At 39.3% G+C, this 72,089-nt stretch overlaps 4 protein-coding genes across 6 annotated transcripts; all 4 read right to left on the bottom strand.

The window, feature by feature from the left end:
• Nucleotides 1–2,870: 2,870 nt before the first annotated feature.
• Nucleotides 2,871–21,718, bottom strand: LOC122657450 (probable leucine-rich repeat receptor-like protein kinase At1g35710). Of its 2 annotated transcripts, XM_043852154.1 has the most exons (3): nt 21,672–21,718; nt 4,379–5,455; nt 2,871–3,301 (listed from the first exon to the last, which is right to left on the bottom strand). In XM_043852154.1, exons 2-3 carry the CDS (start codon nt 5,448–5,450, stop codon nt 2,982–2,984), a joined length of 1,392 nt encoding a protein of 463 aa, XP_043708089.1. In that variant the 5' UTR covers nt 5,451–5,455; nt 21,672–21,718; the 3' UTR covers nt 2,871–2,981. The 2 variants fall into 2 exon arrangements, with proteins under 2 accessions (XP_043708089.1, XP_043708088.1); XM_043852153.1 differs by lacking the exon at nt 21,672–21,718 and having other exon boundaries at nt 4,379–5,498.
• Nucleotides 18,807–34,092, bottom strand: LOC122659071 (MDIS1-interacting receptor like kinase 2-like). The gene is made up of 4 exons (XM_043854225.1): nt 33,479–34,092; nt 32,310–32,588; nt 20,442–22,397; nt 18,807–19,126 (listed from the first exon to the last, which is right to left on the bottom strand). Exons 1-4 carry the CDS (start codon nt 34,014–34,016, stop codon nt 18,807–18,809), a joined length of 3,093 nt encoding a protein of 1,030 aa, XP_043710160.1. The 5' UTR covers nt 34,017–34,092.
• Nucleotides 34,093–46,117: 12,025 nt separating this feature from the next.
• Nucleotides 46,118–47,293, bottom strand: LOC122659072 (probable leucine-rich repeat receptor-like protein kinase At1g35710). Its single transcript, XM_043854226.1, has one exon. The coding sequence runs from the start codon at nt 47,291–47,293 to the stop codon at nt 46,118–46,120; it is 1,176 nt and encodes a 391-aa protein (XP_043710161.1).
• A 4,831-nt stretch (nt 47,294–52,124) lies between these two features.
• LOC122659730 (glucose-6-phosphate isomerase 1, chloroplastic-like) lies at nt 52,125–70,985 on the bottom strand. Of its 2 annotated transcripts, none has more exons than XM_043854842.1 (14): nt 70,366–70,985; nt 69,176–69,298; nt 65,839–65,937; nt 65,644–65,727; nt 63,555–63,698; nt 63,397–63,462; nt 62,010–62,078; nt 61,792–61,899; nt 61,040–61,092; nt 59,727–59,865; nt 54,210–54,366; nt 53,931–54,009; nt 52,701–52,767; nt 52,125–52,593 (listed from the first exon to the last, which is right to left on the bottom strand). In XM_043854842.1, the coding sequence occupies exons 1-14, from the start codon at nt 70,945–70,947 to the stop codon at nt 52,459–52,461; spliced, it is 1,905 nt and encodes a 634-aa protein (XP_043710777.1). In that variant the 5' UTR covers nt 70,948–70,985; the 3' UTR covers nt 52,125–52,458. The 2 variants fall into 2 exon arrangements, with proteins under 2 accessions (XP_043710777.1, XP_043710778.1); XM_043854843.1 differs by having other exon boundaries at nt 52,450–52,593; nt 53,936–54,009.
• Between the last annotated feature and the right edge of the window lie 1,104 nt (nt 70,986–72,089).

The raw sequence follows: 72,089 nt of genomic DNA on the forward strand, positions 1-72,089 counted from the left end.
GAAGGACCCGTCTTTGCATATGGGTATGCCTGCTCCTTCGATTCCAGTGAAGGCCCCGTCTTTGCATATGGGAACACCTGCAGTTTTTTTCACATAGGCTGAAATCACGATTTCAGAGGAGGCATTACAATCGACTCTGGTAGCCAAGTGCTCATATGGACGTCCATCTATTGTTGATGTAAAGAGGGCTATCCAATCTTCTTTCCATCTCTCTGCAGATGTGATTGTCTCTTCCCTGAATCCACGACATTTATTGCTGTGTTTCCTTAACCAAGAAGATTTCATCAAAGTTTGGCTAAAGGAACATTTGGTCATTAAGGGTTTTCCTTTCCATTTTTTCGAATGAAATAGATTTTTTAAGGCTGGTCTCGAATAGCCGATTGTTCCAGTTTGGGTTTCATTCCCTAATCTCCCTGTGAATTTGTATCTAGGGAATTTCTTTCTCTCAGTGGCAGGTACAGTTGGACAGGTGTTGAAGGTGGATAGCGCCACAATTAGATGTACAAGAACAGTTGCTGCTAGGGCATGTGTGGAGGGGGATTTGCGTTCTATTCTACCTGATCGGATTTGGGTCGGTTGTGGAACATCTGGTTTTTTCCAAATGGTTGTGTTTGAACGGTTGCCATTGTTTTTGCTCTGGATGCTCTAAATTGGGGTATAGTCTGGACTCTTGCAGGCGAAATACTGCTGGAACTGTTACGGGTGGAAGAAAGGTGGACTCTAGGAATTTGTAGACTACTGCCCAACCTTTTCCTGGTGTGCAAGCAATCAATGGCCATGGGGGTAAGGGCGTTCAGGCTGCGGAAGTAGGTAAGCAGATTTTAGCCTTTGAAAATCAAGGTTTGGCAAGGGAGTTAGTCGTGGGTGAAATGTCAAATGTTGCGATCCCTTTACATTTTGCACTTGCTCTTTCCCCCTCATCTCTAATTAATTTAGAAATGGATGTGGCAAACAAAGATGTTTCGGTGGAGCTGCCCACGGATTCTGAAAAAACTCTCTCCACGACTTCAACTTTCCAAAGATGGAAGAATTTGTGAGACCTCTCCAAACCAGCTTGATTGCAATACTAGTTTGGACATGGTTAGTGGAAGCATGATGAGGGGTTTGTGTCAGGACTCCACCCATGTGCAAGCGACACTAGATCCAAATAATGATGGGACTATCTCTTTTGAATATTTGGAAGGTAATTTGGAAGGTAACTTAGAGGAACACTGAACTGTTGGGATGGGGTATCAAGGTAATTCTTTTGTGCTGAACCAAAGAGAGTGAGGGAGTTCGAATGCACATAATTCTCACTTTCAAAATGGGGCTATCGTGGTAAATATGCCTAATGAGGTGGAATCAGTTCAAAGATCGGATTCTCGTGGATCGGGTTATGGCCAATTTGATCAAGAGGAAGTGCAAGAAAGGTGGACTCAGGTGGTGGGTCGAAAAAATCGTGATGATCGTTGGAATGCTTTTCGAGGTGTTTGTGTGGGTCCCCATTTGGTAACTCCAGTTATTGGCAGAACTCGAAGTCAAAGGAATGCAACTCTTGGTGTTAAGGTGGTGGACGTAGTGGTACAAAAATATCAGGTTGAAAAGGAGTTAGGAGTGGAGTTACAAAAAATTCCATCTCCCTTTTCGTCACAGGAGGAGGCTCTTTTGGCCTGTGTGGCTCTTGTTCATCCTGGTTTATATGCTGAAATCCCCCGACGATCAAATAGGATAAGGACCCCATCGATGCGCCTCACAGATCCCCCGTAGCCTTATTTTATTATTTTTCTTGGGTGAGCGAGTGGTTTGTTGCCCTCGTTAATATGTTTTAGAACTGAGTCCCCTTTTTAAAAAAAAAATAGTGACTCTTACTCAGTCATCCATGTTTGTGATATTTTTTTTACTGTTTAAATAAAGATTGCAGGTTTTCTGTTTTAAAAAGAAAAGAAGGAATTGTGCGCTTATGCAATTGAATAGAGCCCCAGAGACAGGATGAATGAGAATGATGTTCGTTACAACACTACACCTTATTACAAATACACTGTGTTATGATAAACATGCATGATTTAATTCCCTAATACAAAGGGAACAAAAAAAACCTTTCAACAAGTTTTCTCCTTATTTACCGAAGGCAATTCATTTTTCTAGAACTAATCATCATTTAAATTAGGGCTGCAACAGGGTCGGGTTGGGCTGGGCTTTATAGAACCCTAGCCCAACCCTAAGTCCCCTTAGCTGGGCCCAAGCCCGACCCAACCCTGACTCAGGGCCAGAAAAATCCAACCCTGACCCGCCCTCAGGGTCGGGTCGGGCCAACCCTAATTGGCCCTGATCATGGGGAGGGGGAAAGAAATGCATGGGTTGGAATGGGCTGGGAAGAACTTATTAATTTTACATAAATTAACAATATAATAAATTATATTATAATACTTATTGTCTTCATATATAGTATATTATATAAAAAACTGTGGGTGAAATTTAAAGTTCATAACGTATAAATTATATCAATATATATTTTATAGTATAACTTAAATCAGGGTCGGGCCGGGCCAGGCCAAGCTTAGCTCGAGGCCTCAACCCTAACCCGACCCGACCCTAACTCGAGGGCAGTTTCTAGCCCGACCCGCCCTCGGGCCAAATATCTCCCAGACCTATTCGGGCTCGGCGGGCGGGGGCGGGTTCGGGCAGGGCAGGCCAACTTGCACCCCTAATTTAAATGGTCATGTTTTTCGAGAAGGGATAAAATAATTATTTGTAAACATGAATTGTGATAGCATTAAGGTTGCAATAACTATAATCAAGAACAATTTACATGGATTTTTTTTTTCTTTTAACTTTTGGCAACAATATATTGGCTTACAAACCCCTCAAAAAAAGTTTAATTTAAAAAAAATAATTAACAATATTTTAATAATAAGAAAGACACCTTAGCAATATAAGATCAACTCTCATGAAACTTTATGAATCTGACTTCATTTTGAGGTTCCCTAATAACCACAATGAAATTATGTAGAAGGATTGTAACGAGGGTTCGTACAACTTTCTAGTTCTTGAGAAATGCATTGCATAGTTGGACGATATTTTGGATTGATGTGCAAGCATACAATTGCAAGCATCATTGTGGAAGTCAGACCTTCTGCTACCAATTGTGTTGGTAGTGGGAGACGTAGGTCTAACACATCCTTTAATATTATGTCTTTCGTAGTTGGCAATGATAACGAAGAGATGAATTCACCTGGATGCCTTCCCATAATTGTCTCTAGTGCTAGTACCCCAAAGCTATAAACATCACATTTTTCCGTCACTGTCGTTGTATAAGCAAGCTCTGAAAATGAGAAAAAAATAAATTCATTTTCTTTATATAATCTTATGAGAACATTCATTTTCAAAGAACACCGATTCTAGAAATATGTAATATTTGACAACAATGGGAGAAGCCAAAGGGGGAATAATTAACAAACCAAGAAATTCAACAGGAGGCAGCACTTTGTTGGTAATCTTGTTTGGTGTTTTAAGCTTCTTTTTTTTTTTTTTCTTTCTTAGTAGGCTTGTTTGTCCCTATTAAAATATTGTCAAATCTATTGAGGTCAGCCCTTGACCTCGGAAACCTGGTGACTCGCAAGTCACCAATTGACCCTTGACATAATGAATAACTTGATTAAAAATAAAAAACATACAAGAAAAATAATGAAAATTAGGAAAAAAATGAACTAAGATGGTAGATTATAAACCTAATTGTTTTGGGCATAGGCCATTTTGTGCACTTAAGCTTGACTGAGTTGATTCCTAGCACCCTATAGCTAGGGATGTAAATGAATAGCTGAAATTCGTTTCCGTTTCCGTATCCGTGTCCGTATCTGTTTAGCACTATCCGAATCCGTTCGAAAGCTAAACGGATACGGATATGGATAGGCTATAGCTATCCGAAAAGCTATATTTACATGTAAACGGATAAAATATCCGATCCGTATCCGTGTCCATATCTGATAAGCACTATCCGAATCCATCCGAAAGCTAATCGGATGCGGATGCAGATATAGCACTATCCGAACCGAATCCGATCCGTTTACATCCCTACCTATAGCAGCTGCCCAACAAGACTTCTTCTTGGCCCATAAATTAGACTAAAGATGGGCTTCATATATTGAAGCAATTAATTCTAGGTTCATCTAGGTGGGCCTTGGACCAACTTCACATTAGATATTGGCCCATCTTTCTATGTGCCCTATCAAGGTCCAATGGTGACTTACAAGTCACACCTAAAATTTATATCGATCACAAGTATTCTGCATGGTGAGTTCTTGAATTTTTTGGGGGGTTAAAAATTATTGAGTAGTTCAAAATCAATATCAGCGTTTCTTAAAATTATAAGCATGAAAAAAGGATGAATAGATTGTAATACCTGGAGCAATATATCCATATGTGCCTGCAAGTATAGTGTGGTTGGATGAATCAGGATTTAGAAATTTAGCAATACCAAAGTCGGAGATATGAGGCTCGAGATCTGCATCCAACAAAACATTATTGCTCGATATGTCCCGATGAATTAAGGGCGGTGTGCAGTCATGTTGCAAGTATGACAAAGCGTGAGCGACCCCTTTGATGATATTTAAGCGTTTCTTCCAATCCAATTTCACAGCTTCCTTTTCATTTACAAGTGCATAAGCTAAACTTCCCCTTTCTATGTATTCGTAAACTAAAAATTTGCTCCTCGGATGGGAACAAAACCCATAAAGTTTCACAATGTTCCGATGTCGTATTCTTGTTAATACGTGTATCTCATTAGTGAAGCTCCTCTCAAAACTTTTATCTTCTGTTTCTAGGCGATGAAGCTTTTTTACAGCTACCACTTTCCCTAGAGGTAGCTTTGCTATGTAAACACTCCCAAAACCTCCAATGCCAATGCAATATTTGTCGTCGAATTCTTCCGTGGCTTCCATGATGTCACTATATGCAATCGTCCCATCGTAATTCCATATGGAAAATATATCTCCATTTTTTTGTACTTTTGTTGTATCCGGGTTGAGATTTTTCGACTTTTGCCTGAAGAAGAACCAGACAGCAACAATTACAAGTGCAACAACAAATATAGTGCTAGAAAAAGAGATAATAATAGAAATCTTGACTTTCGGCCTTGTCCCACTGCTTTTACATGGGGGAACCCAATAATTACTACACAAACCTTTGTTATTCTCCCATGCTTTCAGTGGAGTTTTAGAAGCTATTTTATCCGGAACAACACCCTCTAAATCATTGTAGGAGAAGTCCAATTCCATGTAATTAGCGAAATTGAGATTCCCCAATTGGACAGGTATTGAACCATATAGCTTGTTGTGGCTGAGATTAAGTAGCGTCAGCTGTTCCATATCTCCAATTTCCATAGGGATTGAACCAATAAAGATGTTGTTACTCAGGTCCAATGCATAGAGATTCTTAAGATTCCCAATTGTTGTAGGTATTGAACCTGAAAGCATGTTACCTTGTAGGTGCAACCTTTGTAGATTTCTCAAATTCCCCATCTGTGTAGGTATTATTGAACCTGAAAGCTTGTTCCCATCTAGCCACAAATCAGTTAGATTTCTCAAATTCCCTATCTGGGTAGGTATTGAACCAGAAAGGTTGTTACCATCTAGCCACAATCCTATTAGATTTCTCAAATTCCCCATCTCTGTAGGTATCGAACCTGAAAGCTTGTTACCACTTAGCCAAAATTCCGTAAGATTTCCCAAATTCCCCATCTGTGTGGGTATTGAACCTGAAAGCATGTTACTCTCTAAGTGCAACAATTGTAGATCTCTCAAATTCCCCATCTGTGCAGGTATTGAACCTGAAAGCATGTTATTCTCTAAGTGCAACAATTGTAGATCTCTCAAATTCCCAATCTGTGCAGGTATTGAACCTGAAAGCCAGTTAACTCCCATGTCCAATTGATTGAGATTTTTGAGGTTTCCTATCTGTTGAGGTATTGGGCCTTTGATACCATTGTATTTGAGGGAGAGAAAATTGAGGTTGCTCAACTTACCTATGGTAGGTGGGATTTCCCCTTGGAGCACATTATTAGAAACATCCAACTGAAGTAATATGGTAAGATTAGCTAGTGATGAGGGCAATTGGCCCGAAAGATTGTTCAAAGACAAGTCAAGATTGGTGAGTTTGGAAAGCATACCGATGTCGTCTGGGATGGTTCCAAACAATCCATTATGATAGAGATTGAGATGGACAAGATATTGGAAAGAGGAGAAGTTCAACTTACCAAGCTCAGCATATACGAAGTAAGAAGATAGGTTTATCTCTGTTACTCTTCCAGCAGTATTGCAAGCTATCCCATCCCAATGACATGGGCTTGTATCATTTGAATCCCAGGAACCAGGAAAATTGTTTCCACTAGCTTTCCTTGGCTTCTGGTGATGATGATTTAGCTGCTACTTCCTCTATTGTTGCAGAGCTTACGGCGATGAAAGTAGCCCATACAATAACTATTTCCAATACAGATACAAATACAATGAACGACGCCATCGGAAACAATTTCATTCTTATGCACTCAAAACAGAACCCAACCCAACCCATAAGCATATATTTGATCTCAATTCGATTTCAAATTCTTTCATCTCAACTTTCTTTAAAACGCATAAGTACCCAACAAAGAATACAATATCTTTCCTTGCATTTGAAAAATTCAAATTTGTGGTCAAGTCAGAGACTCAAGATCACAATGGTCTTCTTCTTACACCCTCCACCAGAAAAATGTTAAAACAAACATTAAAAAATAACAAAACACAAAGAAAAACTATTATCGGTTCTACCTGCCCATCCACCTATACATCTAATCCCTTATCCTTGGTTACCTTCTCCTTTTGTTTACATTGTATATATGGTAGGCAACGATATGATTAGCTTACACTAAAGGAATCATATTCTCAATTAGCATAGACAAAGGAGACAATCTCTCTATCAAATAGCTTAGTCAAAGGAGAAATTATCTCCAATATTTTTGTATATATATTCCTTCTATCAATATATTCAAAAACAAAGATTTATTAACTCGAGGTACATGCCCTCCCATATTAAAAAATAAAGGGTAAAATACATCTGAGTTGTCCAATATTTGTTAAAAGGAATTTTTTTTGACGTACTCATTTTTTTTTAAAATGACGTTTGGGGTGGCTTAGTCATATTCTAAATTAAATATATTTTCAAATTTACCCTTCTCAATTCCACTCTCAATAATCACCTCCCTTCATCAACACCGCGGCCACCACTTCATCCCTGCAACACCACCTTGATCTCCCATGCAACCTCACCCCACCATACCATGCTCCCTGCCCCTACCCCTGCCCATCCCTTCCCTGTGCCCAAAACCACGCATTTTCTCGCTAAACGAGACGTAAAACCTTCCAAGCATATAATTTGTCTGTATTAAAATAGGTAATTAATTATATTTCAATATCTAAGATATGAATCAGTTACAGTGGTATATTTGTAATAAAAAGAGTCCTTAAGAAGGACTATATTGGTCAATAGTCTACAACCCACGAGACGAAGGAATTCAATTCTGCAGTTCAATCCATTCATGCAGTGGAAGCGATGGGTTTACAGTTAGAAGAAGCTTTATTCATTAAATCACTTTTCATGAACTCTCTCTGGACTCTGTGTTGGTTATATATAGAAAAATGTTGAGATTGAGAGATTCTTCAGCTTCTGCAGAGATGACGATAAGGATGGCAATTTTATCTGTTCTTGTGCTGCTTCTGTTAATGGGTTTTGAGTCTCGAGATGAGTCACCGACTCTTAAAGTACTTTGGAAGGTGAAGGAATCGTTCATTGAACACAGATTTCTGTACTTGTAGAGTTGTACAGGAGTTTCTAGTGATGGATCGTCTGGAGTGATCGGTCTCAACCTGTCTGACTCGTCAATCGTCGGGTCAATTTCTCCATTTCTCGGTCACTTACCCTGCTTGCTCCACCTCGACCTCTCCTCCAACCTACTCAGAGGCCCCATCCCACCTCAACTCTCTAATCTCACATCTCTCTGTTTCTCTTCTCGAACTAACTCACTACACCGATTCCACCACAACTCGGCTTCCTCACTAGTCTTCAAGTCCTACGGATAGGTGACAACGGTCTCACAGGCCCCATTCCAACCTCTTTCAGTGTTCTTTCCAACTTGGTCACTCTTTGCTTCCCCTCTTGTAGGGGATGAAGGCATGAAGTGGTGGCCGTGGCATTGGTGATAATTCAGGTTAGGGTTAAAAAAAGGACAGGCAGGTGATGGTTGGGAATGGGATTGAGAGAGTAAATTTGAAAATATATTTAATTTGGAGTATGACTAAATCAATAAGGCATCCTAAACGTCCTTTTCGAAATAATGGATACCTCGAAAGCCCTTTTAACAAAGATTGAGCACCACAGGTGTACTTTACCCAAAATTAAATAGATAAAGAGAAATTTACATGCACCCCTCTGTTGTTTGAAACAATATCAAAACACCCCCTAGTTTAACTGTTTACGTGCTTCCCTAGATTTGTAGACAGCTTACAAATAAACCCCTACCGTCAAGTGTAAATAAAATTTTCAAAAACCCTATTTTACCCTTCAATTTATCTCTTGGGCCATTTTACCTTTATGAGACATAAGGGTAGCCTAAGCCTTCTCTCCCAAATAACATTCATTTTCATCTTCTTTACCTTTCCCTTTCTTCTCCTACGAACTACGAAGACGAGAATCAACGCTGGTGGTGGTGCTGCTGGTAGAAATCATCGTCGGTGCTGCTACTGCTGCTACTGCTAGAAATCATCGCCGGTGGTCGCCGCCACCGCTGCTGCTATTGACGAGAGAAAATTGAAGATGCTGCTATTGCTATAAATCCCCAAACCGTGCACTGCTCCATTGTCCTCTCCGGTAGATTCATCTTCCCTCCAACAATCTTTGAGGACATTTGGCACTTAAAGCTTCTTCTACAAGCTCGCTCTCTCCCTCCCTTACTTCCTCTTATGCGATGTCTTTTTCTCTTTCAACAAACAACCATGTGACATGATTGATTCAAGCAAGGCTTCCCTTGATACTTCTGCAAGAGCATCTACACCTAAGGACAACATAGGAGACGAATCTGTAAACCAAGATGAAGCAAACCATGATCACCACATTTCTCCATCTAATCTCCTCCCCAAACCCTTCTTCCCTCATCACATTCTATTGAATGCTGTTGGTTGGGATATATCCGTTGAGGTTTATTCCTTAAGAAGGAATATGACCGTTGTGAAGTGTTTTTGTATTTAAGAGTTTGGGTGTATGAGTTTTGTTGTATGAATGAAACTTCAGTGTTCTGTCCGTGGATGTAGGTGTTTCACCGAACCACGTTAAATCATCCGTGTCTCCTCGCATTGCTATATCGATCCAATTCTACATGGTATCAGAGCAGTATCTATAAATCACTGGAATTTCCTCCTGCAACTGAGACACTTCTGTTGAAGAATTATTTATTCATTTGTGCTTCTAACTGCAAAACGTTGAAGGAGGTATTCAGAATTTTTCAAATTAAAAAATTAGGTTCTTACGTTGAAGGAGCAATTCAGAATTTTTTTTCAAATTCAAAGGTCAAGTTCTTTGTTAATGACCTGGGAACTCCCTTCCCATTTATTTATTTATTGGAACTCACCTCTAACGTGTCTTGACTTTCTTGACAGCTGCACTCTTGAGCTCCTTCTTTCTTTTACTTCTTTATGTTTGGAACTAACACTATAACAGAGAACTCTCCTTTGGTGCAAGAGACAAAGATTGCCCTTCCACCAAGTTGTTTTTTTGGAACGAGTTCAAGAGCGTGGAACTGGGACGAGCTCTTTTTCAATTTTGCCTCAGTTTTTTCTTTCAAATGGCCGATTCTTCCGGACATGAAACCAATACAGGTATCAAGCTCACCTCTATTCTTTTGAATGGCTTGAATTATCTACCATGGTCACGGGTAGCTTCCTTGGCCTTATGTGGTCGAGGTAAAATTGGTTATGTTAATGGGAAAATAGCTCCTGTTGCTGCCACCGATCCCAAGTTTGATGATTGGCAAGCAAATGATCAAATGATCATGTCTTGGATTCTAAATTCCATGGAACCTACTGTGTGCGAAATCTTCATATATGCTGACAATGCTAAAGTTTTATGGGATTCAATAAAATCCATGTATGGTCAGCAAAATAATGCCTCTAGGATTTTTCAAATAAAACAAGAAATATCCTTGATTACACAAGGTGATATGTCCTTTATTGATCTCTTTGGCCTGTTAAAACGAAAATGGGAAGAGCTGCGTATTTATCGTCCTCCCACAACAGATTTAAAGGTTTTACAGACTCAAGAGGAGCATGATAAAATCTTTCAACTGCTTGCATGTCTTAAACCAGAGTATGAGCAACTTCGCAGTCAGATTCTTATGAGTATTGAGTTTCCCACTCTTGAAAATGTTTGTGCTATTATTCAACAAGAAGAAATCCGGAAACAAGTTATGAATCTCCCTTCTCGTATCTCCGATAGTGCTCGTGAAAACAGTGCTTTAATTGCCAATACTGGGGTAACCGAACACAAACAAGGAAATGAAAGGAGAAATTTCAATAGTTCAAGAGGCCGAGGAAGAGGTCGTGGGAACCGACCCCTCTTCAAATGTGATCATTGCAAAGGAACGGGGCATACCAAAGACAGATGTTGGGTCTTGCATCCGCATCTTCGACCTGCGCGGATCAATGGAGAAAAAAATATGGCTCAAACTGCAGCATGTAACACCCCAAGTTCGATTGAGCTTCTGACTCAACTTCTGCAACAGCTTACCCAGCAGCCATCGGCTAGCACTCCCACCAGTGTTCCTTCCATAGCCTCTCATTCCTCATTAGCTCGTGAAAATGGTAAACCTTATGCTCATTTTACTTCAAATAATTCTAATTCATGGGTTGTTGATTCAGGAGCCATAGACCACATGACAGGCAATAGTAATTGCATTTCACAACTTGAAAAAATTCCCTCAAAACAATCTGTGATTGTGGCTAATGGATCTATTATCTCTATTCAAGGAAAAGGGTACACTAACATTTTTTCTTCTGACACAGAAGCATTATTTCTACCATCATTTCCTTCAAATTTGTTATCTGTTAGTAAGCTTACTAACTCCTTGAATTGCAATGTTATTTTCTCTCCAAATAAGGTCATTTTTCAGGACCGGATCACGAGGATGAAGATTGGTGATGGTTACCTTCAACATGGCCTATACCTCTTGGAACAACCCACTCATGCTCTTTAGGCTAGATCAAAAGAGCAAAAAGATTGCAAGCTTTGGCATCTTCGAACTGGACATCCTTCAGATAAAATCTTGAACCTTTTATTTCCTTTAAATGGTTTTAATTCTCATAGTTGTGACATTTGCCGTTTTGCTAAACAAACTAAACTTCCCTTTACTCAATCTTTTCATAAATCGGATGCCTTGTTTGACCTAGTACATTCTGACTTATGGGGACCCGCCCCGGTAGAATCACGAGATGGGTTCAAATACTTTATTACCTTCATTGATGATAAATCTCGTGCTACCTGGATTTATTTGCTAAAACATAAATCTGAAGCCTTGATCATTTTCAAGGAATTTACTTGTATGATCCTTAACCAATTTAGTGCTCACATAAAGGTTCTTCGAACTGATAATGGTACTGAATATATCAATCATCTTTTTAGTGACTACACAAAAGAAATAGGAATTATACATCAAATCACTTGTGTTGGGACTCCCCAGCAAAATGGTATTGCAGAAAGAAAAAATCGCCATTTGCGTGAAGTCACCCGATCCCTCCTATTTTAAAGAAATATGCCAAAAGAATATTGGTCTGATGCTGTGTTAACTGCATGCCATTTAATCAATAGGATACCCAGTCGTGTTCTAACTTACAAATCTCCAATGGAGATCTTGGAAAAAACATGTAATTTAGAACATATTCGTGTTTTTGGGTGTCCTTGCTATGTCTATAAGGAAGGGTGTGGCAAATTAGACCCTCATGCTACCAAATGTGTGTTCCTTGGATATTCCTCTACAAAAAAGGGATACAAGTGCTATGACCCTCTTCGTCATACGTTATATATTTTGCATCATGTTCATTTTGTGGAAAATGACTCCTACTTTAAGGATCCTTACAGTAGGAGTCAGGGGGAGAATCTAAATGACCTTAACTATGATCTTACTCCTTTACCTATTGTTGCACAAGAGCATATACAAGAGCATAGTCATCTTGACACTATTGAGGTCAATCCTCCTCAAGAAACCCAGGAGAACTCCGAAACTCAAGAAGTTCGTCGGTCAACCCATATTTCTAGACCTCCCTCTAGACTTCAAGATTTCTACACATATCACACAGTCTCCTTTCCCATTCAAGACTATGTTGGGTACAACCAAATTTCCTCTGATCATGTTGCTTTTCTTACCACCATTGAGAGTAATAAGGAGCCTACTAAGTTTTCTGAGGCCAATTCTCATCCCAAGTGGAGGAAAGCAATGCAAGAAGAGCTTCAAGCTCTAGATAAAAATAACACATGGGAAATTGTAAAAATTCCCAAAGGAAAGAAGACTGTAGGATGCAAGTGGGTCTATAAAATTAAATATAACAGTGATGGTACCATAGAAAGGTACAAGGCTAGGCTTGTTGCTAAAGACTTCACTCAAACATATGGAGTGGATTACAAGGAAACCTTCACTCCAGTAGCGAAAATGAATACTATTAGGGTCCTAATGTCCATAGCTGTGAACAATGGATGGCCCTTAATGCAAATGGATGTGAAAAATGCCTTTTTACATGGGGACCTAAAGGAAGAGGTCTATATGGAGCTTCCTCCAGGACACCCCCAAGAGCTCAGATCGGATATTGTTTGTAAATTGAAAAAGGCTATATATGGGCTTAAACAATCGCCTAGAGCCTGGTATGCTAAATTAAGCTTGGTCCTAACAAGTAATGGATTTAAAAGAAGTGTTGTTGATTCATCCATGTTTTCAAAAAGAAGCTCTTCAGGAATCACAGTTGTCCTAATCTATGTTGACGACATTGTTGTCACTGCAAATGATGAAAATAGCATTTCAAATCTAAAAATGTACTTGAGAAAGAAGTTCGATATCAAAGATCTTGGAAAAATGAAGTATTTCCTTGGAATTGAAGTTGCTTATTCCAAAAAGGGTCTCTTCATTTCTCAAAGAAAATATGTTCTTGACTTATTAAAAGAAACAGGAAAATTAGGAGTTAAACCTGTTTGTACTCCTATTGATCACCAATCCAAAATTAGAATGAATGATGGTGATCCCCTTGAAGATATTGGTCAGTTTCAAAGGTTAGTTGGAAGATTAATTTACCTTACAATCACTAGACCTGATATTGCCTATGCGGTTGGTCTTGTAAGTCAATACATGCATGCTCCAAAAAAGGGTCACATGGAAGCTGTAAATAGAATTTTGAGTTTCCTAAAATCCTCTCCTGGAAGGGGGATTTGGATGAAGAAAAACAATCATAACAATATCCTTGGATACTCAGATGCTAATTGGGCCGAAAATCCAACTGATAGAAAGTCTACTACAGGATTTTGTACTTTCGTAGGAGGAAATCTTGTCACCTGGAAAAGCAAAAAACAAAACATGGTGGCTCGATCTAGTGCAGAAGCCGAATACCGTTCAATGACATCTACAACCAGTGAATTGATATGGGTAAAATATCTCCTTCAAGATCTCGGCATGGAGCCAAAGACTCCGATTAGATTATTTTGTGACAACCAAGCTGCAATGCACATTGCCTCAAATCCTGTCTTCCATGAACGAACCAAGCACATAGAAGTCGACTGTCATTTCATCCGGGAAAAAGTTCAGAACAAGATTATTGAAACTTCCTATGTTCAAAGTGCAACTCAGCTGGCGGACATATTTACCAAAGCTACATCAAAAGATCACTTTTATTCCATTTTAGCCAAGTTGGGCTCTATTGATATCTTCGCCCCAACTTGAGGGGGAGTATTGAATGCTGTTGGTTGGGATATATCCGTTGAGGTTTATTCCTTAAGAAGGAATATGACCGTTGTGAAGTGTTTTTGTATTTAAGAGTTTGGGTGTATGAGTTTTGTTGTATGAATGAAACTTCAGTGTTCTGTCCGTGGATGTAAGTGTTTCACCGAACCACGTTAAATCATCCGTGTCTCCTCGCATTGCTATATCGATCCAATTCTACACATTCTCTGCACTCATTACACACTCACCAAGCAAGTATTCCAAGCACTTCCCCTTCTCAGAAAACTCATTTATCAAAAACCCTTCAAACGGATGCTTAAACAGAGATATATAATGCATAAAAACCCAATACTTTGGCATTCCACTCTTCCGTATGAAATACCCAGAAAACAAAAAGAACGAACCCATCACCCCTGAAATCACAGAATTCCCAACTATAAAATTCGACACCAGAGCAGTGCAACAAACCACAACCGAGTTAGCCATGTACAGAATCAACCATATCAGTAGCAGAAAATACATGAAAGCAGTGAAGCTCCGATTCAAACCCACAAGCCAATACAGAGGAGCAGAGAACAAGAAGGCCAAGATGAACAGAAATGGCAACAAAACAAGCCCATTAGGAATCACATAAGATGAAACCCTAACTCGTTTTTGGGGGGTTTTGAGGAGAAGAATTAGAATAAGGGTAAAATGGAAATTTAAAATAGGTCGAACTAAAAGGGTAAAGCGATCTTTTTACTTAAAAAACTTTGAGCCATTAGGGTTTTTTTTGTAAAAGTGAAACTAGAGGAGATGTTTTGATTTTGTTTCAAACTACAGGGGGTGTATGTAATTTGCTCATAAATAAAATATCATATACAATAGGAACAAGTTAGACACGCATTCAAGTTTGATTTTTGACCTGAAATTAGACGTCATTTGGTTTAGGGTCTAATTTGGCCCTTAATAGATTAGAGATAATTTGACAATATCTAATTTGGCTTGCCCCATTTTTAAATTTAGCCTAGCACATGATGTCGTTTTTTTTTTTTGGTAAAACATAAGATGTCGTTTACTTTTTTTCTTTTTTTTTTTGATGAGAAAAGAAATTTTATAAGATTACGATGGCAAATGTATACAGGAATCAAAGAGACAGCAAGTAGTAGTGCTTTTAGAGAGCCTAACATAATGCTTAAGCCAGTTACGAACTGATGATTGAGGGAAAGTTTTAAAAGACACTCCTTTGACTCGGTCCACTATTTGCAAAAGAAGGTTCAGGACTTCAAAAGGCTAGGGACAGTGGGATGAAGTTGGAAGAAGTCCTGGTAGCGCTTGATTAGAACACCAAACTTCTTTCAGCTTCAAACCTCTCATGGTGGCATGGTCCAAACCGTAGAGAATTCTAGTTAACTCCGGTTCTAGACTATGGTTGGTTTTAATCTGTCCTGCAGCCAACAAAATGAGTTTGCCATCTAACAAATGCAAAAAGCCCAGCCAAAGTAATCTATATCTCCTATGTCTCTGGGATCAAACCCTGCGCATAACAAACTAGGAAAATCTAAAGTAGGTAAAAGCGTATTAGGACATGATGAGACAAGCGTCTCAAAATGTAACATAAAATCCAAATTAATTAAAGGGGGGGCTAGATGGAGATCCAGCAACCAATGCTCAATCTTTCGCACCACAGCGGAAGGATCTGGCTTAACAGAATTAAAAACATAATTGTTTCTAACAAACCAAATAACATAACAAGTTATTATAAAAACAGAAAAAAACCAAATGAGGGAAGTCTTATCAAGCCGTCGGCTAAGAAAAGTAGAGATGCAGAAATGTCTGATAGATGGGAAAGAAATGAATTCCGTCCTCAGACCTAGTGGACCAGCTGCCCAGATATGTTTAACCCAATCATAGGAGAGGAAGTTATGCCAGAGGGTCTCATTACAAGTGCCACAGAGAGTATAAGTGGGATCGACCTGAGTCCATTTTGAAATAAAATCCTTAACTGGAATCCCTGCATGTAGCATACGCTAGAAGAAATTTTAAACTTAGGGTGAAGAATAAATTTCCAAAAAAACTTCCACCATGTGGTACAAGAAAAATCATATAAATTTGAACAAGAAAGAAAATTTGCCACTTTTTTTGTACTAAACCGCCCATCTTTAGAAAGAGAGCACCACCAAGTGTCAACAGAGTCAGAATAAGGGATGCTACGAGTATTAGTAAGAAAAGTAGGGACCGTACTCCTAAGTAACCCCTCATTCCAAGTAGAAGCATGTATAAAAAGGCTAACCTTTTCAGGATAGGTCCTCTGGGATTCAGCCGGTTTCATAGTAAAGGTCGGAATCGAAGGTATCCAAGGATTAGTCCAGAAATAAGTGTCACAACCATTCCCTATTTTTTTTAAACAAAAGGATTTGAGGGGTTGGATAATTTTAGTGATACTGTTCCAGGTCCAAGATCCCCTCCTCAACTTAGTACGGGGATAAAAAAGGGAGGTGTGGGGAAAATATTTAGCCTTGAGAACTTTAGCCAAAACAGAGTGATTATCAGTTAATAATCTCCACCCTAAACGAAGGAGGAGGGTTTGGTTCTGCAGCCGAGCATGGCGAAATCCTAAACCTCCCAAATAAATAGGAGAACATAATTTTTTCCAAGACACCAGGGAAGTTTTCCTACCATTATTGTTACCACCACACCTGAAATTATAACTAATGGAATCAATTTTCCTGCAAATCAGTTTAGGAAAAGAGAAACAACTCATTTGATAAGCAGGTAGGAACTTAAAACAGATTTTATAAGTACTCCACGTCCTGCAAAGGAAAGGCTATTAGATATCTAAGAAGAAAGCCTGCAATTAATTCTTTTAACCAAAGGCTTAAGTTGTTTAACTTTGGATTTGTGAGGGAATAGTGGTGTACCAAGGTATAAAGAATCAGGATTCATAGGAGGGATGCCCAGAATAGAACTAAGTCTGGACTTCCCAGAATCCGAAACATTCTTACTAAAGTACAGGCTACTCTTAGTTAAGTTAAGCTGTTGGCCCGACAAATCAGAGAATAGATCCAATATTGCCTTAATGGTTAGTAAATCCTCATCAGAAGCTCTGCAAAAGATAAATATATCATCAACAAAGAACAGATGGGTAATTTCAGGAGCACCCCTAGCAACTTTTATTCCATGAAAAATGTGTAATTCCCTGTAATTAAGCAGAAAGAAGATGAGATCGGACTTCTATACCAGTTATGAACAAATAAGGACTTAAAGGGCACCCTTGTCTCAGTCCTCTCGTGCCCCTAAACAGACCAAAGTGGCTGCCTTCCAGTTTAACAGAGAAAGAAGTAGAAGAGACTAAGTGTGAGATGAGATCATAGGAACGACGGCCAAACCCAAGGTATTTAAAAATTGAGGTAAAAAAAGACCATTCCGTTTGGTCATAAGCCTTAGACATATCAATCTTAATAGCCATAAAACCCTCCCGTCCTCGTTTATGGTTGAGGAAGTGAAAAACTTCTTGTGCAATAATGATATTATCAGAAATTTGCCTGCCATGCACAAAGGCACCTTGGAAAGGTGAGATAAAAAATTTGAAGAAGGGGTTTAAGTCTATGGGCAATGATTTTTGCAATAATTTTATAGGTCACTGTACACAGACTAATAGGTCTGAAATCACCCAGATGGTTAGCAGAGTCAAACTTGGGAATAAGACAGATCAAAGTATGATTGATAGCAGATGGTATGGATAGGGAAGAAAAATAGTTAGAGATGAACTGTGAGAGATGATACTTAATGTCTTTCCAGAATTTCTGGAAGAAACAGGCCTGAAAAACATCGATACTTGGGGCTTTGAGCGGGCCAAGAGAAAAAACCGTATGCTTAATTTCATCAAGAGTTGGAGGCAAGCAAAGAGAATCACAATTACTAGCAAGGATGTCGTTTACTTGGACCAAGACAATTGGGTTCCCCAATGTAAAAACAGAGAGAAAAGACTAAAAATCAATATATTGCGGAACAAAAAAATGGAGAAACAGGTTCCACAGAATGTTACCAAACGCAGCTTTAGTGAATTATACACATATGAAAACCTAATCCCTCAATATTTTCAAGCTCTATTGCAGCAGCTCTCTGTTCATACTGTGAGACTAAGACTTTGTGAGTTTCTTATAGCTCAACCAATAGTTCCCTTTCTAGTACGTTGATCGTGTCTAGCTAGAGGGCACAACATTAAGAAAATAAATCGTATTCATTGTAATAAAGTCCATCACAATATTAAACTTTTTTTTTTTTTGGGGGTTGAAATCACAATATTGAACTTTATCATAAATAAACTTTGTTATGATGATAATAAACCTGCATGATTTATGAGTTTATTCCCCGATCCAAAGAAGAAGAAAAAAAATCTGCCATTAAGTTTTCTCCATTTCCAATGGCCGGCATTCATTTTTTCAAAACTAATCAGCATCATTTGGTTTAGTAATATGAGCGTTCTTGGTAGAAAATGGTCATGCTTTTCGAGAAGGAATAAAATAACTATTTGTGCAATAAAGCTTTATGATAACATATTGATTGCAAACTATAATCCATTCTAAAGAACAAGTTCTATGGATTTTTTATATATTTAACACTAGGCAACAATGTGCTTACAAAGATTCAACTTAGGAACACACTAAAAAATGTTCTTACAAAGGTTCAACTTAGGAACACACCAAAAATAAAAATTAAAAAAAGCCTTAATTTAAGAAAGTAACTAACAATAAATAATAAGGAAAACACCTTAGCAATATAAGATCAACTTCCATGAAGTTTCATGGATCTGACTTAATTTCGAGGTTCCTTAATAGCCGCAAATGAATTATGTAGAAAGTCTGGAGTGAAGGTTCAAAGGATTTCTTAGTTCTTGAGAAATGTATTCCATAGTTGGACGAGATTTTGGATTGGTGTCCAAGCATGCAATTGCAAGCATCATTGAGAAAGTTAGATCTTGTGCTACCAATTTTGTTGGTGGAGAGAGACGTGGGTCTAACACATCCTTTAGTATTACATCTTTTGCATTTGGCAATGATAATGAAGAGATGAATTCACCTGGATGCCTTCCCATAATTGTCTCTAGTGCCAGTACCCCAAAGCTATAAACATCGCATTTTTCAGTCACAACCATTGTATAAGCAAGCTCTGAAAAGGAGGAAAAAGAGAAGAAAAAAAATTCAATTTCTTCAAATAATATTATAAGACTATTCAGATTCAAAGATAAATCAATCAGAGAAATATGCAATATTTGACAACAACGTGGGTAGCATATATTTTTTTGTTTTTTTTTTTTTTGCAGAAAATAAAAAGGGTAATCATCAAACCAATAAATTCAACTAAGGGGTAGCAGTAAAGCTGCAATAGGGTCGGGTTGGGTCGGACTTTTAAAACCCCAGCCCAACCTTGAGTCCCCTTAACTGGGCCCAGGCTTGGTCCGGCTCTAACTCAAGGCCAGAAAATACAACCCTGATCCGCCCTTAGGGTCGGATCGGGCTGACCCTAATTGGCCCTGACCATGGGGGGGAAGGGAGGTGCATGGGAGGGCTATGCTGGGAAGAAGAAGAAGAATAAAGAAAGAAAGAATGATGAAGATGAAGAAGGAAGAAGAGGAAGAAGAACAAAAAAATAAAGAAAGAACAATGAAGAAAAAGATAGGGTCGGGTTGAGCAGGCCCGGCTCAACCCTAACCCAACCCAGCCCTAACTCAGCTCAGGCCCTATTTGAGCTCAGGGCGGGCCAGGACAGGTTCGGACCGTCAGGGACTCAGGGCTATAGTTACACCCCTAGGTAGTAGTTTGTTGATTGTTTGGAAGATAGATTTTTTGATAGGCCTGTTTGATCCTTAGGAGTTGTAAAAAAAATATAGAGTTATTTCTAAAAGGAGCATAGCTTCTATGTGTTGGTGCCTTGGTGGACTGTTCTACCAATTCTATAGTACTATTGGAATATAAATGAAGCTAGACTGAGAGTTTACCAAAGTAGACCAGCTAGTGTGTGGCTGGTTGAGCACGTTATAAGATAAATGGACTTTGGGCTTGGGCCGACCAGTGAACATTGTGGGATTACATTTCGCATGGGTATACATGTAAAGGAGTGGATACTTGGACTGAGAAATTGATTTTCAGATGGGCCCAACATTGGATTTGAGTTAGAGACATTAACCAACCCGTATTCTATTCAACCTAATCCACCAAGTACACTCCTAAAGGATAATTTCTAAGCAAGAATACTTCCACTCAAACAAAGAAAACAGTAATATGCTTAATTACCCAAGGGGTAAAACTGTAAAAGTGAAGACAATCCATAGTGTCACATATGTATGTATACCATACAAAACAATGTTCTGAAAACCGGTCCAGTCCTCAACCCAGTATGCCTAGTGGGTGGTATATATAGGTCACCAATTGACATAACATAATAAATATAAGCTTGGAAAAATGATAAATGTACGATAAGTTACCTGGAGCAATATATCCATATGTACCTACAAGTAAAGTGCGGTTGGATGAATCAGGATCTAGAAATTTAGCTGTTCCGAAGTCTGAGACATGAGGCTCGAGATCTGCATCCAATAATACATTATTGCTCGATATATCCCGATGAATCAATGGTGGCGTGCAGTCATGATGCAAGTATGACAAAGCATTAGCGACCCCTTTGATTACATTTAAACGTTTTCTCCAATACAATTGCACGGCTTCTGCTTCAATTCCAAGCACATAAGCTAAGCTTCCCCTTTCTATGTATTCATAAACTAAAAAATTGCTCTTCGGATGGGAACAAAACCCATAAAGTTTCACAATGTTCCGATGTCGTATTCTTGTTAATACGTGTATCTCATTAGTGAAGCTCTTCACATAAGCTTTTACTTCTGCTTCTTGGTGATGAAGCTTTTTCACAGCTACTACTTTCCCTGTAGGTAGCTTTGCTATGTAAACACTTCCACAACCTCCGGTGCCAATGCAATATTTGATGTCAAATTCTTCTGTGGCTTCCATGATGTCACTATATGCAATTGTTCCATCGTAATTCCATATGGAAAATATATCTCCATTTTTGTGTGCTCTTGTTGTATCAGTGTTGAGATTTATCGACTTTTGCCTGAAGAAGAACCGCACAACAGCAATTACAAGTGCAACAACAAATATGGTGCTAGAAAGAGATATGATAATGGAGATCTTGACTTTAAGCCTTTTCTCTCTGGTTTTACATGATGAGTGACCCCAATAATTACTACACAAACCTTTGTTATTCTTCCATGCCTCCCATGGTGCTTGAGAAGCAATTTTATCAGGAACAACGCCCTCTAAATCATTGTAAGACAAGTCCAATGTAATGTAATCAGAAAAATTGAGTTCCCCCAAATGTTCAGGTATTGAACCTGAAAGCTTGTTGTGACTGAGATTAAGAAACGTCAGTTGTTCCATATCTCCAATTTCCATAGGGATTGAACCAGTAAACATATTGTTACTCAGGTCCAACGTAGAGAGATTCTTAAGATTCCCGATTGCTGTAGTAGGTATTGAACCAGTAAACATATTGTTACTCAGGTCCAACGTAGAGAGATTCTTAAGATTCCCGATTGGTGTAGTAGGTACTGAACCTGAAAAGTTGTTTTCAGCTAGCCACAATCCAGTCAGATGTTTCAAATTCCCCATGTATGTAGGTATTGAACCTGAAAGCATGTTACTTGATAGGTCCAAATAATTGAGATTTTTGAGGTTTCCTATTTCTCGAGGTATTGAGCCGTAGAAACTATTGTTAAAGAGGTAAAGATGGGCGAGGTTGCTCAACTTACCTATGGCAGGAGGTATTGAGCCGTTGAAATTATTGTTAAAGAGGTAGAGACGGGTGAGGTTGCTCAACTTGCCTATGGCAGGAGGTATTGAGCCGTTGAAATTATTGTTGTAGAGGTAGAGATCGATGAGGTTGATTAACTTACCTATGGCAGGAGGGATTTCTCCTATGAGCAGATTATAAGAAACATCCAACTCAGTTAATCGGGTAAGATTAGCTAGTGAAGAAGGCAATTGGCCCGAAAGTTTGTTGAAAGACAGGTCAAGATAGGTGAGTTTGGAAAGCATACCGATGTCATCTGGGATGGTTCCAGAAAATCCATTATCATAGAGATCGAGATGGAGTAGATATTGGAAAGAGGAGAAATTCAACTTGTGGAGCTCAGCATATACTTGGTAAGAAGATAGGATTATCACTGTAACTCTTCCAACTGTGTTGCATGTTATTCCTTCCCAATCACACGGGCTTGTATCATTTGCATCCCAGGAATCAGAAAAGTTGTAGCCACTGGCTTTCCAGTTGAGTAGAGCCTTGGCTTCTTCTGACGATGATGATGATGATGATGATTCAGTTGCAGTAGTTGGGCTTACAGTTGTGAAAACAGCCCATACAACAAAAACTATTTCCAATAGAAAAATGTAAGACGCCATCGCATGCGGCAGAGAACAATTTGATTCTGTTTAGTTAGCTTAATTAATTTTATGCTCTTACTACTACATAAGATATCAAGTTTCTTTTCTGAACTTTATTATAAGAATGAATTACAGAGGTTGAAAGGGACCCACCCTCTTTGGAATTAAAAATCGTGTTTCACATATAGAAATTGCAGTGAAGTTGGCGCCTTTTAAAATCCAAAAAACAAAGAAGATCACGCCTTCTTTTTACTGAGACTGCAACAGCGTCAGGTTAGCGGGATTCGACTCCTCTATTTCCAAGACTGGTATTTCCATCCTACTGCTAAGCTCTGTGATGGTGACACCTGGCCTGGCAACCATCTAACGGTTGCAAGATTGTGTTTTTAGAATTAAAGTGAAAAACGGTTGGGAGATGGGATAAGTCACTTAAACCATTGTAAACCCACTCGATCGATCGGTTCACTGACTCTCAAACCGGATTCGGCTGACTCTACTTCCAATCGAGAGTAGTTAGGGTTACCAAAAATCCCAAATCACTTATCCTCTTCTTCTTCCACCAAGCTCAGTTCTCCTCTTCTCCATCAAGCTGCCATCTCTGAACTCCATTCCTTCAAATCCCCTGCTGCTCGGCCGACGAAGAAACTTCTCCCTACACCGAGCTGCCTGACCCTTGTTGCTCACTCTACTTCCAATCGAGAGTTAGGGTTCCCGGAAACTCTAATCACTTCTCCTCTTCTTCTTCTACTGAGCTCATTTGTCATATTCTCCACCAAGCTCTCGGCCGACGAAGAAACTTCTCCCTTCTCCTCTTCTCCTTTCATCCCTTTTCTATTGTTCCTTCTTCTTTATGTTTTGCCCATTTCGTTTTTGGGTGGAAGAGACTTGAGACTTTGAAGACTATGAATTTCTTTAATGGTGAATCGAGGGAGAAATGGTAAAGACTAAAGAAAGAAGAAGAAGAAGAATCCATTAAATTATTCAATTTATCATTGGAGGCCGGGACAACAGAAGACGATATCCTCTTCTTCAGAGTTCAGAACTTTAGACTAAGATCTGTTCTGTTCGTAGCTATCAATTCCTTTCTGATCTGCCTCTTCTTCCCTCTCTGTGCTTAATACCTATTGAATGTACATACTATTGGGGCTTTCTCCCTCTGTTGTAAGGAGTCAAAGTGAAACAGCGAAAGCCTAATAGGGTTTAGTTTTTGAGAAACATAATCTGGTATGAATCTCACAAAAATTTCCCAAATCAAAACCCAAACAAAAGTTATCCAAATTCATATATTTTCTTGTTTTTTGTCTTCTTCTTAGATTGAACCACAAACATTTTAATCATGATCTGTACAGACCTAAATTTGGATCATGGGTTTTGAGTCAATAAGAAGATAAATTGAAGAAAACCGCTGAAATTTGCAATTGATTCTGACCAACCAATAAAAAGTTTGGAAGAGAAAAGCATGGTTTTCAATAGTTTAGATTTTTACAAAAGGGAAAAGAGTGTAGTCGAAAATGTGATACGGCTCTCGCCTTCAATGTCCGTTGCTTGAACTCGGAGATTGAAATTTTCATTTAATTTCCCCCCAATTTTCTCCTGCATCGCTCTTAGTCACATTGATTGCAGTTTGAGAATCAAAATATGTTGATTCCTGCAAATTTTTTAGTCTCCTTCCCTTGTGTTATCATTGTACTTTTGTTTCGATCTTGGAACTGTTCTCTCTATCTTAAAGGAGATTAGGGTTGACATAGTCTGGTCACATTGATTTGCTTTCTCTTTCTATTGTTCTTCCTTGGTCCCTTCTCATCTGGTTTTCCTGTCTGGTTTCAGTGGTTCCTCAGGCGAGGGAACCTCGTGAAACTGAAAATCTGGCGGGGGTAGGGATTTGAAGGAATGGTTTCAGTCGTTTCAGGTGTCTGGTCTCAATCGCCTCTGTGGAAGAAGAAGAAAGCCGAAGTGGGAAAGTTCTCTTAAATGAATGAACAAATGAACCCTAACTCTTGGTTTGGTGTTATGATACGTTTTGGTTCTGGAAAGAGTGAACCGACTGGTTCTGGTTTGGAATGAAACAGGTAATTAAGGGAGTCTCTCTCTTCTCCCTCCCAAATTCACTTTAATTTGAATTTAAAAGATTCTTAACCGTTAGATATTTATTAGGCCAGGTGTCACGATCCTAGCTCACGGAAGTAGGATGGAAGTAGAGGAGTCGAGTTAGCGCCTCTTAAAATCCAACCCAACCCTGAATCCCTGTAGCGGCTGTAGCTGGCCTTAAGAGTGTCAATTTAAAATCGAAATCCGCCGTTTAAAATAAAATAAAATAAAATCGAATCGAATCGAGTCAAATCGGTTTCAGTTTTGAAAATTTATTACTATTATTGGTTCGATTTTGGTTTCTTCATTTTGTTTCTTGAATAGAACCAAATAACCAAAATCGAACCGATTGACAGTCTTAGTTGGGCCCGGCTTTGACTCAGGATCAGAAAAATCCAACCTGAACCCACCCTTAGGGTTAGATCGGGCTGACACTGATTGGCCCTAACCATGTGGGGTAAGGGAGATGCATGGGTTGGCTAGGCTGGGAAGAAGAAGAAAAAGAAGACATTTTTTATCCGATTGGTGTTCTGACATTTTGAATCGGGGTGGCTCTAGAGGAAAAAGAAGAAAGAAGAGGAAAGAACTCAAAAAAAAGAAGAAGAAGACAAGGTCGGGTTTGGGCGTATCTAACCGAGTCATGGTTGGTTGGGCCGAGTCAGACCGGACCTGATTCAGCTTAAGACCTCAACCTTGGCCCAACCCGACTCTGACTCAAGACTAGAGATTTTCAACCCTAACCCGCCCTCAAGGCCAAGGTATCTCAAACTAGACTCTTTTCGGCTCAGAATGGGTTCGGGCTGTGAGGACCAAACTTGCACCCCTACTTTTTACACCCTCTACTAGGAAAGAAAAGCTAAAATAACACATTCTAGATGGATTGAGCCTATATGAGGCTGCTTTTTCGCATTCTGCTTTTAAAATGGGATTCACATTGGATTTTGAAGATCGTTCCTCTTTAATCAAAGTCGTTAAGGTCTTTTTCTCCTCCCATAAGGCAAGTTAAGTTAGACAAGAGTCAACAAGGTCTTCAAACAATTTTATTTTGTCTACTAAATGTGTTGATGTGTGTTACACATTTCTCTGATAAACATTTTCTAAAGTAAAGCATTTTTTTTTTTTTAAGAAAAGAAAATGTGAATAAAGTTAATTGACCCCATGAAAAAATTAATATAAGATTGTCTCATTATCACGTAGAAACAATATCTTATTGGCCCTCCCATCCCGAGTGACAAGATTAGTAAAGAGGTGGTGTGATACATGGGCAAAACAATTCCTTAATGAGAACTGGCCCTAAAGTTAGATTTTTGTTACTAAAAGGAGCTTCAAAATTTCCCAAAAGAGCTCAGCTTTTATTATTGCTTATTTTAGTGATGAGTTTAGTCATGTATTTATGTCAATGCATTACAATTTCTCTTAATTTCAATATTGCTTTAGTAACCGACAAGAATTTGTGGGATGAAAAGAGAAAACTGTGGCACAAGTCTCTGTCTACTGGTATTGTGTGATGAGTCATTTACCAAAAGCAACCTCACGACCTTTTGTGAGAGATACAAAGTGGTGAGGAAAGGAACCAAAAGCAGGAGTAGCCCATGGGTAGACTCGTATAGGCTCATCAAGGGGACCTCAGGGGCATCATCTTAATATCTTCCTTGCTTACTAAATACGTGTGGAGCCCACCTATGGCTGAGATTTGAGCTAAACTTTTGGTTTTTTTTGTTTTCTTTGAGATAGATTCTCCATTTCCTAGGCTACTGAATCGAAAGTTTATTATTGCAATTACTTCGAGCAAATTGCAGAATTTTTTTAAATTTCCCATTCTTGTTCATATTTAACTTATATTGACCCAAGAAATTTTGGTAATCTCATAGTAAAATTTTAAAAATGTTGCAGAGTGCAAACAAGACATTTGGTTAGTGGGTAAAACCAGAAGAAAAAAAAAATTTAGAAAAGATTTTTCTAGTTTGGCATGAGTAAAGAGTTTCTCTAGTATAACCTTAATATTTACCATGTGATAAAATGTATAGATTATAGAGTTGAAATTTTATGGATAGGAGATCAAAAGAACCCTATTCACACGACAAATATTAGCCAAAATAGAATTGACCAAGTGGCAAAATAAAGCTTCATCTTAACTGAAATTGAAGTGTGAACAACAGACCATGGGATCTACTTATCCATAAAATTTGGGCCCATTTGGTTTGCCACATGGCAACAGACCATGATGAAAGAATTCGAAAAATGCCAACAAATGTGAGATTGAGCGTATGATGAAATTGAGTTTGAAAGCTAGATATTGTGGATCAAGGTTCCAAACTATTCCCTAGTTATTCAATATTCAAAAATTTTGTCATCCTTTCATGTGACAACTTGAAATTGAAGAGAAGGTCTCAAAAATCATCTGTGTTCAAACTGTCGTCTCCATAAGACGCCTAATTTTGAGATTTCCTTAAGCACATCATGTGTTTATTAATAAGATTCTGCTTTCAATGCCCTATTTTCACTTCTGGAACAAAGGCAGTGTGAGGATGGGGGAGGAATAATGGCGGGGTTGCAGGGAAGGGAAGAGGGAGAGCGAAGACCAAGATGTAAAGACAAAAGCATTGAAGAAAGAATCTAATTCGCACAATGATTCCAACAAAAAGACTCCATGATGGATACGTGATATATATAGAATCTGACCTCCAATGCCATGAGAACACACCCTCAAGGCCAATGTATATCAAACTGGGCTCTTTTTGGGCTCAGGGTGGGCTCTGGCTGTGAGGACCAAACTTCCACCCCTACTTTTTACACCCTCCACCAGGAAAGGAGAGCTAAAATAACACATTCTGGATGGATTGAGCCTATGAGGCTGCTTTTTCGCTTTCTGCTTTTAGAGTGGGATTCACGTTGGGTTGATTATTTTCCTTTTGACTCAATGTAGTCAAGTTTTTAAAGTATGGTTTTGGATCTTGAATCAAAGTCATTAAGGTCTTTTTCCCCTCCCATAAGGCAAGTTAGACAAGAGTCAGCAAGGTCTTCCAACAATTTTATTTTCTCTACCACATGTTTTTATGTGTTACACATTTCTCTGACCTAATTTTTTGCTTCTCACCACTAATAATCAATGTCAAAAGTAAAGTTTAAAAAAAAGAAAAGAAAAGATAAATAAGGTTTAATGGCCCCATGAGAAAATTATAACATTGTCTCATCATGATGCGGAAACAATATCATATTTGGTCCTCCCACCCCAAGTGATAAGATTAGGAATTTAGCGTCTCCGGGGAGCCCAACATGCCTAGGATGCTGCCAGCCATTGGGTTATACCGCACACATCCTTAGGTGTGTGTTGAGATGTGTGCGGCACAACTCAACCATTGGATGCCCCCTGGGCACTGGGCTCTCCCTAGAGACGATCCTGATCCCAAGATTAGCATAGAGATGGTGATACATGTGCAAAACAACTCCTTTCACCCTGTGGGTTGTTTTACACCTACAAGAAAGGATATGTCCATTCGCAAATAACACAAACGTTCTTAATGAGAATTGACCCTATAGTTGGATTTTTGTTACTAAAGGAGCTTCAAAATTTCCCAAAAGAGCTCAGCTTTATTAGGGAAAAAGTTCTCTGTCTGGGAATGTGGCCTATGCCAGAACTCCCATGAGTCTATCTCTCTCTTCCCCAAGTGAAAAGACATCTCTGTCCCCTTGTATTAATGAAGAGAGAGATAGACACATGGGAGTGCTGGTGTAGACCGCACTCGCGTATAGAAAACTGCTTCCCACTTTATTATTGTCTATTTTTGTGATGAGTTTAGTCATGTTCTTTTCTTTGTTTTCATCCAAGCTGTCAAGCTATAAGGCTATTGTTTTACTTCTTCTACACTCCCCCCTCTCCCTCTCCCTCTCCCTCTCCCTTTTTTTTGTTCCTTTGAGAAAATCATATCTGACATTAGCTTATCTATTAAAATCTGCAATCTCCTACCTGTTTCAGCATTAATCTACACAGATTACTCTTTAAGATGTCAATATAACGCAGTGTGGACACAAACTCTTTATGTAAGATAAAAAGACAAGTTAAGAACAAAAAATTACAAATTTTTTTATTTTATTTTATGTCATTGCGTTACAAATTCTCTTAATTTTAATCTTGCAATAGTAATTGATCCACCACAAAAGATTAACCGATAAGAATTTGTGGGATGAGTCATCAAGACCTTTTGTGAGAGATACAAATTAAGCGGTGGGGAAAGGAACCAAAAGCAGGATTAATATCTTCTTTGCCCACTAAATACGTGTGGAGCCCACCTATAACTGAGATCCTGAGAAGATTTGAGCTACACTTTTTTTTTGTTTTTTCCAGATTCTCCATTTCCTAGGCTAGTGAACCGACAGTTTATTAATGCAATTACTTAGGAGAATTTGCAGAATTTTTTTAAGTTTCCATTCCTGTTCTTATTTAACTGACATTGACCCAAGAAATTTTGGAAATCTCAAAGTAATATTTTACCAGTGCTGCAGAGTGCAAACTAGGCATTTGGTTAGTGAGTAAAATCGAGAAAAAAAAATTAAGTAGAAAAGTTTTTTCTAGTTTGGTATGACTACAGAGTTTCTCTAGTATAACCCTAATATTTGCCACGTGATAAAGTGGATAATGTTGAAATTATATGGCCAGAAGATCAAAAGAACCCTATTCACACGACAAATATCAACAAAAATATCGGCCTTTATCAAAGGGTGATCTATCACTGATAACATTTTAATTTGTCATCACATTTTGAGAGGTATGGACTAGAAAAATTCACTCCCCACAGCTATCCTTAAAATTGACCTCCACAAGGCCTATGACATGCTTAGTAGAAGCTTTCTTTTTGAAGCCATGGCCAAAATGGGATTTTCCTCAAGGTTTATTGGATGGGTTAGGACTTGCTTAGATTCAGCTATGTTCTCGATGCTTTTGAATGGTAGCCCTGCAAGAAACTTTAAGGGGATGTGTGGGATTCGACAAGGAGACTTATCTGTGAAAACCTAACACGATGCAGAGAAGAATGGAAATTGTAAACACAATCACACAATGCGCACAAAGATTTACGTGGTTCGGCAAGGTTGCCTATGTCCACGGTGAGATGAGATCTGTTTCACCATCAATGGAGAATAGGGTTACAGTCGCTCGTTCCTCACACCTCTCTCAGATTTTCAATACAAAGAAAGAACTCTCGTTACAGATTTATAGCAAAACCCTATACAAGAAATTTACCGAAATACCCATATAGCAGTCCATCATCAGAAGTCAAGACACCAAAATCTCAACAACCCAATGTCACCTTACCTTTTCACCATTCTATGGAAGCCTTGTCAATCATGATGCATATCGAATCTGTTGTGGAGAATAAAATTAAGCTCCTCCCCAAATGTAAACCCTTGTAGATTTCTCATCTTGTGTTTGCAGACGATCTTATGACCTTTGTGAGAGCAGAGGTTGCTTCTATTTCAGCGGTGTTGAGTACTATGATGTCATTCTCCTCCTTTTCTGATCTCCATCTGAACAGAGAAAAATCTTCAATTATCTTGGGGGGGGGGGGGGAGCATCACTAGAGATTGCAGGAATCAGTTACTAAACATGACGGGATTTAGGGAGACATCATTGCCGATTCGCTATCTTGGTGTTCCCTTAATCTCTTCGAAACTGAGAGTAGAAGATTGTGCCCCTTTGGTTGACATGGTGAGTAGGAGATTAGAAGGGTAGAAAACCAAATTCCTCTCTTATATGTTGGGCGGCTACAATTTATCATCTCAGTTCTCCAAGGAGGCTACATCTATTGGTCTGGCTTATTTGGACTTTCAGGTAAGACCATTAAGAGGCTTGAATCGATGTTCTCAAATTTTCTTTGGTCAAGTCCTAACTTAGAAAGGAAAATTCACCTACATATTTCTTGGGACTCTGTTTGCAAGCCTAAGGGGGAAGGTGCTTTGGCTGTTAAGAGGATTCATAACATGAATTTAGCAAGTTTCCTCAAGCAAATCTGGTGGATTGGGGCAAAAAAGAAACCCTATGGGTTGATTGGGTGCATCATAGGTATTTGAGGGACGACTCCCTGTGGATAGTGAAGCCTCTTCAGAATTGTTTTTGGGTGTGACGAAAGATCTTGAAGTATCGGCATAGAGCTGATGGCATGGTGCAACACCTTATCGGAAATGGCGCTTCTACCCCAATCTGGCTTGACCCTTGGCATTCAGATGGTGTTCTTCTTTGCGTTTATGGAGATCGCATTCGATATGACGTCGACTCCCGCAAACATGCTCTTCTTATTTCTATCCTTCGGAATGGTAATTGGGATCCTGGACCAGCAGTTTCTAGATCTAGTCGACTCTTAGATGACCTGGCATCTCCATATGGGTGGGCCAAATGTTTTCATGGGTGTATAGGGCTTCTCTAGCTAGCTCTAGGCAGGCACTATTTAAGGCTCTTTGCACTTGTTTACTATCTCTCTTGTTATGATGGAATTTCTATCACTTCCTGCGGACGTAGGTTTACGATTGAACCATGTAAAATCTTACGAAAAAGTTTAGAATTTGTTTCATAAGAAATACAAATGAAGAACATAAAGTTTTACTAAGTAGTAGAAAAGTGGGAATGGGTAGTAGTTATATTTGTAATATTATATTCACTTCCAATTAATGGAAAATAAGACTTTGAAATTACTACATTATCTTTCAAAGAGATGAAGTAAAGTTTCCTCTCCCAAATCAGGACGCAAAGCTTTGTTAATAAAGTTAAACTCCTTATGTTCTTTGCCATATTTCCTACGAAAAAGATCCTGTGCATCCGGGCTGCTTGTGCAGCATTAGGCTTAAGGTGGCACGCTTTGACTGCCTTACCCCTGTTCGAGCAAGGCGCTTGGACAGGGGTAAGGCGGTCAAAGCGCACCGCCTTGAGTCTGGCGCTGCACATGCAGCCTGGCTGCCCGGATGCACAGAAGCCAGGTCCTATTTTCTATCTCCTTCTTTATTTTATCTTTTCCCTATTTTCTCTTTCTCTCTCTATTATTTCTCTTTTTTTTTTCTTATTTGATTAATTATCTATGCACGTATCATTGATCATGTCTAGATAGAGAGCACAACATTAGAAAAATAAATCATATTAATTGTAATAAAGTGTATCACAATATTAAACCTTATCACAAATTAACTTCGTTAAGGTCCTGCATGATTTATTATTTTATTCCCTGATCCAAAGAAAAAGAAAAAAAAAAAAACTGCCAACAACTTATCTCCTTTTCCAATGGCATTCATTTTTTCAACAAAAAAAAAAAATAGCATTCATTTTTCAAAACTAGTTAGAATCATTTGGTTTGGTAATATGAGCATTCTTGGTAGAGAATGGTCATGCTTTTTGAGAAGGAATAAAATAAATATTTGTGAACTATAGTCCATTCTAAAGAACAAGTTTCATGGATTTTTTATATTTTAAATTTTTTTGGCAAAAGGTGCTTACAAAAATTCAACTTAGGAACACATTAAAAAATGTGCTTACGGAGGTTCAACTTAGGAACACACTAGGGAACTGTGTGCTGCTTACAAAGATACAACTTAGGAACACATTAGGCACCAATGTGCTTACAAAGATTCAACTTAGAAACACACCAAAAATAAAACTAAAAAAGCTTTTATTTAAGAAAGTAACTAACAATAAATAATAAGGAAAACACCTTAGCAATATATGATCAACTTCCATGAATCTTCATGGATCTCACTTAATTTCAAGGTTCCTTAATGGCCACAATGAAATTATGTAGAAAGACTGCAACGAAGTTTCTAAGGATTTCTTAATTCTTGAGAAATGTATTCTATAGTTGGACGAGATTTTGGATTGGTGTGCAAGCATGCAATTGCAAGCATCATTGACAAAGTTAGATCTTGCGCTACCAATTTTGTTGGTGGGGAAAGACGAGGGTCTAACATATCCTTTAGTATTACATCTTTTGCATTTGGCAATGATAATAAAGAGATGAATTCACCTGGATGCCTTCCCATAATTGTCTCTAGTGCCAATACCCCAAAGCTATAAACATCACATTTTTCAGTCACAACCATTGTATAAGCAAGCTCTGAAAAGGATGAAAAAAAAAAAATCAATCTCTTCAAATAATATTGTAAGACCTTCAGATTCTAAGATAAATCAATCAGAAAAATATGCAATGTTTGACAACAAAGTAGGTAGCACGTTTTTTTGTTTTTTTGTTTTTTTGTTTTTTTTGAGTGTGCAGAAAGAAAAGAGGACAATTGTCAAACCAATAAATTCAACAAGCTGCCGGGGTAGCAGTTTGTTGATTGTTTGGAAGTTAAATTTTTTGATAGGCCTGTTTGATCCTTCGGATTTTTAAAAAAATATAGAATTATTTCTAAAAGGACCATAGCTTCTATGTGTTGGTGCCTTGGTGGACTGTTCTACCAATTCTATTGTAATTGTACTATTGGAATATAAAGGAGGGTAGAAATGTAGAATGAGAGTTTACCAAGGTAGACCAGCTAGTGTGTAGCTGCTTGAGCACGTTAAAAGATAAATGGACTTTGGGGTTGGGCCAACCAGTGAACATTGTGGGATTACATTTCGATTGCATGGGCATACATATAAAGGAGTGGATACTTGGACTGAGAAATTGATTTTCAGATGGGCCCAACATTGGACTTGAGTTGGAGACATTAATCAACCCTTTTTCTATTCAACCTAATCCACCAAGTACACTCCAAAAGGATAATTTCTAAGCAAGAATACTTCCACTCAAAAAATGAAAACAGTAATATGCTTACCCAAGGGGTAAAACTGTAAAAGTGAAGACAATCCATAGTGTCACATATGTATGTATACCATATAAAACAGTGTTCTGAAAACCGGTCCAGTCCTCGATCCAGTAAGCCTAGTGGGTGGTATAGGTCACCAATTGACATAACATAATAAATATAAGCTTGGAAAAATGATATATATACGATAACTTACCTGGAGCAATATATCCATATGTACCTATAAGTAAAGTGCGGTTGGATGAATTAGGATCTAGAAATTTTGTTGTTCCAAAGCCTGAGACATGAGGCTCGAGATCTGCATCCAACAATACATTATTGCTCGATATATCCCGATGACTCAATGGTGGCGTGCAGTCATGATGCAAGTATGACAAAGCATGAGCGATCCCTTTGATGACATTCAAACGTTTTCTCCAATCTAATTGCATGGCTTCTGCTTCAATTCCAAGCACATAAGCTAAGCTTCCCCTTTCTATGTATTCATAAACTAAAAACTTGCTCTTCGGATGGGAACAAAACCCATAAAGTTTCACAATGTTCCGATGCCATATTCTGGTTAATACGTGTATCACATTAGTGAAGCTCTTCACATAAGCTTTTACTTCTGTTTCTAGGCGATGAAGCTTTTTCACAGCTACTACTTTCCCTGTAGGTAGCTTTGCTATATAAACACTCCCACAACCTCCAGTGCCAATGCAATATTTGATGTCAAATTCTTCTGTCGCTTCCATGATGTCACTATATGCAATTGTTCCATCGTACTTCCATATGGAAAATACATCTCCATTTTTTTGTGCTCTTGTTGTACCAGCGCTGAGATTTATCGACTTCTGCCTGAAGAAGAACCGCAAAACAACAATTACAAGTGCAACAAGAAGTATGGTGTTGGCAATACAACGGTCCAGGGATCAAACCATGGTTCCCTAGGGAGACCAAAATATTTATTCTTAGGGTTTTGCATGCCCTAGGTTAGCCCATGGTGTCCCATGGGTGCCCCATTTTAATTTTTAGGGCTTCCCATGGTCGCCCATGGGAACCCTGGTGCATCCTTGTTAGGGTTTCTCCTTCCCTCATGTGTCCCATAAAATTTATTATCACAGTAGGGACGAAGAAACTCATCCCTAGTCCATCACATGGCAAGGGGGATCCATCCCTAACTCGAATGCGCAGCGGAAAAGTTCGATTCGAGTTTCTTTCGCATCCCATAAATATTAATAATCAATAAACTAAAAGAATTAATGAAGAACTACTAACCTGGTGAGCCTCAAGTGTTGCTCCTCCAATAGACTGTGGTTCTTCCTCCAGCGAGCGCTCCAAGCAAACAGATCTGAACCTCCAATGGTGCTACCAAGGTTCTACACGCCAGTCCCAGATGCCCTCAAACTCCTCAGCACAGATCTAGGGTTTTACAAACCCTAACTCTCAAACACAGGTGAGAGAAGCAAGAAGAAGAAGAGAGATCACAAGAGGGAGAGAGAGAAACCAAAAACGCAGGAGAGAGAGTATCAGCTCCAAAAACGTGGAGAGCTTCAAGTTCTACGTTTTATGGTCCCCTATTTATAATAATAGGGTTTAATTAAATCCTAGATAGATTTAATAGAGCCCTAGTGAGAGTCTGACTCTCTCTCTCTCAGTCTGACAGTTCTGTTTAAACTCAAAGTGCTACACAGGTGAAGAAGCAGAATCTAATAGGGAAAATATTAATTAGATTCTTTATTTAATTATTAATGGATAATTACAATTAGCACCAAATTCATTAATTAAATAAAGAGCCAATTAAATTAGTAAATTCTAAATAACTCCCTATATGATAACAATTTATCATATACAACCCCCCCACTAATCAACACCATCATTATGGAATCTAAGGCATGTACACATGTACTGCCAAACCCCAATCCATAGTACATGTCCATATAAGAGCGTATATGCATCCGATCGGGTCTCGCAAAACTTGATAAAACACTTTATTTGAAATAACTATAAATAATGTATCATTTTATGTAAAATAAATTTTGCAAAACCATTTCCAAAACGGTACTGGATCCAGATTCTGATCCGACCATGCACAGACAGTCTCTATCTTGGTGTTCCCCAATCGGGCAGTGGTGACCGTGTTGGATAACTCCTTCACTCACAAAGTGTTCACGCATTCCCAGAACATCGGTTTTGACTCGCTTGAGTCTCAGTCATTGATTAACCAAAGAATGTGATCACACTTTGCAGTGACAGGGTTCCCTCAAGTACAGGGTGTCGGTGACACATGTCTATCCCTTCCTACATCTGGCAGTAATACATGAGGGAATCGACAAAGTAGATTCTTCGCCAATGCACACATCAAACATGTGAGCACTCGCATTCGTACCCTGATATCACATGTCTAGGCATACCCAATGCGACGACCATATGATAAGGGTGCCCAGCCCAAACCCTAGTCGTGACTACCATTTTAAGTATAACTTACGGACACATAATGCTCAAAAAGTTTATATCGCATGTGACAATATTAAACTAAAATGTATAAATGTTCAATACAAAGGTGAATCGGGTTGAACCGGACCAAACCGGGTTTGATGGACACTCACTTGTCCAACAATCTCCCACTTGTACATCAAATCCAATTCCCCATACATTTCAAACCCATGCCCTCCATGTGTTTCTCAAACACTCCTGGTGACAAACCCTTTGTCATGGCATCAGACACATTTTCAATTGTGTCCACTTTGGAGATACTCACGTCACCCTATTGGATAATCTCTCTGATGAGGTGATACTTCCGCTGCACGTGCTGTTCCTTTGATGAGCCCTAGGCTCCTTAGCTTGTGAAATGGCCCCTCTGTTGTCACATAATAGGGGAATAGGGCCCTTGATAAGATCAGGGACTACCTCCAAATCTGATAGGAATTTCCTCTGCCAAACACCTTCTTTTGCTGCATCATAAGCTGCAAGGTATTCTGCTTCGGTAGTAGAATCGACTGTAGATTTTTGTTTCGTACTCCGCCACACAATGACACCACCACTCATTAGATATACCTTTCCGAATGTGGATTTTCTGTCATCCTTGTCAGTTTGGAAATCCGAATCTGTGTATCCCAATACTGACAACTGATCAGATCCAAAAACCAAGAAATATTCCTTAGTCCTTCTCAAGTACTTGAGGATATTCTTAACAGGACTCCAATGCTCGCGTCCAAGGTTAGATTGATAATGACTTACCATGCCTACTGTATAGCAAATATCCGGCCTCGTACACAACATGGCGTACATAAGACTCCCTACTGCTGAGGCATAGGGAATCCTCTTCATCTCTGCAATGTCTGTCTGAGACTGAGGACATTGAGATCTGGAAAGACTGACTCTATGTCTGAAGGGAACACTTCCCCTCTTGGAGTTCTCCATACTAAATCTGGCCAGGACTTTGTCTATATAGGTAGCCTGTGACAAGCCTAGCATCCTTTTCTAGCGATCTCTTACGAGTTTGATCCCAAGGATATAGCTAGCTTCACCAAGGTCTTTCATCGAAAACGTTGTGGATAACCACTGTTTTACTGATGAAAGGAATTCTACATCGTTACCAATTAACAATATATCATCTACGTATAAAACAAGAAAACATACTGCCCTCCCACTGATTTCTTGTAAACACATGGTTCATCCATATTTTGATCAAAACCAAACGATTTGATTGATTGATCAAACCTGATGTTCCAGCTCCTAGAAGCCTGCTTCAGCCCATAAATGGACCTCTGCAATTTGCACACCTTTCTTTCTTCCTCCAAGGAAGAGAACCCCTCTGGTTGTTCCATGTAGATTTCCTCTCGAAGGAACCCATTTAGAAATGCAGTCTGCACATCCATCTGCCAGATCTCATAATCAAAGTATGCTGCGATAGCCAATAAAATCCTAATGGATTTAATCATCGTTACTGGTGAAAAGGTTTCCTCATAGTCTATACCCTCTTTCTGGGTATAGCCCTTTGCTACCAGTCTCGCTTTGAATCTTTCGACCTTTCCATCTTTGCCCTTCTTCCTCTTGAAGATCCATTTGCATCCAATTGGCTTGACGCCAAGTGGTGGATCGACTAGAGTCCAGACCTTGTTAGAATGCATTGAATCAATTTCAGAGCGCATTGCCTCCAGCCACCTAGTGGCATCAACATCCTTTAGAGCCTCAACGTATGTCATTGGATCATCATCCGATTCAACCGATACCATGTGGAACTCTTCCACAGTTTCCTCTTCGATTAGAAGAGTTAGCCTGGTGGGTGGTCTAATAGTCCTCCCACTACGTCAAGGTTTCTCAGGTGTTGGTATTTCAGCGGGTATGTCAGTTGGTCTCACTTCTGGAAGTGACGTTTCTGAGCCATATGATAGCTCTTTTATGACTACTGGTTCGGACCTCTGGGTCATCATTTCTTCCTCAAAAAATGTGACATGTTTACTTACAATGACCTTTTGGTCAACTGGGTCATAGAAATAATAGCCTATCGTGCCTTTGGGGTAGCCTAAGAAATAGCATCTCAAAGTCCTGGATTCCAACTTGTTTGTCTGTTGCTTTCGCACATATGCTATGCAACCCCATACCCTAAGGTGTTAAATACTGGGCTTTCGCCCCTTCCATAACTCAAAGGGTGTCTTGGCTACAGACTTAGATGGAACCCTATTCAAGATATATATCACCGTCTCTAAAGTGTACCCCCAGAAAGAAAGAGGCAACTCACTATAAGTGAGCATCGTCCTGACCATATCCAATAGGGTCCGATTACGTCGTTTGGATACACCATTTTGTTGTGGTGTGCCTGGATTAGTTAGCTGACTAACTATCCCTTGGGATATGAGATGTTCTTTAAACTCATCTGATAGATACTCCCCTCCATGATCTGATCGTAAGGACTTGATGCGTTTATCGAGCTGTCTTTCGACCTCGGCTTGGAATTCTTTGAATTTATCAAAGGCTTCCGATTTCCTACGCATCAAGTATATGTAACCATATCTAGAGTAATCATCGGTGAACGTGATAAAGTACTCATACCCATATCTTGCTTGTATGTTTATGGGTCTACACACGTTAGTGTGTATCAACTCCAACAGATCTGTGGCTCTAGCACCTTTATTGCTAAAGGGTTTCTTGGTCATTTTGCCCTGAAGGCATAACTCACAGGTGAGGAATGGTTCCACCCTCAGACTCTCTAGGGGCCCATCCCTCACCAGTCTACTGGTTTGGTCCATATTTATGTGACCCAATCTTAGATGCCACAGATATGTTGAGTTCACTGGAGCTGCTTTCCGTTTCAAATCAACATTTGAAACAACATTCGTTCTGATAGGACAATCTAGAAAATACAAACCACTTTGCATATATCCGGTTGCCACAAAGGAATTATTAAAACGAATAATTAATTTAGAATTAAAGAAAAAACTATATCCGTCCAAAACAAGTTTTGAAACTGAAATTATCTTCCTCTTAAAAAAGGGTACATAATAGCAATCCTTTAAAACTAAACTAGCAGAACTAAAATTTAAAATAAAAGTTTCCACAGCCAACGCCATGGTCTCAGCTCCAGTGCCCATCCGAAGACGCACTTCATTTCTTTTCAGGTTCCTTGTCTCCTTGAACCCCTGTAAATCATTGCAAATGTGAACAGTGGATCCACTATCCACCAACCAAGAATTGGTCGGTTCAAAAGATAAATTAGACTCATAAAGAACGTGAACATCACATGTACCTTCTTTAGCAGCCTCTGTTTCATCCGGCTTGTCTTTCAAAGTTGCCAGGTAAGCACGACAGTTTCTTTTCCAGTGACCCTCCTTCTTGCAATAGAAGCACTTGCCTTTGCCTTTATTGCCAGACTTTCCACCCTTGGCTTTCAGGGTCTTGCCCTTACTTCCCTTTTTCTTCTTCTTCCCATTTGAAGAAGGCTTTGCCTCAGTTGCATTGACCTCAGTCTTGTCCTTTTTCAAGGACGCTTCAGCCTCTACCAGTGCATTAGCAAGCTCGGTGAGCTCCATCTCCTTCTCGAACATCTTGTAGGACATCCTAAAAGGTGAGTAGGCAGAAGTGAGTGACACTAAGATCACATCAGTCTTGTATCGTAGGCTGAAATCAGTCCCCATGGATTCCAGTTTTTCAAACAGATTGATCATTTTCATTACATGATTCATCACTGGAGTCCCTTGGGACATCTTGGAGTTATGGATTTGACTCACCGCATCAGAATGTGCGTGTGTCAACTGCCTGTTGAATAATTCAGCAAACTTATCCATTTTACCCCCAACAGTGCGTATATCCTTGACTGAGTCTACAACTGACTTTTCCAACGATCCTAGGATATAGAGTGATGCATTGGAATCCCTCATGAGGAACTCTTGCATCTCTTCATTTGCCTCAAAATCGTTCGGGTCGGGTTGAGGAGGAACTTGTTCATCTAGAACTGTGTACAATCCTTCAGCAGTCAGGAGCAACTTAATGCTCTGGTACCAATCAACATAGTTTGTACCATTAAGTTTATATTCGCTAATGAGTGTTAACAGGTTGGAATTAACGGCAGCCATCGTATATTAATCTACACATGCACAAGTAAATAACCACATGCTAATTAATGACCATTGAAAATAATAAATTGAGCACACACATATCAATGGTCTTTCATGATTTGGGTTTCCCTCATAACCCAAAAGATGAATTGGATACCTACAACCCTTGCATGCATAACTTACCCTGTCGGGAGTCATTATACACACCATGGTAGTGTAGACTAAGTTGTCCGCCTCATGGGCTTCCAATATTTTTGGCCACTTGGGTGTCATGTCCAGATCCTGTCGGCTGATATACACCCAAGTCATGTACTTACCTATAGCATTAGTTAGAATTATGGAATCATGAAAGATGACCCACTGTCGCAGTGCCCTCTCACTATCCATACCCTAACGTATCTAGATAGAGGTAAATATAGATAAATATATGACAGAGGTCCTGGCAATGTCCTATCGGCTTATGCGGGGTCATGTCACACACTTTCTATATTTATCTTCAATAGGAGGCCATGGACATGTCTACCGATTAAGACTAGTCCATATCATACATGTATTGTGAATAAAGAGGGATTAATTAACTCTCACATACATGGATAGATTTAAACAACATAATTAATCAACATTAATTAAAAGTGATTATGGGATGGCGGCATTTTTATCAGAAGCAATTAAAGAACCCTCCCAATAAAAATAAAACTAATAACTTTGGATGCATTTATCATGCCATGGATGCCACGCCTCGATCATCTCCTCCGCCCGATTACGTCTTCAAAGTAGGTGACTTGCATCTCCATAAGCTTTGAGCACCACATGTGGATCACCATCAACATGCCCTGGGAGTCCTAACTCCTCTAAAATTACAATGGAAACCTAGGAAAAATTCTATACACTTTTCTTTCCATAATAATAAAGAAACCCCGCATGGAGAAACCAACCCACCATTTGGGCTGCCCATGGGGTGGAGTACATTTGTTTATAAAAAAGATAGGGGGAGAGAGAGAAAGAGAGAAAGAGAGAGAAGCATCACATCCACCCATAACCCCATGTATCACATATATAAACAATCCATCCATTTATTAGAATGCCATTCCCATAATCACATCATAATATAATTTCATGCATGGGCATTAAAGCAAGTAAACCAAAAATTAAAACATGGATTCCTTCAATTATTGAACCACCATATCGCATGTGAGAACATGTATCTAAGCCCATAAAATTAAAATCGCATTTTAATTGCAAGTGGGTAAAGGGGGAATCTCTTCACCTATCATCATCCTCCAAAAAACAAAACAAAATAATAAAATTCTGTTTTGAAAAAAAAACTTTTTTTTTTTAATTGTTAAACTGGAGGGAAAATAAGGGGGGTGCATGCAACCCACATGCGCAGGCTGCAGGCACTCCCTGTGCAGCCCATAGGCCCAAGGCCCACGGACAGCAGCCTTGGGCTAGAGGCCGTAGGCTTGCTGCCCGTAGGCTAAAGCCCACGGACAGCAGCCTGTAGGCCTGCAGCCCGCAAGGGGATGCGCACATAGGCTGGCAATAGGGGGAGGGCGTATGCAGAGGCTTGGCAGCGTACGCTCCCCCCCCCCCCCCCCACATATAAATTATGATTAAAAATTTAAATTAATTAAATTAATAATCACTCCTTAATTGGATACATGCTTCAACAATTGGAATAAATATTTTACCAAAAAAAAAAAAATAATTGGAATAAATAAAACAAACCAAATCCATCATCACATGGGTAGGTTGTTACACTAACAACCTTGTAACTACCCATGTGCACATGGGAAGGTTGTTACAATAACCATAATTTTAACCACCCATGTGCCAACTTGCATCCCACTCATGATAATCATATTAACCATTAATTATTCAATATTCATGGGTGGGAAAGGTGGCTCTGATACCACACTGTTGGCCAAACAACGGTCCAGGGATCAAACCATGGTTCCCTAGGGAGACCAAGATATTTATTCTTAGGGTTTTGCACGCCCTGGATTAGCCCATGGTGTCCCATGGGTGCCCCATTTTAATTTTTAGGGCTTCCCATGGTCGCCCATGGGAACCCTGGTGCATCCCTTAGGGTTTTTCCTTCCCTCATGTGTCCCATAAAATTTATTATCACAGTAGGGACGAAGAAACTCATCCCTAGTCCATCACATGGCAAGGGGGATCCATCCCTAACTCGAATACGCAGTGGAAAAGGTCAATTCGAGTTTCTTTCGCTTCCCATAAATATTAACAATCAATAAACTGAATGAATTAATGAAGAACTGCTAACCTGGTGAGCCTCAAGTGTTGCTCCTCCAATAGAAAGTGGTTCTTCCTCCAGCGAGCGCTCCAAGCAAACAGATCTGAACCTCCAATGGTGATACCAAGGTTCTACATGCCAGTCCCAGATGCCCTCAAACTCCTCAGCACAGATCTAGGGTTTCACAAACCCCAACTCTCAAACATAGGTGAGAGAAGCAAGAAGAAGAAGAGAGATCACAAGAGGGAGAGAGAGAAACCAAAAACGTAGGAGAGAGAGTGTCTACTCCAAAAATGTGAAGAGCTTCAAGTTCTGCGTTTTATGGTCCCCTATTTATAATAATAGGCTTTAATTAAATCTTAGATAGATTTAATAGAGCCCTAGTGAGAGTCTGACTCTCTCTCTCTCAGTCTGGCAGTTCTATTTAAACTCAAAGTGCTACACAGGTGAAGAAGTAGAATCTAATAGGGAAAATATTAATTAGATTCTTTATTTAATTATTAATGGATAATTATAATTAGCACCAAATCCATTAATTAAATAAAGAGCCAATTAAATTAGCAAATTCTAAAAAACTCCCTATATGATAACAATTTATCATATACAACCCCCCCACTAATCAACACCATCATTATGGAATCTAAGGCATGTACACATGTACTGTCAAACCCCAATCCATAGTACATGTCCATATAAGAGCGTCTGTGCATCCGATCGGGTCCCGCAAAACTCGATAAAACACTTTATTTGAAATAACTATAAATAATGTATCATTTTATGTAAAATAAATTTTGCAAAACCATTTCCAAAATGGTACTGGATTCAGATTCTGATCCGACCATGCACAGACAGTCTCTATCTTGGTGTTCCCCAATCGGGCAGTGGTGACCGTGTTGGGATAACTCCTTCACTCACAAAGTGTCACACCCCTATCCCGACAAGGGATAAAATACAATATCAGGGTATGATTGGGGTGACACGCGTCATCCCACCTCACCGCCAGGATCTCGATGCAGTGGCCAACTCACAGTCATAAACCAATATTACAATACAATAATATCAGAGTGCGAAAGATAAAGGAATATTACATTTCCAACGATCATAAAATAAGCGGAAGCGTTTACACTAGTTACCTCATGTTCACACGGCTAAGTGATACATAAATAGTCTGGATGGATATCCCGAATGACCATAGCATAACTACCCCAAAACAAGTATAATAATAAATATTTATACAAGGCACGTGGCCCCAAAAAAAAACAAAAGAAGGGAACAAGTCCCAAGTATCAATACAGCCCGTAGGCACAATCATCATGGGCAACCATCGCCATGATCCTCAGTCACGGTCTCTGGCTCCACAGTAATCATCTGCATCAAAATCTAAAAAGAATGTGTACACGGGGGTTAGCTCCACCGAGCTAGTGAGAGAGAAAAGGGGATGCACAATCACACAATCACAAATAATCCATGGTGCATGCTATTATTAATTCATTTACCACCTAACACACAATGCTAAGTCAATGGGTATATGCTACTGCAATAACTCGGGAAGACATTGTGGATCCTTCCATTCTCACCACAATGCAACCTCAATTATTACTATGGAGCCCGCGCCGGTCGTAGTCATCACCACCCGGAGGCATACCCCGATAACCATTACTACCCTGGCCTGGCCTCTCTAACTCTCCACAGGCAGCAGGTGCTCTGGCTACCCAACACCTAAACCCCTGTTGGTAAGGGTCGTAGCATAGGGAACTGAGCCAAACCACAGATATACTACATGAATCCTATCGTGTTGAGAGGTACATCCGGGTGTGTCAACGTCCCATTCCATCTAACACCCGGTACAAGACAACACGGCGCATACAGCAAGAATGAGATGCAATATACAATTCCACGATCGGGGTTCCGGTGCGATCTTCCCACCGTAACCCAACACAAATCCATATCATCCAAATCATCATCATCGAATAAGAATAAATGCAAATATGCAATCATGCTTGAATGATAATGTCACAATATAATTCATAAATGCATGAATAAGCAATAGTAAACAAGCTCAAACAGTCACCCAAACCCACTCACCAATTACTTCAAATGGAGTTTGTATAAGCGCAACGATTCCCGCTCAAAATCACCCCATTGCACATATGTTGGCGCCTATGGAAGTGAATAAGAGTGTGAGAGCGTGTAGGGGAGGCCTCATAGAGAAACCCCACCGTTTACATAAGTTATAAGCCTTAAAAACTGCATCGGAGGCAACGTCGGACTCAGCAGGCCTGCCTCCGACCTTGCCTCCGACCTTCCCTGTAGGCTCAGGACACATCGGAGGCAAACATCGGACTCACACAGTCTTGCCTCCGATGCAACCCAAGTGTGATTTCAAGGTCTTTAAAAGCCCAGGGTTGTCCCATTTGGTTCTCTAAGCCTCAAGGGACTAGGGAGGGGTGTCTTGGAGTCTATTTGGGTCTTAGAAACACCCAACATTCAAAGATTTAAGGGGGTTTAAAGGATCAAAAGCTCAAAAATCCAGATTTGGGGTTTTCTTTGGTGGTTGAAGCTTTAGAATCAAATAGATTCAGCAAGAGGTCAAAATAGAGGTCTTTATAAGATTGTAATGAAAATGGGATAGCATCCTACAAGGGGAAACTACACATGGCTCGAGCTAACCCTTTGGGTTTCCAAAAAGAAATCCCCATATTGGGGCTGCAACCAACGAACCACCCAAGCTCAAACGAGCAAGGGGGAAGAAAGAAAAATGGGGGAAAAGGGCACTTGGCTTACCTGGTTTGAGGTACACACGAGGTGCCCTCTTAAAGCTCCAAACCCAGCAGCCGTTTCCTTCTTCTTCTTCCCTTCCTTCTCCTCCTTCTCCTCCTCTCTTCAAAGCTCTCCTCTCCTTTCATGATTAGGTTAGGAAAGAGAAAGAAAAAAGAAAGACTAAGGAATAGTCTTACCCCTCTCTCTCATATAGACTTCACATTTATTGGCCTATTTGGATAAGGCCTCATAAGTGTAACCTAGGGTCTATTTGGGTAGGGTCAAACATGGCAGGGCACCAATAGCACCTTAGCCACAGGGTCTCACCCACAAGGGTCCTTGTTAGCAGCATTGGATGCAGGGTCGGAGGCAGCCAGTAACCTTGCCTCCGATGCGAGTAGGAAGGTGGTTCCCACCATAAGAGGTCAGGGCCTTTGGACCACACTTCGAGGGCTTTGAGAGGGCAGTAAGCACACAACAAAATTTGGTCAACTACTTACCCCTGACACGTCAAGGTGCAACCTCCGTGGTCCCGACTAGTTTCCACAGGCAACCTCGTACTATGGTCAATATAGCTGGGTTTGACCACCAGTGAGAACAACTCACCGGCATACGTGGCAGTGATAACTACACGTCACGGGGAAGAATTAATAATTAATTATACTCCTGGGGTGCGGGTATAACACAAAGTGTTCACGCATTCCCAGAACACCGGCTTTGACTCGTTTGAGTCTCAGTCATTGATGAAATAAAGAATGTGATCACACTTTGCAGTGACAGGGTTCCCTCAGGTACAGGGTGTCGGTGACACATGTCTATCCCTTCCTACATCTGGCACTAATACATGAGAGAATCGACAAAGTAGATTCTTCGCCAATGCACACATCAAACATGTGAGCACTCGCATTCGTACCCTGACATCACATGTCTAGGCATACCCAATGCGACGACCATATGATAAGGGTGCCCAGCCCAAACCCTAGTCGTGACTACCATTTTAAGTATAACTTACGGACACATAATGCTCAAAAAGTCTATATCGCATGTGACAATATTAAACTAAAATGTATAAATGTTCAATACAAAGGTGAACCGGGTTGAACCGGACCGAACCGGGTTTGATGGACACACACACTTGTCCAACATATGGTGCTAGAAAGAGATGCAATAATGGAAATCTTGAGTATAAGCTTTTTCTCTCTGCTTCTACATGATGGGGGACCCCAATATTTACTACACCAACCTTTGTTATTTTTCCATGATCCAACTAGAGCTTGAGAAGCTATTTGTCCGGAACAAAACCCTCTAGATTATTGTATGAGAAGTCCAATGTAATGTAATTAGAAAAATTGAGTTCCCCCAAATGTTCAGGTATTGAACCTGAAAGCTTGTTGTGACTGAGATTAAGTCGAGTTAGATGTTCCATATCTCCGATTTCCATAGGGATTGAACCAGTAAACATATTGTTACTCAGGTCCAATGCAGAGAGATTCCTAAGATTCCCGATTGCTGTAGTAGGTATTGAACTTGAAATCCTGTTGTGACTGAGATTAAGTTGAATCGGATGTTCCATATCTCCAATTTCCATAGGGATTGAACCAGTAAACATATTGTTACTCAGGTCCAACACAAAGAGATTCTTAAGATTCCCGAATGTTGTAGTAGGTATTAAACCTGAAAGCTTGTGACCACCTAGGCTCAACAATGTTAGATTTCTCAAATTCCCCATCTGTGTAGGTATTGAACCTGAAAGCTTGTTGTATCCTAGATGCAACCATGTTAGATTTCTCAAATTCCCCATCTGTGTAGGTATTGAACCTGAAAGCATGTTACTTGATAGGCCCAACCGATTGAGATTTTTGAGATATCCTATCTCTCGAGGTATTGAGCCATTAAAACTATTGTTATGGAGATAGAGATTGATGAGGTTGCTCAACTTACCTATGGCAGGAGGGATTTCTCCCATGAGCAGATTATAATAAACATCCAACTCAGTTAATCTGGTAAGATTATTAGCTAGAGAAGAAGGCAATTGGCCCGAAAGATTGTTCCAAGACAGGTCAAGATAGGTGAATTTGGAAAGCGTACCGATGTCATCTGGGATGGTTCCAGAAAATCCATTATCAAAGAGATCGAGATGGAGTAGATATTGGAAAGAGGAGAAATTCAACTTGTGCAGCTCAGCATATACTTGGCCTTGGTAAGAATATAGGTTTATCACTGTTACTCTTCCAGCTGTGTTGCATGTTATTCCTTCCCAATCACACGGGCTTGTATCATTTGCATCCCAGGAATCAGGAAAGTAGTAGCCACTGGCTTTCCAGTTGAGTAGAGCCTTGGCTTCTTCTTCTTCCGATGGTAATGATGATGATGACTCAGTTGCAGTAGTTGGGCTTACAGTGGTGAAAGAAGCCCATACAACAAAAACTATTTCCAATATAAAAATGTAAGACGCCATCGCATGCGGCAGAGAACAATTTGATTCTGTTTAGTTAGCTTAATTTTATGCTCTTACTAGATTTCAAGTTTCTTTTCTAAACGTTCTTATAAGAATGAATTACAGAGGTTGAAAGGGACCCACTCAGTCAAGTCAAAGATCAAGTTTTTTTTTTTTTTACTTCAGACCGCAACAAGGTCAGGTTGGCGCCTTTTAAAATCCAACCCAACCCTGAATCCCTTTAGCTCGCCTTATTAAGGGTATCAATTTAAAATCGAGAACCGACCGTTTAAAATTAAATTGAATCGAATCAAATAAAAACTGAAACTGAACCGAATCGAATCGAATTAAATCGATTTCAATTTTGAAACTGTATTATTATTTTCGGTTCGATTTTGGTTTCTATATTTTGTTTCTTAAATCGAATCAAATAACCGAAATCGAACCGATTGACACCCTTAGTTGGGCCCGACCCTGATTCAGGATCAGAAAAATCCAACCTGGCCTCACCCTCAGGGTCGGATTGGGTTGACCCTGATTGGCCCTAACCATGTGGCGTAAGGGGGATGCATGGGTTGGCTAGACTGGGAAGAAGAAGAGAAAGAAGAAATTTCTGATCCGGTTGATGTTCTTACATCTCGAATCGAGGTGGCTCTAGAGGAAGAAGAAAGAAGAGGAAGAGAACAAAAAAAAAAGAAAATACACAAAGAAGAAAGACAAGGTCGGGTTTGGCCGTATCAAATCGAGTCATGGTTGGGTTGGGCCGGGCCAAGCCAGACCTGATTCAGCCTAAGACCTCAACCTTGGTCCGACCCGACCCTGACTTAGGACTAGAAATTTTCAACCCTAACTTGCCCTCAAGGTCAAGGTCTCTCAAACTAGGCTCTTTTCGGGCTCAGGATGGGCTCGGGCTGTGAGAACCAAACTTGCACCCTACTTTTTACACCCTCCACCAGGAAAGGAGAACTAAAATAACACATTCTAGATACTGTAACCGGATTGGATTCGGCTCGGATAGTGCTATATCCGCATCCGCATCCGATTAGCTATCGGACGGATACGGACATAGATACGGATCGGATATTTTGTCTGTTTACATGTAAATATAGCTTTTCGGATAACTATAACCTATCCGTATCCGCATCCATTTAGCTTTCGGACGGATTCGAATAATGCTAAACGGATACGGACACAGATACGGAAACGAATTTTGACTATTCATTTACACCCCTAATTCTAGATGGATTGAACCTATGAGGCTGCCTTTTCGCATTCTGCTTTTAAAGTGGGATTCACGTTGGGTTTTGAAGATCGTTACTCTTTAATCAAGTCATTAAGGTCTTCTTTTTCCCCTCCCATAAGGCAAGTTAAGTTAGACTAGAGTCAACAAGGTCTTCCAACAATTTTATTGTCTACCACATGTTTTGATGTGTTACACATTTCTCAGACATCATTTTTAATTAATATCACATTGTCACATTATGACGCGGAAACAATGTCTTATTGGCCCTCCCACCCCAAGTGACAAGATTAGCAAAGAGGTGGTGATACATGTGCATAGGGGTGTCAATGGGCCGGTTTGGATCGGTTTTGGTTCGGGTTTTTCGGTTTCGATGTAACTTTTATAGAAATCGAAACCAAACCATTAAGAAATATTCGGTTTCGGTGCGGTTTCGGTTTTGATTTCGGTTTATAATAACAGGTTGATATCGGTTTGATACCGGTTTTATATAAATAGTAAAGTCCGGTTAGTGCTAATTTTTCTTCTCTTTCTCTTTGAAGTACATAAAATATTTCAAATACAATGCATCTTTGTATCCTATGTCCTATGGCCTATGGATACAATTGGTTGGGTAATCACTAACAAAGGATATGAGATAAAGTGAGAGACTATCACAATACATTTAGGGGACAATGGGGCATTAGGCATTTACTGATTTACTCATTTATTGGGTTAGGTCAGTTCGATTTGGGTTCGGGCCTAACGGTTCGGACTACCGGTGCACCGTCGGGCTAACCCAAACCAAACCAAACCGTTTGCCTTTCTTGATCCACAAACCGAACCGAACCATTAAGAGTTCGGTCCGGTGTGGTCCGGGCTCGTTCGGGCTGGTTTGGGCTGGTTTCATTGGTTCGGATTGGGTATTGACACCCCTACATGTGCAAAACAATTCCTTTCACCCTTCGGGTTGTTTTACACCTGCAAGAAAGGATATGTCCATTCTCAAATAGCAAATATTCTTAATGAAAACTTGCCCCAAAGTTGGATTTTTGTCACAAGAAAGGATATGAGCAGTCTCAAATGTGATGACTGTAGTCATGTTCTTTTCTTTGTTTTCATCCAAGCTGTCAAGCTATAAGGCTATTGTTTTAATTCTTCTAAATACGTCTGGAGCCCACCTATGACTGAGATCCTGAGAAGATTTGAGCTACACATTTTTTTATTTTTTTGTTTTTGAGATTCTCCATTTCGTAGGCTAGTGAACCGACTGTTTATTATTGCAATTACTTAGGAAAAATTGCAGATTTTTTTAAAGTTCCCATTCTTGTTCTTATTTGAATGATATTGACCCAAGAAATTTTGGAAATCTCATTGTAAAATTTTACCGGTGCTGCAGAGTGCAAACAAGGCATTTGGTTAGTGAGTAAAATCGGGAAAAAAAACTAATTAGAAAAAGTTTTTATAGTTTGGCATGACTAAAGAGTCTCTCTAGTATAGCCCTAATATTTGCCACGTGATAAAGTAGATAATGTTGAAATTTTATGGAGAGGAGATCAAAAGAACCCTATTCACACAACAAATATTAGCAAAAATATCGGTCTTTATCAAAGGGCAATATATCTCTAATAACATTTTAGTTTGTCATGACATTGTGATAGGTATGGACCAGAAAAATTCAGTCCCCACGACTGTCCTTAAAATGGACCTCTACAAGGCCTATGACACGCTTAGTAGAAGCTTTCTTTTTGAAGCCATGGCCAAAATGGGATTTCCCTCAAGGTTTATTGGATGGGTTAGGACTTGCTTAGATTCAGGTATGCTCTCGGTGCTTTTGAATGGTAGCCCCGCAGGATACTTTAAGGGGATGCGTGGAATTCGACAAGGAGACCCATTTGTGAAAACCTAACACGATGCAGAGAAGAATGGAAATCGTAAACATAATCACACAATGCACACAAAGATTTACGTGGTTCGGCAAGGTTGTCTACGTCCACGGTGAGATGAGATCTGTTTCACTATCAATGGAGAATAGGGTTACAGTCGCTCGTTCCTCACACCTTTCTCAAATTTTCAATACGAAGAAAGAACTCTAGTTATAGATTTATAATGAAACCCTATATAAAAAATTTACCGAAATACCCATATAGCAGTTCACAACCATGCTCAAACAATCACAACTAACAATACGACTTTATAGCAACCAAGAGAGACTAAGAGATTGTAAACATAGAAGTACTACTAGCTCATACAACAACAACTATTTCCAATACAAATATTGCAACATTAATATAAGACACCATTGCATGCAGAGAAGAATGATAATTTGATTCTATGCTCTTACTACTACAAATGATATATACCTCAAGTTTCTTTTCTAAGCTTTCTTATAAGAATTACAGAGGTTGAAAGGGATCCACCCACCTAGGAATCAAAAATAAATTGCACCCTCCTAAAGGAAATTAGAGCTAAAAATGCATTCCAGAATCCAGATGGAAAGAGCCTTTGTGGCTGCTTTTTCACATTCTGCTTTTATAGTGTGATTCTTGTTGGGTTGATGATCTTCCTTTTGAACTCGTTGTAGTCAATTTTTCAAAGATTGTATTCCTTTTTATCCTCATCCACAGTTGAGGCACGACCGTGCATCATGTACAGTCGTACACAAAACCTTTTGCCCAAAAAAACATATGTATAAATAAGATCTACTGACCCCATGAGACAATTAATTTAACATTGTCTCAGTATCAAGGTTTAAAGTATCGATATCGGGTATCGTATTGGAAAGGTGATTTTAAGAGACGTATCGTATCGTATCAGAGAATATTAACCATATCAGGTCACGTATCGATCCTATATAGTTGATACTTTTTAAATATCGTATCAATGCCATATCGTATCGATACCCTTAAAATAAGATACGTATCGATTAGTATCGGCAGCTACGTTAAGATACTTAAAACCTTGCTCATTACCACACGGAAACAATATCTTATTGGTCCTCCCACCCCAAGCGATGATAAAATTAATGAATTGGTGATACTGATGCAAAACAATTCTTTTCACCCTTTGGGTTGATTTACACCAACAAGAAATATGAGAGGCAGTTTGAAAGTTAAAACAGAGTAACTTTCCTAAGAAGAAACTAACAAAAAAACGATTTCAGATGTATCGGAGTTTCTCCAGTGGGAGCCAGTCAGTGCAAAGAATTTTCAACAATGCCCTCTGACTCATCTACTACTAGGAAGTTGGATCTTGGGTAGAGCAACTGTTAAGGTGGGATAGAAGTATCTCAAGAACAGGTTCTTCCTGTAGTTTGTTGGTCATATTGCTTTGGACTTGTAATCTTATGTTTCTGCTTGTGGTTCTATATATAGTTGCTGATCGTTGTGGTCATAGCTGTTAGTGAGGTGCTCGGCAAAGAGTAATCCTCCTGTACAGCCAAACAACCTCCGCAAAGCATGAAAATACATTCTTCCCGCAAACCAGACACCATCTTAAAAAAGCCGATCGGCAAAATCATATAGGACAATAGGTTACTAAAGGATTATAAAGTGACACTGAATGACGAGATGAGGCTTTAACCCAAAAAAAAACATGAACAGGCAAGGCTACGCACACCAAAATTTATTAAGATGTGAAATAGAAATGGTAAAAGAAACAAGTGTGTTAACAGAGACAGTAAACAACACAAGCCAATGAGCAATATCCAACGATTAAAAGTTACATCAATGACAACCCAAAACTAAATCCTCTGCTTGCACCCAGAAGAGCTTGAAGTGCTTTTTCGGTACAACAGTGAAACCATTTCCGTTTTATGAACAGAGCGCTACGCAAAAACATCAACAGCTATGCAATTAGAAGCCCCAACATTTCATGGTTCTGGGTTAATATAAGGCTAAGACCATTCATTGGAGCTTTTCCTGTGACCTCAAGGACAAACCATGAAAAATGGTTTCTTTTAAAGAGCTTATTCATACATCACATCAACATTACACTCCCCAAGGAGAACTTTGATGCTTTGAGGTGAACCACAACTGCCTTCAGTAATGAGTGCTCTATCATTTGCTGCCATGTGTGCAATAATCTTGTAAATCATTTCAATCTGCCACACAAAGATACACAATTAGCTGAATACATTTCTGTATGAAGATGAACACCACATGCTACGAATTTTTCATATGATGTGGTCAAAAGGTATCAGAGATATACTTGTTCAGGAGCATGGCAACGATCTGCTATCTCTCCAAGCGTTAATGATTCAACAGGTTCTTTGCAGCTGAAAACACAAACAACAGCAAAGTATCATAAACCAACTTTCCAAGGGTCAAATGGATAAAATTGGTTCATCAAGAGAAAAACAATTCCACCATATATCATTACTCTTGGAACATAATAACTGTGGGAGCCAGGCTTCCTGGGATGAGCTATTGAGCATTAGGCACCGGAAGCATGCATTTATGAATTCTAGGAGGGGATTTTACACCAGTGAAAAAGTTGAATGAGAAGGGGGAAGAAGAAAAAGGTTGAAGGGGAGGGAGATTGAACTCAAAGCAGAACCCAGGCTATGAGACACTGGCCATGTGCTTGTGATGCGATTAGCTCTTCCATTATGTGATGGCCTAGCATCCTAGGAATTTACTAACTCAGAAAGAACTCGTTTGGGCTCCCAGTGATTGGGAATTATCCACGACAAGTGAACATCTAGTAGCTATATCAATTATTTTGTAAAAAAGAGGTGAATTTTTTGTTTATACTACATTGATGCAACTGCTCTTTTTCACTTTTACATTAACAGTCATTTTGTGCATTGTTTTTATTTTTTTTGTATGAGTGAATGGGAGGGGGGGTGGCAATCATCCTTTTGCCTATCCAACAATACATAAATAGCAAATAGGATGATCCCGTTGTTCCTTCCAAAACTACAGTAATATGCAATTGCAGAAGAGTTCTTGGTAACAAAAAAGATGCAAATTATACTGAAGAGTAAAGAAAATCAAAGTGGGACAAGCAAGAGTGACCTAGTACACAAGTCCCCCCCCCCCTTCCCCAATTTAACATCTTCTTTCTTCCCAGTTATAAGCTGATGTCATTCAAAATGCAATTACAAGGGCAAACTTCAAGTCTGATTTCAGATAAATTAAACTAGCTGCCAGTCAAGGATAACCCCACATAAAAGCCTTGTGACAGTGTTAGATGACCATTCTCAAACACTTAACACTATTTTGCTTCTCCTGAATTCTATGTAAATAGGCTTCTCCAAAAGACACCTATTTTGCATCTCCTGAATTCTGTGTAAATAGGCTTCTTCTCCAAAAGATGAACAGACATTTGGTGTGATCAACAAAGGTTTGAAAAATAGATTCCTACCCCCCCCCCCCCAACTGCAAGCAAAGCATTTGAAATTCTTGTTTACTATAACAAAGGTTGGTGATAAAATACCTAGCCTCATTCAGTACAGTCAAAACCCTCTTCTGAAGTGCTAACACTTCTCCTGCAGCCTTTTTCCCAGCTTCCACACCTGAAATAATAGAGTTATGAAGTATGAACATTAGGACAGGGAAGACTGATTAGAAAAATAGGCACCAAAAGCATGAAGCAGCTTTTGGATGAGATGCATTTGGTACCAAATACAACATATAGCTTCAGAATTGCACAAAACCTCTAATGTAGTCTAATAATGATGATGAGACAAAATGCCAAAAAAGAAAAAAAAAATACCTGGTTGGTGATACGCATTAATATTGACCAACGATGCATAAAACCCAACAGCTCGTTCATACAATGCTATTAAAGCCCCCACAGTTCTAGGTGTCACTTCTTGCACTGTAACCGTAATGGATTCACGGTTGTTGGCATAAAGAGCGGATCTTGTTCCCTGTCACAGACTCACAATCAGCATTTGGCAAGGGGTGACACGAAGAAAAACCTACTTAGTTTTCTATAGCCAACAGTCATATTGAGCAATTAATCCATAAAAGCATTCAATCTCGATTTCAACCAATAGTAGAAATGCAGTCAAGTAGTGTTGTACATAGACATATTACTTCAGGTAACGTGATAAAACCAAATGGAATTTGGGTTGCTTCTACTTCTACATGGATATACTGATTCAGACTTCAGAGTATACAGTTCCATCAAACTTGCACAACCTAATATGACTAGTAATGGGCAGTAACTATAAAAAAATTTAAAAAATTTAAATAAAAAATGCATGGCAATATAACTCCCATCTGGTACCTAACTACTTTTACCATGGTTACAGGAACGCATAGTTCAGAACAAGATGCCCCGAATGCAGCTTTATAGAATTTATTGTGTTAGATGGCTTAGAAATTTATAATTTAGGCACCAAAATACTATTTGAAACAGAGTATAGATGAAGAAAACCAGAACCAAGAATGGAGGAAGAAGAGAGAAAGAGAAGAAGATGAGGAAGAGGAGAGAAATGTTAAATTAATCAGTCTCCCTCATACTGCTTGTATTTATAATCTCAAATTACAATAGAAAGGGGAATTCCTAATCATGATAGGATTCCAAGTTACAATAGGAAAAGAACTAGAACTAACAACTCAAACTGAAACTAAGACTAACAACTCACAGTAGAATTAGGACTTGACATAATTAGAAACTAGGACTCCAACTAGGACTAGGAAAATAGAAGATACACATATCAACCAAATCACCGTTCATGTGAACAGTACTTCAACACTCCCCCTCAAGCTGGAGGGTACAAATCACCTAGACCCAGCTTGGTACAACTTCGACGAAAAGCAGGTCCAAATAGAGCCTTGAAAAACATGCACGTTGGAGAAGCATCACGAACATCAGTATAGAACCTTGGAGAAAACTTCATCAGGTCATATCATAGTAGTCATCAGAAGCACCAGTTAGAGAACAAATTTGCAGTGAAGAAACCCAATCAGCAACGATCAACAATATAGGCAGTAGAGAAAACCTCTTGAATGCCAGAACAACAGCGCAGCAGCAGTAACACCATAGGCCTTTCACAAAGAAGGCAAGTAGTAAATTTTCAAAGAAGGAAGACCCCGAGCACAAAGGGGCACAATCACACAAACCCCGTGCATCAAGCACACAAAAGGGGCACAAAGGCATAAAGCCGTAATATCAAAGCCCACACAGGGGCAAAAGGGCATAAAGCCTCACTATCAAAAACCATGATTGTAGCATAAGGTTGCTACGACCCACTGGTAATGTGTAGTATAAGGTTGCTACGGCCACTGGTAATATGTAGCATAAGGTTGCTACAGCCCACTGATAATATGTAGCATAAGGTTGCTACGGCCCACTGGTAATGTGTAGCATAAGGTTGCTATGGCCCACTGGTAATATGTAGCATAAGGTTGCTACGGCCCACTGGTAATATGTAGCATAAGGTTGCTACGGCCCACTGGTAATGTGTAGCATAAGGTTACTACGACCCACTGGTAATGTGCTGATGATACGAGCTGATGAGTTGAGTACGAGCAGATTAAGGATCTCCCAATCAATAACAGTCTCCAATCAAGCAACAATAAGAATCACCATCCATTAGATCCAATCTCCCCCTCACGTGTAACATTACACGTGGACAAATAATGACCACCAATAATTAGCATCACAAAAAATCCAATAATCATGAGTAGCGATGCAACAAGATCACAATAATAATTTCTAATCTCCCCTCACTCATGCACTCCCCAAGTAATGCAAAAACTGGGTCAAAATACCCAACTGGGTTCGGTGTGGACCCACCCAAGTACACAGGTGGCAATAACAAGGGTTAATAGCAGAACCGTAATTATTTCAATGTGAAAAGAGAAGGGCATGGCTGTAATTTAGATGAAATCCGAGTAAAAAAAAGCAAGGCAAAGGGTAAACGTGTAATTGAAAGTGAAATAAGGATAAGGAATAATAATAAAGCAAGAGGAGGCATAAAATTGGAATAATAAAAAAAATAAGGGTAACTTGTAATTAAACTTGAGAAGATTGGGTAAAACCATAAAAGTAAAGTGTAGGGGCAATAGTGGATAACATAGGGGCATGAGACCAAAGGTAATGAGGCCAAAAGGAAAGGCTATAATGATAAAGATAAGGGTAAACATGGAAATCAATAATGTTAAGGATAACAACAAACCAGCAACAATTGATCGACAGTGATGAAACCAATTAGAAGAATCAGAAAACAACCAACATCGCCATCTTTGGCACCAAGCTGCAGGAGCGGAACCAAGCAAGCAAATCGATAACAGAAAATAAGTGTCCAACCAGCAGAAAAAGCTCGATTGATGTGCTTGCAATCGAGAACCACAACAAATCTCACAAGCAATTGAAGCAACAAATCAAAGAAACATAGCAGTACTGCAAAGGAGCATATCAAATAGAGACTATGAAAAATGCATCAAATCACAAGAACCCAGAAATTATTCTCACTAGAAGATTGAACCACCAAATACTACCAAGGCAGAAGTAGATATCGACCATATTATGAAAGAGAAGGTTGTCTTCAACCTTGGCAGTTGCGTAGCGAAAACCAAGAATCGTATCTAGAAATCTCTAGCGTGAACTGGTATAGTAGTAGCAGCAAAAGACAGGCACAATAGCAACCAGCAGAAGCAAAAGCAAAGGAAAAACTTCAAAGTAGCTGAATCAATCGATCAGGTATGATTCTTCATACAATACTTCAGTCTTCAACATACAAAACCCTAGTTCTTTTTTTTTTTTTTTTTCTAAACTAGGGTTTCACCTCAAACCAGTGAACCTTGAAACGACTCTCAAACCGGCTAAAATCAAGGATAGAATCATAGTTAGTAAATCCGCGTATTATACGCGTATAACATGTGGATCTGAATGTTTTAATGAAAAACGTCCCGTATGCCGTATAAGTCGTCAGACACGGGAAAAAATGCGGATTTTAAGGTCTGACGTATTATACACGAATAAAACGCGTATTATACACATATAATACGTTTAATTATATATACCCCAAAAAAAAAAAAAAAAATCAATCTTAAACGTTAAACCAATCTAATACTAACCGTTGGATTCTATCTTAAATGTTACCAAACCAGCAAACCCTCGTCTCTTCTCTTCTCTAGTGGAAAACCAAAGACCAAACTCAGCGGTTGATTCTCCTTCTCCATTCTTCTCTGTCTCTTCTTCCGGTGAGGCGGCGACTGTGCTACTTGCGTTCTTTAGGCCGGCGATTGCAGCAGCAGTTTCCTTAAGGTATTTTTCTGAAACCCTTTCCTCTCCATTCTTCTCCATCTCTTTGCTCTCGGCTTTAGTTTTTAACGGTTTTCCAATTCTAACGATTGGTTGTTGCTTGCATTTTCTTCAACGATTGAACTAAAGCCTCACCACATTGAACTGCCTGCATTTTCTTCAACCAACCTGAAATCTGGAAGGCTGAACCTACTTCGTTAAGTTTCCCGATTGGTCACTTGAGGATCCCTCCCTCGCCAACTTTCTCTTGCGGCCATTACATTCCTGTAAGAATCTCTTTCATTTCATTCAATTGTGCATGTAATTTATCTCTGGTTCTCTAAGATGGGGAATGTGGTCTGTGAATCAGAATTTCTTTTTATTCGTTTTTCCTCCCTCTTCTTGACTTTCATAAATATAAAAATCTCTTCTTTTTTTTTTTTTTGCAGTGTAGATCTGCTGCTACTACTCTAACAGGTTTGGTTCTCTCGGTCGCTAATACAAGAAGGTATAGCCGAAACCCCCCTTGTATATCTTCTCTTTTCAGCTCTTGTGTTGCTTGTGACAGTTTAATAGATTAGAAATTTGTTTATTATGATATTTTGTACAATTTTTATCTATGGCTTTTGAATTGAAATCTTGTCTTGTGTTTTTTATTTAAAATTTTTCTCTTGTATACAAAAGCCCATGTATACAATCTTAAGCAATATTCATTAAGATTGTAATGTGGTAGTCTATCTAATTCCTTTCAATCATCCCTTTTGATTGGCCATTTTGGGTTCTACAATAAAGATTGTAATGAATCTAGGATTGTTAACCAATCAAACTATATATTTAGGCACATCAGTAAATGCTATTATTGTGTTTATTAGGTGTACAAGTCTGTTGCATAGTGAATATATGCACGTATTTTTGCTCCCGGATTTTTTCAGAGCAACCGTATTATATACGTATTAAACATGTACCATATTATTACCGTCACGTTTTATTGCTCCGGATTTTTTGAAAAGTATTATTGTCGTACAGTCCATTTGACTGCCGTACGTATCCGTTCCCGTATTGTTGCCGTTCCCGAACTTACTAACTATGGATAGAATCAGGTATTGGTTAATGCTCTGATACCATGTAACACAGTATAGATGAAGAAAACCAGAACCAAGAATGGAGGAAGAAGAGAGAAAGAGAAGAAGATGAGGAAGAGGAGAGAACTGTTAAATTAATCAGTCTCCCTCATAATGCTTGTATTTATAATCTCAAATTACAATAGAAAGGGGAACTCGTAATCAGATTAGGAATTCCTAATCATGATAGGATTCCAAGTTACAATAGGAAAAGAACTAGAACTAACAACTCAAACTGAAACTAAGACTAACAACTCACAGTAGAATTAAGACTTGACATAATTAGAAACTAGGACTCCAACTAGGACTAGGAAAATAAAAGATACACATATCAACCAAATCACTGTTCACATGAACAGTATCACGTAAACAGTACTTCAACAATATTAAAGAAGCAAACATATCTTTAATGTACTTGCTTTAGATTCCTAAAGTTGAATGGCAGGTTCAGGCCTGTTTTAATCAAAGGAACGATTTCCTTACCAAATGAACAAAATGTCTCTGTATGAGACATCCTATCAAGTTTTCTCTAACTAGATGTACGTTAAATAACTCAAAGGTGATAATTTGATCTTCATTACTGGAGGAAAAAGTGATAAAGGTCTTACAAACTCAATTCATCGGCCTAATCCTCAATCAAAATCTACCAAAGAGCCCAAATAAGTCCCATTAAAATGCCAAATTCACCCCAAAAAAGTGAGGAAGGTGGAAGGAGATTATAGCATTCAAGTTTTCCCCCTTTCTCCTTTCTTCACCCAGTATAGCACATGGGTCATCGAGGCAAAAGAACAACCACATCACTAAAAGCAGGCTAACTTTTATGGATCCAAACAAATCTCTTTAAATTTATGAATACTTAACTACAGATGGTATCCTAATAACAAGTAGAACAACCGTAACAAATAGAGCAAACCTGTAAAAATCCAAACAGGTAGTCACCACAAGTAACACCTGGTTCAAGCTCCCAATCATGACCAGGGGGCCGATCACGTAATACTTCAATGAAGGTAACAAAGAAGTTGTGTACCCCATCTCTCAGCTGTTGAATGTAGCTGTACAAAAGCAATTAGGTAGGCTTTATCATTCTTTTTATCAAATATAACATGTGCAAGTGGGCATTTGTAAAAGAATATAGAGATGTAGAAAAAATCTACCACATAGCACATCAGATGGGGCCCAAATTTTATGGATGGTAGACCCACACGTCCCCTACTAACATGTTAAATTTCAGCCCTATTGGAGTTTTCCAAGTGGCAAAATAGAGCTTTGAAAATCCTGGATTATGGAAGAGTTCACAGTAGTGGTCAGAGTACCGTAGGCATGCATAGACATATATGGGGATGCATGCCAACACAAGGGAGGGTATTTGATTGAATTAAGCTCTGAAATTATACATGTGGCTAATCTAGACAATGTTCTCTCTATCTAATGGCTGGAACTGCCATATCATTTGTCCACATGGCTCAAAATGGTGGGCCATGTAGGAAGCCCTTCCAGGACAAGGTTGTGTATAGGAAATTGTCTATATATATATATATATATATATATATATATATATATATATATATATATATATATATTGCAGCTTGTTGTCACCAAATTGGTGAAGTGAGATGCTGTAACCTTCTTTTGATCCTCCCTTGTCTTATTTCCAAAAGTTATTTAAGTCAGGGATGAAACGGGGTTTTCAAAATATTTGAAAGTGACATCAATATGTAGTGTCATTGTCACATGTGAATGACCGGATTTACCCTCATTGAAAAACAATTGTGTTATACTAAAAGGGCCAAAAATGTTACAACTTCCTTTTCATGAACCATGGTTACAACAAGATTTTCCCTATATACATGGGATCTTCTTGTTGTCACTGAAGTGGTGAACTTGGAAGTTGTAACCTTCTTTTGATTGCACCTTGTCTTATTCCCAAAATTTCTATAAGTCAAGGGTAAAAAGGGATTTTTACTATTATGTCACTATGAAAAGCTATCAGCGTCTTGTACGCTTTTTAAGCTGACATGTGAAATAACATGATTATACCCTCATTTAAAAAATAAAAAAAATAAAAAAAAATAAAAAAATTGCATTATACTAAAAAAGCAAAAAAGTAAGGCTACAAATTCTTTTGCACCAAGTACAGTTACAACAAGATATTCCCTATATAAAGAAATTACAGAAGTTAATGCATCTATCTCTATATAATTTATAAAATGCAAGTGAAAAACTCACGCATGTTGATCTGTGCTCCCTTTATTCCCATAGACAGTAAGCCCTTGATTCACCTGTCATAAGAAAGAGATTGATGACTAAGCATAAGACATTTAGATATTCGGGATGTTTAAAGTGGACCAAAGATCTTGACCTATAATATAAGTTCACTCTTCAATTTAACACAGACTATCTAAATTAGCTTGGAGGGGATATCTTTTCTGCACAATTATTCAGGGCCTCAGGAGCGGGAGGTTCAGAGCAGAGTCCTGTATCACTCAATCCTAGAAAGGACAGATTGGTCGGTTTCCATTCCGTGGCTTCGAGACCTTTGCAGGTCGCACAACACACCGGACACACCTCTCCACTTCATCCATCCTATTTTAATTCTCTGTGAAACATCATCTTCTATGTCACCTTCTTTATTTATGATTGATCCCAGGTACCTAAAATAATCACTTCGTGAAATCTCCCTCTCATCAATTTTCTCCACCTCATTATCGTCCTAGTGATAATGAATATGACCCTTTTTTTTGTAATATGCTTCCATTATGAAAATTACAGTGTCAATCCATTGAAGATTGCTCTTTTACTTGAAGTGTGTGTTACAGCTTAGCCTAAAAGCTCGAACTGTTAGGTAAGGTCAACGTAAATGTATAAATCAACATTAAGACAATCAAAATTTTAACCAGAATCCATTCAGCCTAAAAATGAAACCCAGACGTTTGGAAACATAATCACATTATGTATCAGTAGGTTGGTTTAATGCATACCCGATTACCATCTAGGTCAAACTCCTTTCCAAGTGATTCCATGACCAACTGCTGCAAATACCTACTAAACAGTAACAGGCTATCCTTATAAGGAAGTACAACCATATCCTGTGAAAAGAAAAAGCAATCAATGCACAACCATTTGTGAGGGGTTTTCTGAACAAGAGAAATTAGACAATAAATTCATCATGAATTATTGAAAGAGAAGAAATGCAAACCTTGGATCCCACTCCATCGGAAGCCCAATACCAGCATAAAGACAGCAAAGCTGCAGGGTTATTCTTCACCTAAATAATGTAAAGAAGAGTTAAAAGAACAAAAAAATGGAAGAAAAAATTACAAAACTTCTAGTGGATCAAGAATATACAAGTGATGGAAACAACTGAACCATGAAGCTTTCAGCTATTCAGCCAATATAGCAAACAAGAAAGACGAAATTGAAGGGGGAAACATGAATGGTGCCTGTTTTTATCTTCAGATTAATATAAAAATGGAAGTTACACTCCACTGCTAAATGATTATGCAAACATTTGCACACTTGATCTATTTCTTCACATGAAAGCAGAATGAGAAGTGCTGAAAAATTGAACCACATACAATGGTGCTTGTGAAGAATGGATTGAAGGATCACTTTCTGAAAATAATTTGACAGAACACTGTAGTTGAAACCGTGCAGATAATAAGTTTTTCAATGAATGAAGGTACTAAAGTTGATTGCTTTCTGCAAAGCTCTTCCCTTGAATAATGAATTGCATTTCAAGCAAAAGTTAACACAAACTCTAAGCCCAACACAGCATTAGTGCATTTCGACCAGTGACATAGATGTGCAGCACTTAATAAAATGATCAGGACATTTAATTGATGAATTGTGCTGACTAAAGCCTAGTGATAAAAAACCAAGGGATAACATGGAACAACAAAAAATTTTAAACTGAATATCACCAAGGAAATTTGTCTTTAAAGTTGATCCCCAGAGGAAAAAGTTTCTCCACATTGTGCAGCTTTACTGCAGATGATTTCCTGAGATGTAGCATTTGTTTCTATGCCTCTTTGATAAACACGTGCAAGATGAGTTATCTTTCCGTGTCTACAATTGACAACAAATAAATCCCCTTTCCCCCCTACCTCTTTATTCTCCTTTTATATCCATTTTTATGACCAACCTCTAACAAAATTACTCTTAAATCATCTAGGAAAATAGTCTGTTTCCCTTTCAGAAAGGTTTCTCAAGCAAAAGACATCATTTAAACATCATACATAATGAATATTGCATCTTAGAAGCTGTTGAAGATCCAATTTATTACAGAGTAAAGAGTGACTTGCTTGCAGTGATAGGAGTTGTTATTTCAATCCTCCAATATAACCATAAAACTCTTTAGTAACAACAACAATAATAGTGATATTAATAATATGGGAGACGGTTCTCTGAGCAAGCGGCATAGAGGAGCGCACCAACAAAACGGTATCATACATTGAAGGGCAGCGTCATTTCATGTGAGGAGGACAGATAGACACAGAGGTGCTAGCGTACCCTACCCCAGCGGCTCAGAGAACCTTTTCCCTAATAATATTTAGCAAGGAACAGATGCAGAGAAGAACTTTTACCACAGTGGTCCTGGTTGCCTCATCCATCAGTGCTGCACCAGCAAGCATTTCTCTAATATTAATTCCCTGCAAAAATGTCATTTGTAAATAAGCATCCATGATAAGAAAGGGGGTGGAGAAAGCTAAATATAGCCCAAGATAATAAAGTAAGTACGTGCCTGGAGTGCCGCTGGAAGCAGACCAACAGCAGACATTACAGAAGTTCTACCTCCCACCCAGTCAAACATTGGAAATCTTGCTACCCAACCCTCTAATCTTGCTGTATTATCCAACAATGAATTTTCTTGTGTAATAGCAACACCCTGCATAAGTAACCAAAAAATGGATGACACTTCTGCTATTTCAACACACACAAAAAAAAAAGAGTACATGTACGTGCTGCTAAATAATAGTTTGTATGGGGCTCAAATTAAAGTCACTTACATATAGGAAAAAATATAGGGAATGTTGCATATGGAATTGTAAAATATTTGAAAATATTCAAGATATTCAAGGGAAAAAATGCCAAGCATAACACATACACAAGTAATACAAAACTACAGATTACCATCCAAAATGAACAACACAGGGAAAATAGAAAAAAATCATCGTTCCACAGATATCATATTTTGCTCAGCAATTACACCTTGTGTTCATTTTTATTATATGTAATAATTATATTAAAAGTCTGGTCCCTATTTGATCCACTTTAAAGGTCAACAAATTCTATTCCCCAGTTCTCCCTTTTCGAAGTATTCATTTGCCATTGTAAACTATACACTTGCACATTTAATCTTCAATATTGTTAGCTCTAGTAAGAGGTGAGACTAGGGAAATGTGGCCCACAACTATATCACATAAAGTACATGTGATTTCCATGTATCTAGCCATTTATTAAAAAAAAAATTTAATACCAACAAAAACAAATCATTGGTCTTAGTTAAATGGCTTAGTCAACAGTCAATACCAAAGCATACTTTGTAGAAACGAATACCTAAAACGATACAGAAAGGAATAGAAATTGCAAAAAAAAATACACAAAGGAATAGAAATCACAAAAAACCAATCACACAATGCAAGGATTTATGTGGTTCGGCAAGATTGCCTATGTCCACAGTGAGATGAGATCTGCTTCACAATCAATGGAGAATAGGGTTACAGCCGCTCGTCCTCACGCCTCTCGCAGATTACAGAGAATTTAACTCGCTACAATTCATAGCAACATTATGTAGGTATACTTTACCGAAATACAACCCCCCCCCCCCAAAATAAATAAATAAATAAATCCTCTCTCAATCCTTCGGGCCCGAGGCCTTTTAGCGGCCCTTCTGAATCAGCCAACAAACACAAGCGACGGAATACAAGACATCATACCCCCAACATACTTGAACATATAAAGTAAGATCACTTGGTGCTGAATCAACTGGCCCAAGAGCCAAACCTGATTCAAATTGCTTTAATTTTCCCAATCCTAACCAAACTGAGTTATGAAAAGCCAACCAAATAACATAAAAATAAGTTAGTTGAACTGGACCAGTGAATGGTAGTACTCCCCCCCCCCCCCCCAAAAAAAAAAAAAAAGAAAGACTTCAGACTGTGGGGCAGGCCACCTTGTTTTATTGCAAGCTTAACCCATTAAGGATTATAGCAAGCCCCCAAGAAATAGAGGCAGAAACCCAGTTTGACTTGTCCCCACTCAGGGGAGATACGCGATGTGGACCTACTAAGGCAAGTCAAATTTTAATGGTTATACAGTTAAGGAATTAATGGCAATTTGGGACTTGCCGAGTTCAGTCTAGTAAAGAGGTAGTGGACCGCCTAACTGGAACTAATTGATTTACCAAAAAAAAAAGTAATCAACGATTGACACAGCCAATTATAAGGAATGATGGAATAGGATGGTCCTGCTATACAGGAAACTGTAATAAGAATGCAGCTCAACAACAACAAAGAAAGCAACTGTAATAAGAATGCGGCTCAACAACAAAGAAAGCTCTACATGAGCAAAAGAAAATGAAGGCACCATGGGGGTGGGGGTGGGGGTGGGGGTGGGGGTGGGGGAGGGGGGGAAGAGAAGGTTCATGAATTATGGCAAACACTGAAATGGTAATAGGAAGAATATATCATCACTATGACAAGCAAATTTATTCTAGTTTAGTTAAATATATGGAATTATGGACCCATTTACCATCACATTTCAGTACCAGCCAAAATGAATTTAGCATCTAAATTGTAAAGATTAATGACAAATGTAGAAACAAGTCAAACCTGTTTTGAGAAATCAAGGCCAGCATCTCGGAATGCCTTTTGCACTTCCAGCAGACCATTTCGAGTTTCAGGTGTACCTCCACTCTGAGTAAAAATTGAATATGCCATTACATGAGAAATTTATATAAAAGATATTTTACAAGTCTGGACTTCTGGAAACTTGACAAAAGAAGAAATTTTCTACAATGGACTTACCTTGGAAGTTACTACCACAAGCGTTGATGCCAATTCTGGTCCAAGCTGTGCAATTTGATGATCAATTCCAGCTGGATCTGTATTATCTATAAATCTTATCTGCCACAAGAAAAATAAATAAATAATCACTACCTATCATGTCTCAAGGGGATCCGACAGAGAGAAAATAACAAAAGCTTGATCTCTGATTAAGTAGGTAATCAACAATGAAATTTAATTATCCTCGATGTAAAAGGTCAGTAGAAGCCCTTTATCTATCTAGCTTAAATCAGCAGCGACATTAGCATGACCAAGGACACAGTTAAACAAAATGCTTAAACCACTATGAGTTGATAGCGTAAGTTGTCCAAATAATGAGTGACTACCAAAAAATAAGGAAACAAGTAAATAAGTCATCCAAGTCCTTCTTAAGATGTCTTTCCCCCCCTCCTTTGTCAGCTGGATCCACTTCTGTATCTCTACCCCTCATTTCTCTGTCCTCCTCAACGGCAGCCCTGCGGGTTTCTTCCCCTCCTCTGCTGGCATCCGCCAGGGATGTCCCCTCTCCCCCTTCCTCTTCTATCTTTCCCTTGAGGTTCTCTCCCGCAGCCTTCAATCCAAAACTGACCTTCACCTCATCTCCCCCATCCCCAAGTGTAAACCCACCAACCTGACCCACCTAGCTTTTGCGGACGATCTTACGATCTTCTCCAAGGCCATTCCCTCCTCCATTGAGCATATTATGTCCTCCCTACACCTTTTTCAGGGCCTCTCCGGACTTCGCATCAACCTCCTAAAATCCCAAATCTTCCTTGTTGGGGTTCCTGACTCGACCAAAACTACCCTATCCAACATCACAGGCTTCCCCATCACCACCTTTCCTATCCGCTACCTTGGCCTCCCCCTAATATCAGCCAAACTTTCAGCCCATCACTGCAACCCCATCCTAGACCTCCTCCGCAAGAGACTACAGCTCTGGAAAGCCAAACTTCTATCCTATGCAGGCCGCCTTGAGCTCATCAGATCGGTTCTCCAGTCTTGCTACATTTATTGGAGCGGTGTTTTTGGCCTTCCCAAGGCTACTATCAAGGCTGCCGAATCCATCATGTGTGCTTTTCTTTGGAAAGGTTTGGACTCTGCCAAGTTCCTTCACCCCAAGAGTTGGTCTGCCATTTGCCTCCCCAAATTTGAAGGAGGTCTGGGGCTCAGAAGGATCAAAGATGTTAATCTTGTAGGTTCCATCAAGCTGCTTTGGAAACTCCTCTCCAACAAATCTAGCATTTGGACCTCCTGGGTGTATGTGGGGCCTCTTCGTAGAGACTCAATTTGGACTATCAGTCCTAGCACAGACTCTTCCTGGATTTGGCGCAGAATTCTTCAAGTGAGACACATTGCCAAAGGGTTTATCTCTTGCAGGATTGATGACGGGCAGCAAACCTATCTTTGGCTAGACAATTGGCACCCTTCGGGTGTCTTGGCCTCCTTAGTCAGCCCCCGCACCATCTATGAGTCCGGCTTGGACAGGCTGTCCCCTGTAGCATCCATCATCACTGATGGCTCTTGGACCCCCCCTCCTCCCTCCCTCCCTCCCTCCCTCCTTGGCTGATCTCTGGAGTTCCCTCCCCCTTATTCCCTCGGGTCACAGAGGCAGAGGGGACACCATTTTATGGCTTCCCTCCCCCACTGGCACTTTCAGCTCCCACTCTGCTTGGGACACGGTCAGACATAGAGGGACCCCTTGTCCTTGGCACAAAGTGGTTTGGTACAAAGACCACATCCCTAGGCAGAGCTTCATAGCTTGGCGCACCCTTGCAAATTGCCTCCCAACTCAGGCCTTCCTCATCCACAGGCACATGCAAGTCTCCCCTACTTGCTGCCTCTGTTGGAATGGACACGAAGACATCGACCATCTCGTCTTCACCTGCCCCTTTGCTGCCTCCATCTGGAACCGGGTTCTTCATCATTGCTGGCCTGCTCGTAGAAGGCCTCTTCCCTTGTCTCGGGAATGGATTTGGATTCATATGACTTTTGGTGGAAAGTCGATCTGTGAGCTGTGACACGGTTGGAAAGCTTGCTTTTTGTGCTACTATTTCCCACATCTGGATGGAGCGTAACCTTAGAAGATGGACGTCCAACTCCCACTCTTTAGACATGATTTGGAAGGCCATCTTCTTTGATGTCTCATCTAAAGCTAATTCCCTCCCCCCTACTAGTGTCATTGATTCCCCAAGGAACAGGTATATTGTTGTCTCCTGGGGTCTCTCTTCTACTATTTTGCGCCCTACCTAGTCCTTTCTAGTTTCGGGCTAGTTGGCCTTCGGGCTTGTATATCCCTCTCCCCGTTTTCTTCATAATTAAATTTTTATTCATCCAAAAAAAAAAAAAAAAGTAAATAAGTAACATATAATACCCATGTATAGCATGAAATGTCCTACTAACAGCAAAATATAAACAAATAAGAAGACATCTTCAACCCCCAATATGACAACATCACAAGAACTAGAATTTGTTGAAACGGTCAAGGATGAAACACTCACAGATTATTAATTTCCATTGATTGAATGACCTAAGGCAGATTTATTTGGAATTATTCAAATTCATCAGTAAATAGGGGCGGTGGGAATATAAAGAGGACAGAACAAAACAAATGAGTCAATATTTCCTTTTCCTAATAAGTTGATTAATAGAAGTGAAAACTAATGAAAATTATTCAAAAAATTAAAATATGAAAAAAAAAAATCATGTTCATGTAATAAGCGTGAAGAAGATAAGAACGCAGAGATCGATTAATTACAACACTGAGACATTCAAAATCATAAATGAACACAGCCAATAGAACCTAATATTAGCCCAATAGTTGAAAATTTTAGGAGCAGATAATTGTGATAATGTTTTTGAGCAGTGAAGACCAATGATGGCAGCAATGAGAAGTCGTTTAGTGCAGGTTAAAGTCTTTAAAGGGGCAAGAAAAGTCTGGCATATATATCAACTGAGGTAGTTAAAATAAGTTTGAGCATAGAAGGTTTCATAAACTGAAAAAGAGAGTTCATGTACCAAACAGCTGGAACAAAAATCAAAATGACAATGATTAATTATTCATTCAGCCATTGCTCAATAACTAACCATAGGGGGGATTGGGGGGGGGGGGGGAAGAAATGGAAAAGTTCAAAATGAAAAAAAAAAAAAAGTTCTATATTAATTACTTAAATAACTAAATTAAGAAACCAATAAATAAAACAAAACAAATCTCTGTGGAAAAAACTATTCAAATTTTATACGCAGGACAGCTGTGGCATGAGGAAGTAGAAATGTAGAATGGGAAGTATAATCTTACAAGATCACAAACCCAGAGGCATACCTTGAGAGGAGGATTATCAGGAGCCAAAGCCTCTGCAACAAACTGTGGTCCCAAAGCTGAACCACCAATTCCCACAGAAAGCACATGAGTAAAGTGGCCCTCTGGAGATGATGGGGGCTTGATCTGCAGTCACTAGGATGTCAAATATAGAATGATGGAGTTAATCAACAAAAGCATAACTATCACTGCTGAATTATAGAAGTTTTTGTCTGCAAAAGTGTAACATACAACTAAGTTGCACTTGATTACTTTAACTACTTCTTTCCCATTGTTTTGTTTTGTCCTTTTTAAGGTTTAGACCATAGAAGAGAAGGCCAATAGTCATGCAGGCTATACGCTTGAATGATATTGCAAAGAGAAGGGAAAAGTATTACAGGCAGTATTTTGCTAATATATCAATATGAAGACAAGACTAAAGGTAAAATCTTGTTGTAACCAAGGTTTGTTACAATAAGATACTTAATCAGAGATCAAGCTTATTTATGTTATAGCTTTTTTTTAACGTTGGTAAATCCTATCATTTCACCACACAAAAAAATTATAAACTGCATTAAATGGCTTTCAATTTTTTGAAATCTCTTTTTTACCACTACTGTTCACCACCTTGGTGACAAGAAGTTGTTCCCAACACTAAATGTAAGCACAGATGCATCTACTATGGCTTTTAAGTTTTAATGATGTCTTCAGATTATTGTGTCACCACTCATTAATAGAAAAGAATGATGTTTCAAAATTCCTTTCTTTTATAAGATGTCATTCATTTGGCAACAAGAGCTAAAGTAGGTCTACGTAAACTCATTGTAGTGATGAAGAATCAAGGTTTCAATTTGTGTTATTTTAATTCATCACCTAATTTTCCTACTAGATTCTTTCATAGATTCTGTGTTTAGACTGTAGAATTAAGATTCAAATGAACTTTAAACGATTTTAATCTTGAAGCCCACCTATTTGTAAAGAAATAGTACTTAAGAGTAATGAAAACTTCGCAATAGTTTTCGGTCAGCCAAATTGGACACTCAATTACGGTCTAAACTGTGAATTGCTCTTCACTATCAGTACTCACTCCTTATTATGACGGCAAAACTAATATAACACAACAGCATTCCCGGGGGAAATTTTTTCCTATTATTCTAGAAGTATCAAGAAGAAGTTTTGAATGAATAAAAGGGGGAGACGGAAGATGACCCCACCTTACCACCGATTACATCGTCGGCGAAATTGCAGATAGCATCGAGCGTGTTGTCAATCTGGGAGCGAAGAACAGATTTAGGACCAAGCTGAGAGTTGCGAAGCCAGTAATGACCAACCATCCGCCCCTCGTCAGGATTGGAAATTGCGCCCTTTTCGAGCTCCCGCATCGCCTTGAAAGCAGCCTGCAACTTCGGCTCCATCTGCTCAAAAAACTCTTCCGTAAAAGCAATCCGGCTTACATCAATGACAAACCCCAACTCCTTGTGCTGGTACAGCCATTCCACATATCGATTCCACAAAGCGATCGCGCCCTTCTCCAATCCCTTACTCTGCTTCGGAAAGCCATCACTCTTCGATAAACTCGCCGGAACCTCCCGTGCGACGGATTGTGGTGGCTTGGGATTCAAATTCCGATCAGAAGATCGAGCAACGAGCTTCAAACGGTTCAGAGCGGGGACAGTATCCTTGCGAAGGGATCGAAGAGAGGATGCAAACGAGGTTGCTGTTGTTTTCCCAACAAGACGATCGGGCTTAAATGTTGAAGAGGAAGAAGTACAGACGCCGGAGACGGTCGTCGCCATGAGAGGAACTTTGAGGATCAATTCAACGATGAAAACGGAGGGAAGCCTAACTATAGCTTTCCCATAATCATCACTTGTATATTTGTCTGGAGTTGAGCCATTGGCTGGCGCATTTATATATGGATCTCTTGAATCTCGAGTATCTCACTCTGATGCCAGGGAGAGGGAGAGAGAACGCGAACACATGAACCTGTCTTTCGTGTGCATGATGTGCAGGCGACGGTGTAGAAGGCTCACACGCACGCAAACCTGTACATTTTTTTTTTGGTAGAAAACCTGTACATATTTGATATTTCTTTTGTTTTCTTGCCCGTTATAGAAAACCACCATGGCCCTGCCGAGAGGTGGAGCTCCTATGTCTGATCTGAAACGACAGGGATTTCCGCCGGTCTATGTGATGCAATTACAAAAACAACCCTACAGAATATTCGATCGTCAGCAAGCATCAAAATGCTGACCTGACCCGACCGGACTGGACCCAATCAAACCATGGTTTTAGTGCAGAGTATCAGAATCGGGTGGTTTTCCGTATTTCCATTTTTTTACTACTTTACCCTTACCCTTTCTCCGTACCATTTCATTGTTATGGTATCGGCTAGGTATTTGTATTGGTCACCTTCAAAACCGTGTAGTATCAGTCATATTGGGTGATCCAATACTAATACCAAACACAATCCTTGTTCTGTTAACTAGTAGTTCGGTTTTTGTGTTTGTTAAATACTTGGCTCAGTTCTCAGCTTATACTCTTATAGTTATCGATTTAGGATTACACCAACACTCATTGAAACCAAATACTGGATTCTAAACCAATTTACACCCTTAGTAAATTCTATGTGTAGTTGTTAATCCAAAATGGACCCTAATATGGGTGTCAATAAAGCCCGGCTGGCCCGAACCTGCCTGAACCCGCCCTGAGCCCGGCCCGGGCTTGACCCTGATTTTTCAACCCTGAGGGCGGGTTTGGGTTTAGTTATAGTCTGACCCTGGCAGGGTCGGGTTGGGTCAGGGTTTAGATCTTGGGCCTAGCCCGGCCGGGCCCGACCCGACTCTGTATTAATTATAGGTATATAATATTACATATATATATTATATACTTAATATAAGTATTTTCTTGACTAAAAAAAAACAGAAGAGAATTGTAC

Source organism: Telopea speciosissima, chromosome 4 (genome assembly GCF_018873765.1).
Source record: "Telopea speciosissima isolate NSW1024214 ecotype Mountain lineage chromosome 4, Tspe_v1, whole genome shotgun sequence".
Lineage (NCBI taxonomy): Eukaryota > Viridiplantae > Streptophyta > Magnoliopsida > Proteales > Proteaceae > Telopea > Telopea speciosissima.

Bases quoted from the DNA above. Each gene is read 5' to 3' on its own strand.
- LOC122657450 (XM_043852153.1), bottom strand. From the start codon at position 5,495: ATGGGGAATTTGAGAAATCTACAAAGGTTGCACCTACAAGGTAACATG. The intron at 3,302-4,378 runs GTATTACAATCT...TCTCATTTTCAG, and splicing joins ATATGGATATATTGCTCCAG to AGCTTGCTTATACAACGACA.
- LOC122659072 (XM_043854226.1), bottom strand. From the start codon at position 47,293: ATGGCGTCTTACATTTTTATATTGGAAATAGTTTTTGTTGTATGGGCT.
- LOC122659071 (XM_043854225.1), bottom strand. From the start codon at position 34,016: ATGGAAGCGACAGAAGAATTTGACATCAAATATTGCATTGGCACTGGA. The intron at 22,398-32,309 runs TAAGAAATCCTT...TATTGGAAATAG, and splicing joins AGAATACATTTCTCAAGAAT to TTTTTGTTGTATGGGCTGTT. The intron at 19,127-20,441 runs GTAACTTATCGT...CCTCCTTTTCAG, and splicing joins ATATGGATATATTGCTCCAG to AGCTTGCTTATACAATGGTT.
- LOC122659730 (XM_043854842.1), bottom strand. From the start codon at position 70,947: ATGGCGACGACCGTCTCCGGCGTCTGTACTTCTTCCTCTTCAACATTT. The intron at 61,093-61,791 runs GTATGCATTAAA...TTCTTATGACAG, and splicing joins TTGACCTAGATGGTAATCGG to GTGAATCAAGGGCTTACTGT. The intron at 52,768-53,930 runs GTATTTTATCAC...TTGTGTTTTCAG, and splicing joins ACTGTACTGAATGAGGCTAG to CTGCAAAGAACCTGTTGAAT.